The sequence below is a fragment of the Medicago truncatula genome, chromosome 7, assembly GCF_003473485.1.
Source record: "Medicago truncatula cultivar Jemalong A17 chromosome 7, MtrunA17r5.0-ANR, whole genome shotgun sequence".
NCBI lineage: Eukaryota > Viridiplantae > Streptophyta > Magnoliopsida > Fabales > Fabaceae > Medicago > Medicago truncatula.
Window position 1 is genome coordinate 2,712,916 of NC_053048.1, and position 72,089 is coordinate 2,785,004.

The 72,089-nt window shown below is 33.3% G+C and overlaps 4 protein-coding genes across 8 annotated transcripts in view; 2 read left to right on the forward strand and 2 right to left on the reverse strand.

Annotated features, from left to right (window-relative positions):
- Window positions 1-12,981: 12,981 nt before the first annotated feature.
- On the reverse strand, window positions 12,982-14,527 carry LOC11422400 (zinc-finger homeodomain protein 9). The gene has a single exon (XM_003621145.4). It carries the CDS (start codon window positions 14,174-14,176, stop codon window positions 13,151-13,153), a length of 1,026 nt encoding a protein of 341 aa, XP_003621193.1. The 5' UTR covers window positions 14,177-14,527; the 3' UTR covers window positions 12,982-13,150.
- A 22,555-nt stretch (window positions 14,528-37,082) lies between these two features.
- On the reverse strand, window positions 37,083-45,583 carry LOC11417818 (splicing factor 3A subunit 2). Its single transcript, XM_024771282.2, has 8 exons — window positions 45,310-45,583; window positions 44,557-44,834; window positions 43,079-43,150; window positions 42,796-42,840; window positions 42,539-42,610; window positions 42,344-42,445; window positions 41,682-41,792; window positions 37,083-38,588 (listed from the first exon to the last, which is right to left on the reverse strand). The coding sequence occupies exons 1-8, from the start codon at window positions 45,566-45,568 to the stop codon at window positions 37,635-37,637; spliced, it is 1,893 nt and encodes a 630-aa protein (XP_024627050.1). The 5' UTR covers window positions 45,569-45,583; the 3' UTR covers window positions 37,083-37,634.
- Window positions 45,584-52,530: 6,947 nt separating this feature from the next.
- On the forward strand, window positions 52,531-61,690 carry LOC11410526 (heterogeneous nuclear ribonucleoprotein Q). Of its 5 annotated transcripts, none has more exons than XM_024769933.2 (14): window positions 52,531-52,753; window positions 53,334-53,566; window positions 54,809-54,880; window positions 54,974-55,075; window positions 55,268-55,339; window positions 55,433-55,534; window positions 56,036-56,464; window positions 56,551-56,667; window positions 56,848-56,988; window positions 57,191-57,364; window positions 59,399-59,606; window positions 59,692-59,864; window positions 61,141-61,226; window positions 61,395-61,690. In XM_024769933.2, exons 1-14 carry the CDS (start codon window positions 52,630-52,632, stop codon window positions 61,480-61,482), a joined length of 2,121 nt encoding a protein of 706 aa, XP_024625701.1. In that variant the 5' UTR covers window positions 52,531-52,629; the 3' UTR covers window positions 61,483-61,690. The 5 variants fall into 5 exon arrangements, with proteins under 5 accessions (XP_024625701.1, XP_024625702.1, XP_024625703.1 ...); XM_024769934.2 differs by having other exon boundaries at window positions 56,045-56,464; XM_024769939.2 differs by lacking the exon at window positions 53,334-53,566 and having other exon boundaries at window positions 52,647-52,753.
- A 9,367-nt stretch (window positions 61,691-71,057) lies between these two features.
- LOC112416461 (uncharacterized) overlaps window positions 71,058-72,089 on the forward strand; it is a 19,177-nt gene continuing 18,145 nt past the window's right edge. The window contains exon 1 of the mRNA XM_039827570.1: window positions 71,058-72,089. This exon is cut by the window's right edge and continues 2,450 nt beyond it. Within this exon, the coding sequence (XP_039683504.1) occupies window positions 71,058-72,089 (1,032 nt within the window).

The window sequence follows — 72,089 nt, forward strand, 5'->3', positions numbered from 1 at the left end:
AAACCATCTTGAACGATTCCTTAAAGATCAAAGACTTAGGCCAACTCAAATATTTTCTTGGCCTTGAAATCACTTATTCCAAATTGGGAACTCCCTATATCAGAGAAATTATTGCCTAGATATGATTGTTTATTCTGGTTTTTGGGCTCCAAACTTGTTTCTACTCCTTCCGATCTTTCCTCCAAATTACACAATGATACTTCACAACCTTATCATGATATACCTTCTTTTAGCAGAATAGTTGGCATGTTGGTTTACCTCAATGCAACTAGATCATACATTACATTCATCACTCAACATTGAGTCATTTTCTATCCAACTTACATTGTCCAGATCATCATCGAAAGCTGAATATCGTGCATTACGAGCAACTACTTGTGAGTTTCCATGGTTAATGTACTTTCTCAAAGACCTACATGTTGAGTGCAGTAAATTGCATGTAATATATTGTGATAATGAGAATGCCCTTCATATAATAACAAATCCATTATTCCATGAGACCAAAGCACCTAAAGATTGACTGTTATATTGTGAGGGGAAAATTACAAGTATGCATCATGAAACTTTTACCAGTTTCATCAAAGGACTAAATAGCTAACTTCTTCACCAAGTCATTGCTTCCTCATCCCTTTAATACATTACTATCTAAGTTAGGGTTGATTGATATTTACCAATATGCATTGTCATGCGCCTAATTAGTTAGTTATACATTGTTACTTGCAGTATAAGCTACCATATAGCTGCTAGTTCTTTATATCTAATACTTTCTTGTACATCTTAGTTTCGTGTGTAGATGATAGGTCACATTGTACGAAAACTGTGGCATTCGTTGTGCCATTTTTGTTGTTTAAAGAAAAAAGAATAAAAGTGAGTGCATGATGTGTATGTGTGAGAGAAATCATGGCCAACAAAAATTAGCAAACTTTATATGTGATATATTTAACCACTGTTTAGCTGCATATTTCTTCAACATTCTGATATAAATTGATGCCACATACTAGATGCTAACATCTACTCTTTGATTCCTCAAAAAAAAAAAAAAAAAACATCTACTCTTTGATCAATTTTGGAAAATATATTGCTACTTTAAATTATAAATTGCAAATATATTGTTAGATAATATACTGTAAAGAGAACAGATACACATGGGCTTTAAATATAGAATGTGCATTTCTTTTTGTGGATGGGCCGGCAAGCATTGAGCTAGGCAGTGTTTTTAAAAAAAGTTATTACTTTTTCCACCCTACCCAAGACGGCTGACTCACTTGCCACCTCATTAGGCTGACCCTGCTATGGTGTATAACTCGTTTGTTACTCTAGTTGTCATTTTTGCGCCAATTTTTAATCTGTTCGCGGATTAAAAAATTTATCATGACTCTTTATTTGTAGTCGACTTCCAATTTACAAAATTGATCAATTTATATCTATAAGACCTATATTAATTAGCAAAAATATCAACATTAATAGACCATATAACATAGATGAAAACACCTATTAAATATTCCACACCTCTAATGATAAAAAAATGTCTACTAAACTAATCACTTAATCAGGTCTTAGTCTTGTTTACTTCAAAAATGACTATGGATGTAATTTGAGCATTGTAGAATATCACACATTTATCTTTCAAAAAAAAAAGAATATCACACGTTTAATATCATATACGGTATGTTTGTATCGTTCAAAAGTACACTTCTTTATATGGTGCATGACTATATTGTTGTCAAAATATCATTATGTATATCTACTTTTATTAGTGTCTGTTGAGCCTTGAGGTCGATCACATCTTGAAGAGTCTTTGAAACCCAATTCACCTAAACTTTTTCATTATAAAAAAAAAAAAAATTTTTGTATAATTACTTAACTTGATCGATATATGATTTATGATATAATATTATGGCATAATTTGATATAATTTGGTCGACTAATTTAGTGGAAAAAAGTTTGGTTATTGTTGTTGTATAATTAGTTAACCTGAGTTCACATGTGAGGTGAAAGATAATCCAAACCACTAGATTTAGTGCACTCTATTGAAAAGGCACATAATGTCACAAAACAACTTAATTGGCAAAGCATGTCAAATTCAGAATCCAATAAAAAAATTCAAGCCAAATATTCAAGTCAAAAGATTATAAGCACATGCCTAAAAAATGAAGATTATAAGCACACAAAACATGTGTCAAAATGAGATTGTCATGTATACCCGTTATGCTTCTTCTTTTCTCTACTAGCATGCCTTTAATGGGTATATTGTAACGATTTATGAGGAAAGTTTCCCATTCCTTTTAAAAAGTAGCACATGGGGCATGTTCTATTGCTAATTCAAGTTGCCAAAGCTAAGGACAGGTTCATAATCTGAACTCAGATGGGACTACATTCAAGGAAAATTAGGCTTAAAAGGCAAATCACATAAGGATATGTTTTTGCTTTGTTAAGCATTTATTTGTTAACTTTCACTTTCCTTGTTTTCCATTTGGAATAAAAGTTCAAGATGATAAATAACCAATCAATGAAGAAAAATATATTTTGTGCAAATCACTGGGAAAAATTAACATGAAATTTCTGTTAGATAGTATATTATATTGGTGCTTTTAGTATATAAACATTTTCATTGCATTGTATTATTATAAGACTTCTTATTTGGTATTATTGGATCTTTTGTGTCCTTCTCTATTAAATCTGGATACTCCAAAATGAAGACGTATTGGATACCAATACTCCGCGAATATTTGCAGATACGTACCCACAGAGTATCATAATTAATTATTTTAATTTAAAATATATATTTTATTGAATACTTATAGGATACTCGAAAGATATACACAAATACTTATAAGATACTTCAAAGAGACGTATTCTGGAGAGAGAAAAATTGTAAAAAAGTGAGACTATGTTGTGAAAATGCAATGAAGATGTATATGATTCAATTTAAGATATGAGATAATCTAAAACATTATGAGTCCCGCATTAATTGATAATGGACATAATGCGGGACTTCATTATTGTAGACATATTCAAATCCAAATGGCCACCAAGATCCCATTGTTCAAAAATGAAGTGCAAGGAGCAATCAAATTCTTGGTTGTAGACCATTTTTATGCTTTGAAGGTCATACATCGACCCAAAAAGTTCATACTTTACAACATCTGATTGAAACAACATATCAAGTGTTGAATTTAATATAAGCAAATCCTCTTGAACACAACCATAAAGGACACCCTTCCAATTAAGCCATAATGCTTGATCAAACCATGATGAATTTCAAAAAGTGAAGCAATTGCATGAAGTGTTATATATCATAACCAAAAGCAACATAATATCATCTACAAAGACAAAGTGAGAGATCTTAGGGACTCCATGTGCAAGCAACCATGACCTAATATATATTGGTCAACAGCTAGGTTAAACAAGTGAAAAAGAGACAAAAATATAAGAAAATATGTGATGTGATATCCTTGCAGAATGCCATGAGCATGATGAATTCCTCCAAAGTCTTCCCATTCCACAACATTCAAGACATGGATGCATTTCGAATTTGAATAAACAGACAAACTTTCAAGGCAGCCAAATAACCTTCAAAGTATTTTGAATTTTTTTAAACCATAAATTTCAACTTATAAAGTGAATATACATACATACATAGATATATGTCTGTATGCGAGACATAGAACATAAAGGATTGTGACATTCTCTATAATTTTTTTCCCTGAATTGTCTCAATAATCGAAAACAACTTTGTTTCTATGTAACCAAATGGACCAAACCACCGTGAGTCATAACAGAAAACACACATTTCTATTCCTTTTTTACGCAGAAGAAACCACGAAATAGTAGGAAATGTGACACATTTTTCATGAAGCGCTCTCTTCAAACCCATCCACCCCATGACAGTCATAAAAAAACATAAAAATTTGGCCAAAAACATGATTTTATACATATAAAAAAAAAATTATTCAAAAAAATACATATGAAAAATATGTTGTCAAAAAAGGTAAATTTGATTTTTCTCTCCTGACTAAGCAATTTAGCTAATTTGTAAGGGTCTTTTTTTCACGAAAAGGGTCTATCTATTAAAGTTAAAAAATCAATTTTATGATATTTTAAAGTTCAATAAACCATTCTTTCGGAAGAGAAAAAAAATCAATAAACCATCCACGATAGAGAACCTCATATGTGATACTTAAATGGGTCTCTTATGATCATATCACTTGTTTCGTGGTAATACTTAATATGCACAGATTTTCTCCAACTCAACACCTCAAAAAAAATTATTAAATATGTCTCACAAATAATTTTATATCATTAAATTTCAATAAAATTTATTTATTTCATTATGATTATTTTTAGAAGTTAAACTAGTCATCCAAATTGGTACTAGAGAGGATCGAACTTGAAACTTTGAGGAAGAGCACACTCTAAGGTCTCAAACTAACCTAAGCGCAAAATGTAAAAAGATAGAGAGTGCTTTCATAGTCACGCTTCTCCATAAGCATCCAAATATTATACTCTACAATATGGATGCATATTTAATATGGTGCTAAATAGATGAAGGACCCACCATTATGTATAGCCTTAGTTTTGAAGAAAACCTATAAGACCATTCACAATAGAGCACCGCATATCGGGTGTGTAAATGGGTCTTGTATGTCTGCATCACTTATTTTGTGTAATACTTAATAAGAACCAATTTTCGTCAATCCATCACCTCAAAAAAATTACTAAATAGATCTCACAAATAATTTTGAGAGAGAGAGAGAGAGAGAGAGAGAGAGGTATGTGTTTGTTACCCGAGTGAGATACCCTCCCAACGTACATTTTCCAAACTCCAAATTGAAGCTTCTCAATTCTCACGTCTAAAATGTTTTGGGACGTGAAAAATGCATCGCAAACGTGAATCCAAGCATGTCCATAGGTACTTAAATGATATACTCTACGATAAAGATGTCTATTTAGTATGATGTTAAATAGGTGAAGCATTCATCATTTTGAATAGCCTAATATTTTTAAAGCAAACATGTCTAATTTTTAAAATCTATTTTAACTGACGAGTCACTTCTTCTTAGAAAAACACAATAATATATCAAACGACGGCGCCATTTAGGGTGGAATACCACCTTAGATCTCCAACCATAAGAGACTTTTTTTTCAACTAATGTGACCTCTTTTCAAATTATATTACAAATTCTACTATGTTTTTTAACAAACCAGTAAAACACATGTTATTTCGTATGTGTCACGTAACATTGCCGTAATTATATAATAAATAATTAGATTGTTAATATTGTCGAATATTTAAAAATATTAAATGAAAATTATCAGTATTAATGTAATGTTTATATTGAATATTTTTCTGTTATATATACAAAAATCTATTAAATATCTGAATTGTGTCGGTTGCAGATTTTATTTGTTTATAAATGCGAAAACAAATTTTTATGTCCATATATGATAACGTCAGTATAATAAAATTTTGAAAACTCATAACTATTTTTAAAATATTAAAATTAATGTAGTGTTTCTATTAGATAAATTTTAATTTTACATGCAAAATAACGTTAAATATTTACACAGCACTCATTGATAATTTAAAAAAATTGCGAAAATGAGGGGAAAACAAGGATCCCCCATCCCACGGTAGGAGACATGGGTCCGAAGCCATTGGACGAGGAAAGACTCTTACTTGGTTACAGGACCAACACCTCATATTTAGGTACACACTCATGAAGCTAAAAAATTTAAAAAGAAAATGATTAAAGTGATATTAATTAATGTGACTATTTTATTTATTTTTTAATTTATGTATGTAACTTAAATTTTGTGCCAAAATGTTTATATCTACACAAAACTTTCTCACGAACAAGTCGTCCCGATTTAAATGTTTGAAAATGAAAATAGGCACTGTGTGGTTGTGGTCGAGTTGGAATATTAGAACACAAACAGAAGGTACGAGAGTACTTTATTTAATTTTTTGTTTATAGAGACGAATAGAATGAATATTTTTATACATGATTAAAAGTTAAAAGAACTAATAAGTTAAACTATCTTTATTCACTAAAAAAAAAAGTTATCTTTAGTGGTTACGTCATCTTGGCATGGTGTAATTTTTTAGGTAGGGACAAAAAGTAGTCTAGTAACACCAGCTTTATTATATGATTATATGTTTTGGTTTGGACAAAAAATGTTGCTACTATTTTTATAACTTTCTTAAGCTAACTCCCATTTTAAGTAACAATGTACTATTAAGATAAGTACACCCCACCATATATGATTATATTCTTAATCCTTAAACAAAAGAAAAAAGAGACAATTATCTTGTGATAACGATGTTTCAATATGTGGTTTTTGGACATCATGGACAAATTAACCTCCACAATTTTACATAAAAATATGCTTTGAAATGACAGCTTTCAAAATTAGTTCAAAAGGAATGTTAATTGTTTTCTTGACCAAGATGGAAATGCTAATGGTTCTATAGTATAAAAAAACAAAATGCTAATGATTCTTTAGAATAGTAGGAAATGGATGGAGACAGAAGTATTATGGGTGAGTTTCCTACCATCATCTTATCATTGATAAATTAAGAGAGCATAAGATTTTGTCTAATTACCTTTTCTTTCTTTTTTTCTTCAAAGATTTTTATCTAATTACCTATTTAATCATTTAATTAAGTAAAAATAATTAATTTACTCATGAAATTAAGAAGATTTCAAAATTATAGTTGAATTTATAAATTCTCAAATTCTTTTAATTATAAATTATATTAAATAAAAAATTTGGATATATAAATACCTGTTAAAACATTAATTTGATTTTTATTTTTTTAACTTCGGAGACATTTTTTAAAGGTTTTTAGTAGACTTTTTGTTAGAAGAAAGCTTATTATAGTAGAACATTTTTTTAGGCAAGCTTATTAGTAGACTTAAGCACTAATAGGTTTAGCTTCCATTACCCTAAAAAAAAAAAAATACCATTCACTACCGTCCAAAAAACAAAAAAGTTTAGTTCTCTGATTGATATGTTAACTTAGCTGAATATGTATGTACGCATCCAGTTCCAAAAATATATAATATGTACTTATCTCTAGCTATATTTGAATTTCTTTAACAATATAAAATAAAATAAAAAATAAGAAAACGAAAAAAGTTTTATTAATTTTTTGAAAATTTGGTATCCGACTAAAGATCGATTAATTCAAGAGATTAATTTCTCTATCTACTAATAAGGGATTCAATTAAAATCAAACCAAAACTTTGTATAGACTAATCCAACATAAAAATTGTTGACACTAGCATAGTTTGAACAAGAAAATTACATTCCTAAATTCTAAACTCTCAAATGTAAAGTGTCGAAAAGATTTGAACTTTTTGAGATTGCATGGAATTATATTATAACCCGTAGCAGCTCATATGAACAAAAATAAGGCAACAATGAGCATTGAGAGATTGCTCCCTTGCTATGTCTATTTGGCTAAATGTGGAGCATGCAAGTGTTAGAGAAGATTTCTTTGTGGGTGATTTAAAGCATTGGTTAAGTTTTAATATGAGCAAAGATGTGGGTTGGAGTATGAAGGTCGAGTGGAAGGATTTTTGGGAAATGGCGTACCATTTTTTGTGGTATTTGAGAAATAAGAAAAATCGTGAAGAACATTTTCATAGGTCAATTTACCCGATACATGATGTTTTGAAGCGCATTTGAGATTATTATATTTTGATGTCCTCTCGTGCAAGTGTTCTAATTGGTTGGGAGCCTCCAGCGGAAAGTTAGGTTAAGTTGATCATTGATGGCTCTTGTAGTGATATGGGACTGCAACTTGTGGCGGTGTGATTCGAGGGGGTGATGGTGAATGGTTAAGGGGTTTTGCGAAAAATATTGGTTTGTGTGGTGCCTATGTGGCAGAACTTTGGGGTGTGTTTTAAGCTTTGGTGTATGCAAAAAATGTTGTGTTTTAAAGCAGTAGAAAGGTTGTCCTTGTGGGAGATCCTAGATGGTGAAGATTTGTCGCTTGCTTGAGTTGGAGTGGGAGGTTGTGATTCGTCACTCATACCGTGAAACCAATCAATATGCAAACGCATTAGCTAATTTTGTCCACTCGTTGGGTTCTTATATTGTTTATTATGAGTTTTGTCCAACTTAGTTTGATCATTTGATAGCGGTTGATGTAATGAGAGTTTATATCCCTTATATTATTGTTTCTTTTTCCGAACCTAGGCCCTCTATGTAATAAAAAAAAATTAAGGCAATCATGTAGAAACTTGGACGTTTTCGATACCACTAGAAAATATTTCAAATGAATCTAAGAAAAATGAAAAGGAAATATTTCTAATATAGAACAAATATATTAATCATGTCTTATCGTCAACTTATTTTATTTTATTTTAAGATAGGGTTTTCAAAACTATTGCCAATCTACCATGTGAAGTCATCTGTATTTATTTCCCTCGTATATTCATCTTTACAATTACATTGTATAAACTTTGAAAAGAAAAACTAACTTTGAGAAGAAAATAGCATTCTGCTAAAAAGAAATATATCATACATTTTTTTTTTTTTGGTAAAAAAATATCATACATTTTCTTTCAAGTTTTAATTATAGTTCTCTCTAAACAATTAAAATATCATACATTTTTCCTTCAAGTTTTAATTATATTTCTCTTTCTATACCAAGTTTCATCCCACTGGCCACTACCACATGGCTGAAGATTTAACTTATAACGAAGTGGTCAGTGGTGCACAAGATATAATAATGAGTTGCTCCTTACAGTTTTTAGGCGAACTGAGTTCACATTGAAATGAGAAGGATCATGAGATTGTGCATGTATGAGAATGTGTGGTTGAAGTAAGACTTATAAGAATTGTTTAATATTGCAGATATCAACAAGACGTGTCTTCTTTTTTGTAGCCTAAACTAAAAAGAGTTGTGTTTGTTTGTAAGGTCACGTGTCAATCTTGAAAGTCGACTGAGATGTTACAAATGGTATTAGAGAAGACCTCTTCCAGTACGATATAGTTCAGGGACGAACGAAGCACGGGTTGGTGGGCATGTAACGCCTGAGACTGACGAGGACACACGTGGTCGCCGGTGCACAAGGCATGACAATGAGCGGTTCCTGACAACTTCTAGGTGAATTGAATTCACATCTAAATGAGTGAAATCTTGAGATTGTGCACGTATGTGACTGCATGATTGAAGGAATGCTTATAAGAAGTGTTTGTTACTACCTATATCAATAAGTTGTAGTTTCTTTTTTATAGCCCAAACCATAAAAATTACATAATTAAGTGTTTTTAACTAAGATAAATTTTGAGATTGGTGACCTCAGAAAGTGTGCGAGTGATAACCAAACACATTAAAAAGATTTATGTTGGTTTGGTAGATCACTCGTGAAAGTCATCTGAGATTTTACATTCATGAAAGTAATTTAATTAATAGTAATGAGTTTATAAAATATTGTATACAGTCTTGTTTTCTCATATTTTCTCTATAAGTATGCTTCACCAAATTGTTCTTCCCATTTCTTCACCGGAAAGCGTGATTATTTTCTCTATATTACTATAAATAGTTTAATTAATAGTGATGAGTTTATGAAAATATTGGAAATTACATCTCAAGTCTTGTTCTTCTTCTGCATGTAGGTAAAGAAATGGGAAGAAAAACATGTAAAGCCAAAACGTGACAAATTCTCTTAAGTGATATAGCTTAGGCCGATTTGAAATAGAACCCTAGAGGAAATTTGACAAAGCATTATGACTTACGATAATCTAAATCCTTTAAGTGAATATAAGGCTGTTCAACTCTTTCTTTACCATGAAGAAAAGTCAAAATCTCTTGAGCCAAAATGGATTCCCTTAAGTGAAAAAGGGTTGAAGCTTTGATCACCTTTGAAAACCATTATTTGTGTTTAGTTTGATGATGGCTAACTAAAATGAGTAGCTAAATTTCTCTTTGTTGGGATTGGATGTAATCTATCAAACTTTCGTGTAACATCTTTGATTTTGATCTGTGATTCAATTATGTTCATGGATTAAATTTGACTCGACTTTTTGTTGGTTTAAAGCTACTTAATATCACGTGAAAAATTGAATTTAAGCAAAATAAAGTTACAAAATTTGTCTCTTCTATTAATTTCAGGTAATAATTTGATCTTTTATTTTTTTCTTCTTCTATTTAATCATTTATATTATAAAATGTCGATATTGTATCATTTTTATTAGATTTCTTCAATGAAATGAGTTTTTATGTTTGTATGATAAAAATTTAGGTTTCTTTATGAATTAGGAGTTTGATAAGCTTTTTATATGTTCTTTTTACGAGATTTTGATTTTTTTATATATAAAAAAATAACAATGTTGGCATTTTATACTCATGTTCCAATCCACAAAATAATTTATCATATTTACAACTAAGTATTTGATATATTCACAAAGATTAAAAAAAAATTATCTTAATTAAAGATTAAAAAACACAAACATGTTATTTTATTCAAACATGAGACCGACTTTGAATATCAAAGCTAACTAACATAAACATGTTTGTGATAAAAATTACTCATGTTTCATCCACAAAATAATTTATCATATTTAGAACTAAGTATTTGATATATGTCATAAAGATTTGACAAAGTTTTACCATTTTTTTCTTTTTTTTTGAAATAACATATTCAATTGATAAGCTAAGTATAAAATACAAAGTTTTACCTTAATTGAATAATACAAAACACAAACATCTCCTTTTATTCAAACATAGGATCGATTTTGAATATCAAACTAAGCATATACATGATTTATTTATTTTTTATAAACACAAAATCAACTCATTTTATTAATAATATCAGTCTCAATACAAGATGATATATGATCAAAACGATTTATTTTATCATATTTATTAATTAAAAAAATTCTCCCAGTCCCATGTTTACATTTTTGTTCAAATATTGCAAGTTCAATCCATTGTAAAAATAAAAAATGTTGAAAATCCATATGGATTCAAAAGTTGTGAAAGAAACTGATTATCAAACAGTGGATTACAGTACTATGTTAGTGTTGAAAAATTGACAAAAATTCCTGAGGATATGCAACAGTAAAACAGTACTACCCCAGTTTTTAAGGGGTAATTAAGCCATTAAGGTGGTCTCATCCAGTCCAGAACCAGCCCATAACTTGCTGGTTAGCAGTACCTAATGGGTCCCACACTCTCACCAAAACAAGATTACTTACTTCATCATCAAAAACTAAAAACCAAAACCAAGTTCAGAGTGGACCCCACCATACACATGTTGTTATTTATTAATTTTGAAATTTAAAATATGAAAATGAAAAAAAACAAAACATTATACCCATAACGTAAAGTGCGGATGTGTAAGACCAGACACTCTCTCTCTCTCTCTCGTCATTGTTTTCATCATTTGATAAATTTAAAAAGAGTAAACCATCAAATTCGTCCTCGAATTTTTACGGGTCGGTCAAAATTATCCTTCAATTATGCGAAATATCAACTTAATACTTGAATTTTTCAAACGTCCATAAAAAAGTTCCTCCGTTCAAGTGCTCCGTTAGCCATGTTGATCTATCGCCCAACATGCTCTGCTGTCTTGTACACGTGGCAAAAAGGAAGTCACGTGTTCAAGGACTAATTTGATGGAAGTGAAAAAATTTCAATTTTCACTTTTCAAATTCGTGTTTCAAGAGGTTCTTTAACTTCTTTAATTATTGAAATACTTCAAGTAGTTTAATGGTGTAAGAAACCTTAACTACCTAGGTTAGAAATTAAAAATAGTTTAGAATCTATCATATATTCATAATATTTAAGAAAATTATAAATAAAAAAATTAAAAAATATAAGTTTCAACTTTTGATTAAGTAATAATAATTACAACACTTTTATATAAAGTAATTTATTTTGATTGCTTAATCAATGTCTGAGAGCACTGTTTAGCATTCTTCATAATTTAAAATATAAATGAATTTTTCTTTATTAACATTTTAATATTATAGTAAATATTCTATATACACACATAAATATTTTATTTGTCAAAAAGTAATAAATTATTTTAGTAAAGAGAGATCTACTTTCATTCCATGATAAGGAAAGTGCCCACAGATTATTCTTCAAGAATATAATACTAAAGCAACTAAGGAAGTTATATTGGTCTCACAAAAAATCAGTCTTAAGATTGGATAACGTAGAAATGAGTGCTTTATTAGATGAAATGATTACAACCATAATCAAGGTTTCTTTTGGATTCATTAACCCTATCGACATCCCTCAAACTTAGTATTTTTAACTAATTAAACTAATAAACTATTCACTTGTCTAAATCATACTCTAATTGGTAATACAAATTATAAAAAGTTAACAGATTTGATACACCCCGTTATAGACTATGGTTTGTTTATTCATCATGTCTCTTCTTTATATCAAATTTCATTTCATTCTTGTATTTATGGAGCATAGTAGCACAGTACCAAAGGAATTAAATAGAATAAAACCACCACCAATTTCATCACCTTCCATAAAACAAAACAAAATAAAAACTTCTGATCAAACAGCAACACTTTCTGCCTCTTTCTCTCAGACACGAATACAATTTAATAAAAAAATGCAAAAAAAAAAAAGAAAAAAAATACACTATTCCATTTCTTACAGGAGAAAAATTAAAGAGAAAACAAAATTGCAGATAAAAATTAAAAACAACATATATAAATAATATGATGACACTGCCAAATTTACTGTTCAAATTTCACTTTCAAACAAAATAAAACTGAACAATGAACAGAGAAAATTAAATTAAATCATATCAAACATTTCCACACGTACAAGCAAGCCAGCATCAGAAAAATTTCAGAACAGTAACCAATTCCAAGAACTAACACTCCTAGTACCATCAACTTTAATTAATTAAATAATTAATTAATTACTAATTAATCAATCATATAAAAGCACAAAAAATCAAATTAACTAAATTCCCTTAACTTGATCATATCTAAAAATGTTAACAAAGGTGATCATAATTCCTCATTCATAATTCATAATATCTCATAGCATAAAACTGATTAAACTAAAATAAAAAAATAAAAAAAAAGCTAATTAATTAACCAAGTTACATAGTACTTAAATCTATCTAATTACTTTATTTATTACATTAATTAAAGATTAAGAAGAAGATGATGAACCATTAGCACGAACAGTTACTCCAACAACTCCACCTTCATTCTGATAATGATTGTGATTAAGACCATGAATCTCAACATTATTCTTGTGTTCTTCATCTTCAAGAGGTAGCTGAAAACTCTTAACACCATCATTAATATCATTGTTAGTGTTAATGTTTTCTCGTTTAGCTAAAGTGTTCTTGTTGTTATGCATCCAAACCTTAAGAACACTACGATCAACACCAATTTCATTACAAAACTCATGAACAAATTCATCATCTTTTTTCTGCATCTTCCACCCAACTTTCTCAGCAAATTTCAGCATCTTATCCTTCTGATCTTGTGTAAACTTTGTCCTGAAACGCTTTCTTGAATTGTTAGAGTGAGAATTCATCAACATGGTTTGGTTTGGAGCTGCAACGTTTTCCGGTAAGGCGGCGGAGAGAGCAAGAAGCATGTGAGGGGCGGAGGGGTAGTAGGAAGATGAGATCGGTGGTGGTGAAGAGGAATTTGGGCTCCGGTGAGAGAACGGTGGTGGTGGAAGTGGTTGATGACGGTGGTGAGGTTGATATTCAATGACATGAGTGGTTGTGAGTGGTGGCTCTTCTGGTTCACGGCGGTGGAAGTTACGGTGGCAGCCACAAGCAGCACATTTTAAGGATGTTGGGTCGGTTGGTGTTGCTGTTGGTGATGTCATGAATTCACCACAGCCATCTAGGGCATGACCACCTAGGTTTGCTGCATGGTTTTTGAGACATTCTTTGTAGGTTATGGTAGGTTGATGGTTGTTGTGGTGGTTGAAGTGGTGGTGGTGGTGGTGGAAACGTTTGAGAACACCATTTGAAAAAGGTGAGATTTTTGGGGTTGTTGAGGTTGTGAATTTTGTTGTGGGTGTTTCAGTTTCATGTTGTTGTTCTGGTGATTTAGTTAAGGTTGTTGTAGATGCTGTTAATATGGTTGGTGCTATTGATGTTGTTGATGTTGGTGCTGGTGTAGGTGTTGGTGTTGGGGTTAAGGTTATGTCCATGGCTCTAACATCTATGGTGAAGAAAAGATTTTTTATGTGTATAATAAGAGAATAATTTAAGGAGAAAAATGTGTTAAAAGAAAAAGGGACAAGGTTAGCTTTTTATGCTATAGGGTTAGGTTTAGAGATTAGAGAGAAAGTAGTAGCATGAGATAAGGATATATACTCACTCTCCATGAATTCATTCAAGTTTGGTGATGAGTGATGAGATGACACTGTTTTATCTTTGAGAAATTAAGAAGGGGTTTTGGGGTTTGGAAAAAGTGAAAATTAAAAAGAACAAAAGGTTTAGAAGGAAAAGGGAGAGAGATGAAGAAGAGAGTGATTTTTTGGTATGATGATGCAAAATGAGAAATAAAATGAGGGTTATGTGTGTGGTTGTGATTCTTAACCACTTGTTTTTTAACCTTGGTTCTAATCTATGGTTAAGTTCTTGACCCTACTTGAGGTTAGATGTGAGTAATAAATATGCCTTCTTGCTTACATCCCTTTTTTGACTCATTTTGCTTACACCACCATTCTTTTTTATGGTTTTAATGTGCTTGGTAGTATATAGTGACACAAGTTAATTTTGACTTTTGATTAGGAAAATTGAATGTATTTAATTTATATTTGGTTGTATATGCTTAAAAATAATAGAATAATAAATTTGAAAGTAAAGTCAATTTTAGAGACAAACACTCTAAATTCTAATTTTATTGATAATTTTTTTTAAGAAGTTAAATTAACCCATTTAAATTGATATTAGAGATAATCGAACCTGAGATTTTAAGGAGGAGCACACTCACAAATCTCAAGTCAATATTATTAGGCCAACTCAAGTGGGTCAAATTAATATTAATCTTACTAAAAAACATTTAAATTTGTCAAAATCAGTTTTTAATCAATTTTGTGTCTTTGGTTTTTAGACAGAATAAATTGAGTTTGGATGAATTGATTCTATGAAATTGATTGAAAATTGAATTGAAGGTAATTTAATATATTTATATATTTAAATATATTTATAGAAAAATGAATTGAACAATAAATTTAAATTGAAAAATCATTTCTAGAATTTAAGGTGTAAGTTTATAGCTTCAAATGGATTTTATAATAAAATCAATTTTACTCAAGTAAAGTCATACTTATCTTTGGAAGATTGAAAAATGATCTTAGGTGTCTAAAATTGAATTAAACATAATATTTATAAACATATGAAACGTGTCGTTGTCATGCATGATCCTTTAAATTTTATGTAGAATGTCGATAGTTTTTGATACTAAAAAATCAAAAATGTCAGTTGCAAATAGTGTAAAAACATATTGATTATGAGAACACGATTTATCATGTTTTACCACTTCTCTTGACGTGGCTTTAAAAGTTTTTTATCCACCGTAAAAACTCTGACCCATAATCCTACAAGTAATAGAACCCCAGTCAAATTTACACATGCACGAATTTTTTCTTACCTACCTATACACCATAAAATTTTATTGACCTAAAATTAAAATGAGTATGAGCACTAAAAATTGAAATGAAGTATGACTATAGGTTATAATTACTTACCACTATTATTAGTTCTTGCAAGTTACAATACTATGCTACAACAGTAATGATCTTTTATGTCATCAAGGGAGTTTGATTTTGACTCAAGCTTGCATAAGCAAAAACACAAGGGACCAAGTCAGATGAAACTGTAGACTTAATTTACTTGAAGAAGAAGTTTTTTTATGGGGAATATAAAATAAAAAAATGATGACTCGGTTACTACTATTGAGTTGACTCATGGTGTGATTTGTTAACATGAAATTAGTATGACCTGCAATTCTGAGGCCATTGACTGTAACATCTCTTAATTTGTCAAGTTGGCAGTAAAGGAAAGGACGAGACAGCTTTCACAGTAAAATCATTGAGGTTTTTCATTTTGGGGATGTAACCCATTTCCCTTTTCTTTTCTTCTTTACTTTTTTCCCTTCTTTTCATAAACCTCTTGTTTTATGGATTATTTATTACATGTAATTCCTTACATCTTATGGCTTGAAATATTATAAGACAATGTTACTCCTCTTAATTTATAGCTTCAACAAGAGTTCAATTGCAAATTCAGTATTTTTTTTAATAAAAAGGAAGTCTTTTATTGGTGAGTTTTTTTTTATATAGTAATTTCATTTCTTAAAAAAATATCAATTGATTAATCCTTCAATAAAATAGTTTAGTCATTTTTTAAAATGTAACACACTATTAAATGATATATATATATATATATATAAATTATTTATTTTGATGGTAGCTTATTAAAATATATTTTGATGTATAGATTAATTTATTATTTCAGGGTGTGTATATGAAAGGTTTAGGGGAAGAATTGAGACGATGATTTTTATTTTTTTTTAAAACTATGGACACTAATGTTTTTATAAAAAAATTAAAATAATAATATGATAAATGACCATACGATATTTATATTATCTGTGATTTAAAACAAATTAATAAATATTCTCCTCATAAATCATCAATTGAAACGCAACATAAATTAATCGACCATTATAATTTTAATGGTTAAAATGTTTATTTATTTTAATGGTCATGTTAACCGGTATCCTTAGGACAATGGTTAAGAAAACTAAAAAAAGGAAATTTTAAATTGAAAATACTATTTTTTAAATTTTTGAAGAGTTGAATGCATAAATTTCAATGCAAGATTATTATATTTATTTCCTTAACCATTATCCTGAAAACGCCGGTTAGCATTTTCGAGAATAGTCTGGTTACTCTAACTCTAGAGAATGATGAGTTCAATAAAATCTAAAAATCTCACTCATCATGAGGTAAGGAAAGCTGTCACGAAAAAAAAAATGAGTAAAGGAAACATTCTTTGATTACTAGAGTCTAGAGATATATATGAATGCCTAATACCTACTCGTTCTATGTCTACACTTTGAATCATAATTAAATGGCAACATGGCTGGGAACGTGACTCGGTTCTAATTTTCTCTATTTTTCAAAAAGAAATTGAGCTTAATTTACAAGAGATAGAGAGATAGATAGAGGTGGAATAACAGTGAGACTCACTTATTAATGGAGCACTCTATTGATAAATGGAACAAATATCTCATTTGTTAAAATGGATTCCATGAATATCTAATTTATGTCTATCTCTTTTAAAAATGAAATACTTCAACTTCATTTTTATACGAAATTGAGAACATCTTGGCTATAACTTATTAGAGATGACAAAAAAAAAAATCCATAAGTAATACTTTTTTTAAAGAAATGCAATTATCCAGTAAAAGATGATATAAATATATAAATACCTCAAAATTCATTAAATATCTGTCTAGCGGATATCTTCATGGATATGAGGTGGACATCAATATCATGTTTATCTATCGTGATATAAATAGTGGATGATTAATATCGTTGTCACCAAATACTCATGGACATCCTTAATCGTGACTTTGATAAATAAGGATTTTAAATTTCAACCATCTTTTTTTAACCGCTAGCATGTGCTATTTGTTAAAAATATGCATATAGAAATATTAGGAGTATTAAAATTGTGCATTTAAATATTTAAAATAAAATTCAAAAATAAAATTTCTACTTTTGAATTTCTCAACATGTTTCATTAAGAAGCAAGCAAGATCCATTTTTTTATTAATAGCATGTATCAAGTTGTGTCAAATGAGGTAAAACTGTAATAAGTGGTTGTGGTCGTTGTCTCTATGTTTTGGAAGTGACTGGGGATGTTGATGTATGGTGCAAATGCTTTTTGTACATTTGTGGTTGTAGTTTTAGTTATGGTTATTGTGCGAAGTCTAATGTTTGTGATGTAGTTTTATAGGAGGGTTTGACTTTTTATCGTGTTGAAGGATAATGGAATAGGATGATTAATTGATTATTTATATTATGAATGAAGTTGGAATCTAAAAGTTAGTTTTGTATTAGGTTATGTCGGACGAGGTGTAGATGTTGCAAGTGGTTGTGACTATCGTCTCTCTGTTTTGGCAAGAATGAGGGTTATTGGTGTTAAGGTTTTTCATGAATTTGAGGTTATTGTTTTGGTTGTGGTTGTTATGTGGAGGTCTAGTGTTCATGTTGTTGTTATATTGAAGGGGTTGTTTGTTTTTGGGTGGAAGGTTGTGGCAAGGGGTAGATATGAAGGTGAGAAAAACACAAGAAGGGGGATTGAATTGTGTTAACTTTTTCTTCATTTTCTCCTAAGCTGAAAACACTAATCAGAAGCAGATAGAGTTCTACTTCTGAAATGATGTTCAGGATTAACTTGCAGCGGATAAAAACAGAGAGAGAGAGAGAGAGAGAGAGAGAGAGAGAGAGAGAGAGAAAGAAGAAAGATACAAAGCATTTATACAGGTTCCTTCCACAAACCGGAAGTCAGTCCTGACCCCCTTGCACTTCCAAGGAGAGTTCACTAAAATGTAATATCTGATTACAACTGCTCAACTGCTCAAGCACAACTGCAAGAGACTTCCTATGCTCCTGACACAATCAAGAGATTTCTTATGCTCAAGCACAACTACAAGAGACTTCTAATTCAAACAGAATTACAAAGAAAAATGTTTGAGGTTGAACACTTGATATACAATCAGTGGTGTTCACAATACAAATCAGATACAGACTCTTAAGACTCTAGAATTTCTAAGATATGAAAGTTGATAAGAAATTCTAAGTGAACTTTTGATTGCAGAACAATTTCAGCAGAGTTTTGGCTCTTGTAAATTGTTGTTGACTCCTTGCCAATCTCTAAGTCTTCACTCCTTTATATAGAGGTGTGAAAGAGACATTGTGAATTGCCAGCACATCAAAATAGAGTCGTTTGAAGCTTTTGATCAATCACCAATGATCATTTTCCTGATATGGTTATTGTCCTCTAAATGATCAATTTCAAATCCATTCCAATTGTAAAGGAACATCGTTGTAGGCAGAGCTGTTATCCTTGTCTTGTAGCAGAGACACAAACTGAGTAGTGGAGAAAGTGGTTGTACACTTTGTACAATTGTACTTTGTCAACTCTCTTCAAAGGATAAGCATCCAATGCTTTCAAATCCTTTCAAAATAGTTGTTGCTTCACTCTTCCAGTCTTCTGCAATGCTTAGACGAGATTAAATCCATTGAACAACATTTGAAGCTTTAAGTCTTGCATCTCCTGAAAAACAAGAGCTTCTGGTGATCCTCAGCTTCTGATGAACTTGCTTATGATGACGTCATCACTTCATGAGCACTTTTGTCTTCAGGAGCACTTCTCTTCAGATGCTTCAAGCTTCCTTTTTGTTGATTCCTTAGCTCTCTTTTGTTCTTCCATAACCTATTTAAGATGTCAAATTTTTGTCTATGGTCTTGTACACTTGAACAAATATTAGCATATCCAATTGACAATTTTTAATACCATGTTATCATCAAAACTCTTAAAGGGTAATGTTAAATACATTTTGTTCCAACATGATATTGTTGTTGCTTAATAAATTGTTGTTGTTATAATGGCCTTTGTTGCCGGCTGTTTCTAGGGTTGTAATGGTCGGTTTGGATCGGATTTTGATCAAAAAAATGTTTGAACCAATGAAATCTTCATCAGTTCGGTTTGGTTAAGTTTTTACTGTTTTTCAAAAAAGAACCCGAACCAAACTAGTTGGTTGGGTTCGAATTGGATCGGTTTGGTTGATCGGTTTGTTTGAAAATGCAATTAAAAAATTCATATTTTCATAAAAATTGGGATTCATGCATACAACATACTCAAATATTTCACAAAACATTGTTTTCCATGTTCATTGTTTTTCAAATACTTTGTATAACTAACATGAAAAAACTAACAAGAGATGGACGATTACGACAACGGTGAGGAACGATGGGTTAGGTGTGACTTGCAGATAGTGTTATTTTTTAGTTGCAAGTCAGAGTTTGAAGACCATCAAGAAGCTGACTGTCAGAGTCTGAAGTTCACCTACAGTTTGAAGTTCGTCAGAGTCTGAAGTGAAGAACCTGAAGTTAGTTATTTTTTAAGACACAAATATGTAGAAGGAATAGAAGACTGGAGCAACGAATATTTCTGAAGAATTAGAAGGCATTGAATTCTTATCCACAAACAATTGTACAACCACTACTCTACTACTCCACCATTTCCTACACATAGTACAAGCTACAGTTGTGTCTATACTGGTTAAATTCTTATCAAGGAATGATTTTCAAATGATTCCATACTAGGACTTTAACCATATCAAGCAACAAATCAATGATGATTGATCAAGCTTCTACAATGCCTATTTGATGTAATGGCACCTCTACAACGTCTCTTTCATACCTCTATATAAAGGAATGAATACTTGAAGATTAGTAGAGACTCTACAACATTGTTGAAATTGTTGTGCATCAAACACTTAAAATTTCTTATAAACTTTCACATCCTAGAAATTCTTAGGTATTAGAGTCTGAACTAATTTGTATTGTGAACACCACTGATTGTATATCAAGTGTTCAACTCAAACTTATTCTTTGTAATTTCGTTTGTTTAGAAGTCTCTTGATTTTGTGTTTGAGCATAGAAAATCTCTTGCTTGTGTGCTTGAGCAATTGTAATAAGATTGGATTATAGTGAAAATCTCCTTGGAAGTGCAAGGGGGACTTGACTACTTCCAAATTATGGAAGGAACCAGGATAATTTGCTTTGTGTCTTTCTCTTCTCTCTCTCTCTCTCTCTCTCTCTCTCTCTCTCTCTCTCTCATCTTTTATATCCGGTGCATTAGACTCTGAACTGTATTCCAGACTCTAAACTCTATCAGACTCTGGACTTAGTTTAAAAAGAAGAAAAAGCTAAGACATTTCAACTCCCTTCTTGTATTTTTCTCATCTTCAATGAGATGATGATGGGAGAAAGGGAATGAATTATGAAGTATTTTATGTTGCACTGTAATTTTTAGCTTAATCATAAGTGTGTATGAGGAGGGATAATATCACTAAAATGAGAAGTGAAGTTATTATCGAGAAACATATGTTCTCTATTTATATCCACTCAAATGTGTTATATAGTCATATTTTTCAATATAGTCAATACCAATTAACTCATCAAGTTCAATTGCAACACCCATTTCTGATTCAACTTATATATTTCACAACACAATTATTCAAAACACAAATAATACATAAAATAATATTAATTGATTTTTTGAGTGCTCTAATGATGAATTTTTTTTCTAACTCACCATTTAAGAGATTTTGAATACAACAAGTTAGTTATTTTAATCTCATTCTATTGTTTTTTCACCTTTCTGTTTTTCAATATTTCCATAATTCTTCCTATTTCTTACGAGATATTCTATTATTTTTTTAGAATGTCCTATCTAATTTCAACGTATTCCCTCTTCTTGGCCTATGTGTTTTTACCCTTTCTCATTGTGCCAATTTTGAATCTAATATTATAACATATTCTTTGTTATGAATGAAAAACTATGAATGAGAGGAGTTGTACTTATAGGAGTGATTTCCACCTGGGTCTGGGATTAAAAATTGGGCTTTCTCCACTTAAAAGTAGCAAAAAACAATCATGACCCGCAATCACCATGCCCAGGGAGCTTGGCTATACGCATGGGTATATTTTGCCATGCCCTGAGCGCATGGCTCATGCCAAAGGCACATAGTGCATGCCTGGGGTGCATCAATGCCTATTTATCGCGCATAATCATTTGTTTGTTCATCTTTTGGGTGTTTTCTTCCATATAAGATGTATTGGCACTTTGTAGCAAATTTTCTCCTTTTCTAATGTCTTTCGAGGCTTCTTATATCTTCATTCATTGTATTCCCAAATATTCAATTACAACACAATCATTCAAAACACAAATAATACATGAAATAATATTAATTGATTTCTTGAGTGCTCTAATGATGAATTTTTTTATAACTCACCATTTAAGAGATTTTGAATACAACAAGTTAGTTATTTTAATCTCATTCTATTATTTTTTCACCTTTTTGTTTTTCAATATTTCCATAATTCTTCCTATTTCTTACGAGATATTCTATTATTTTTTTAGATTGTCCTACCTAATTTCAACGTATTCTCTCTTCTTGGCCTATGTGTTTTTACCCTTTTTTATTGTGCCAATTTTGAATCTAATATTATAACATATCCTTATAGTGTTTCTCTTATTTAAAAAATCTACGTATTCATATAAAATACTTTTATGTTTGTTGATCTTTACATACTGAGAAGTTTGGCCAAACTGAAAAAGTGTTGAAAGTTATGGGGTGGGGTTGCACATGCAAACACTCTGACACTAGAGTCAATAAGAGAGCAAATAGTTAGATATTTTACGATATAAGAAAGTGTACCTTATGTTTTTTGGGATAGTTTATTTAAACGATGTCAAGGAAGCCGTTGGGGAATTAGGAGGAGTCGGAAAGCGTGCTTTTGAATTGGACCCGATCCCAGAGCAATTATGATTCTTGTGAGAAATAAAATCTCATATGTGACAATTCTTTTCAATAAGCTAGAATAAGTTGTGCATCAAGGGGAAGGGAAGTGTGGACTTCTCAACTAGGTTGACACCTCCGATCCACTCCCATCTTGTGACACCTAAACCATAATATATATTAAAAAATTGGAAAAAAAAATATAAGAGAGAGGAACCAAACCAAAACACTTGCAAAGAGAAGCAAAATAGAAAACAAATTAAGAAAAACAATAATTCGGCAAACTAAAACGTGTAACCATGGTTTTCTAATTTGTCTGGGAACCCATTGCCTTCCGTGAAGATATGGGAAGAATTAACCTCAACTCTTAAATGGAAGCAATTATGCCATCAATTGCGAACAAAAATTGAAACAAGATAAGCTTATTTGAGCTCCAGCAAAGCACTTATAGATTCAAGGTAGACGGTTTTCTCCTTCTCTTGTTCTTTAGAGTATGTTTTCTTTTGTTATGATGTCGATTACTATGAGTAACTAAATCTATAAGATTAGGGATCTAAGATGAACCTCTATTTATTTGTCGGACTAAATTAATGTAGTTTTTTTTTATTCATTATGATTTTAGTTATATTGCTTTTCATATGTTTCACCATTTAAATATTTTATAAAGTAGGTTTGGGTATTGATAGTCAGATTTACAAAATTGTTTACCAAGTAATAAAGTGTAGGTATATTATCGTATCTACATGGATTGTTGTTCCAATGAGGAAACTCACGTTACTTTTTTGGGAACATAAAACAATAAATAAAAAGAATAAATAAAAGATAAAGGGGGGTTTTGCAATTTAATTTGTTTGCGGAGAGAAAGAGTTTAGGAGTAACCTGGTTTGATTGCAGAATGTCAGAGGCGGTTAGTCCTCTCTATTCACTTGTTGGAATTAATTAATGGTCAAGCATTATTCATATATTTGTTTTACGTCTTCTATTTAAGTGAAGAGTTTTTGGGGTTTTATTTCCTACCTGCTATCGAGTTACACCTACTTATCACACAGATTTGTACGTGTGAGGTCTTACGCTCTCAGAGGTCTGGGTTTATTCTCATTCAGCTGTCGAGTTGTAACTTACATTGGAGTTTTTACACGAGTCAATGCTTAGGATCATCAATCCTATACGGGATGCACCTTCGCACATAGATGTATGTGGGATTCTTACCCTCTCAAAGGTAATTAAAACAAAGACTTAAATTAGGGTTCATAAATTCTCAACGGTCCTAAAGGTTCTCTCGTCTATGAATGTTAGAAGTTCATCTTACATACTCTCCCTCTCGGTAGTTCTACAAATGGGAAACCATATCTCGTCTACCTTACCAAGGATGAAAGAAGAATAAAGTTATTATGCTAATTAACTTCTCTGTTGTTACTACTCTTTCCCTGTTTACCATACTCATTATCGTAGTTACTTTTTAATTTGGGTAGGTTTTCACCAATATTAGGTATGTCACTTCCCTAAGTACCGTTATCTCAGGGTTGGTTTGCTTTAGAAGAAATAAATAATTCGCATAATAAATCAAATACGATTCATAAAATATCTTAAGCTTTAGAAGAAATAAATAATTCGCATAATAAATCAAATACGATTCATAAAATATCTTAATAAAGAACTTAAATTAAATAATCCAACAAATAAAACAGAGGTGTGTCTTATAACACTACCCTAATAAGGTTTAGTTACTCGTAATAACTAAAGACAAATTAAAAAAGAAATAAAACATACCATAGAGAGTTAGAGTGAGGAGAGACTCCTCCCATGAAGCTCATAGTGTTTGCCTTCCTTTTGAACTGCTTTGTTCTGAATGAAAAACTATGAATGAGAGGAGCTGTACTCATAGGAATGATTTCCACCTGGGTTTGGGAATAAAAATTGGGCTTTCTCCACTTAAAAGTAGCAAAAAATAATCATGACCCGCAGTCAGCATGCCCAGGGAGCTTGGCTATGCACATGGGTATATTTTGCCATGCCCTGAGCGCATGGCTCATGCCAAAGGTACATAGTGCATGTCCGGGGTGCATCAATGCCTATTTCTCGTGCATAATCACTTGTTTCTTCACCTTTTGGGTGTTTTTTTCCATATGAGATGTCCCTGCACTTGGGAGCAAAATTTTTCCTTTTCTAATGTCTTTCGAGGCTTCTTATATCTTCATTCATTGTATTCCCAAATCTTCACAAGTTTTCAAGATGTTTTTCTTTGACGATTTGCATGATTTCTTCTTGAATTACATCAAAACACCCTTAAAATTGCTATGTTTCGGGAAAACTAGAATTACATGACTCGAAAAGAAAACATTGCAAAATGTTCCGAAAACCATAGACAATTGTTCTAAAACTCCTCTATTTTGGATCGAAACTAAATAAAAATGACTGAAAAATATGCTAAGAATAACGTAAGATGAAATGTCATTAGGATCATTGACTGAATCTTCCACTTTAACTGAATCGTTACATATAACATTTATTAAAGAGTATCATGGACCCTTATGATATGATGGTCAAACATATTCTTGGAGTGTAAATCCTTTTGATGAAAATTCAGGAGGTATACGAGGTATTGAAGTCAAAGGAAGTGTCAATGGTTTTCATAATTTAGTTATGGAGGTTATTGAGCAATCCAACATCTGTAGGGATAGAAATATTCTTCCTAAAAATGAACCATTGTTCATATAATCCTTAGGTCTTAATTAATGGGTACTTTTAATTAATCCAACAAATAAGGTAGAGGGGATTTGAAAAATCGTAATCACCGTTAAACATGAAAAGATAAATAGTTCTACTTACTACCCATCTTGTTTGATTCTATGAAGGAAGGTGGGCAACACTTCAATGTTTAGTAGGAATCCTTAGGTTGATAATCTAACTCCAAGTTTTTTTCGTAGCATATTTTCCCAAATATATCCCACCATAACCTAAGCCATGTCACAACCCGGAAAAACCTCAATGTATGTATATAATCTGATCTTGACTGACTATTTAGAATTGTCTCAAATTTACAACAAGGTACATTCATGTGATGACTTTAGTGGAAAAATGTTTTGACCCACTCTACTGGCTTTAGCATATACATACGTGTATCTTGGAAAATAGTGTGTCTGAGTATATAAGTTATCTTATCCGAGTCTGTCCCGCTTGTATGTAATATGGTAAGTGAGTCAATCTATAAATGGGATGAGATGACAATCTAAGAAACCTCTTCGAAAAGGTATATTTTTCCTGATAAAATGCAAAGAATAAAATTTGTTTTTCTTTCTTTACTTGAGGACAAGCAACTATTTAAGTTTGGGGTTGTGATGACAGGTCATCTTACGTTATTCTCAGCATGTTTTTCAGTAGGTTTTCATCCAGAATCGAGGAGTATTAGAACAATTGCTTATGATTTTCGAGACATTTGTAATGTTTTCTATATTTGAGTCATGTAATTCTATTATTCCCAAAACATAGAAATTTTAGGGTGTTTTGATCTAATTCACGAAGAAATCATGCAAATCAGCAAAGCAAGACATCTTAAGACTTGCAAAGACTTTGGGAAGATCAAATATGAAGATTCAATAGGCCTTCAAAGACATTACAAAGGGAGGGATTTTGTTCCCAGGTCCCAAGACATATTATACGGAAGCAAACACTCAAAAAGATAAAGAAACATGCATTTCTGCACCGGACAACACTCACATGCATCTCGAGCACGATTCCATATGTCCCGAGCATGGTTGTGCGCCTAGCGCACGGGTTTAAAAAAATCTATCGATTTTATATTATCATACATTGCATTAACTATGACATATTTGAAGAGGCGATGTTATTTAGCTTCATTTTGTTATATTCATGTTATAAGAGGTTGATTTTGTTGGAAAATAAAACAATAATATTTTGGGAAAATTACACTCACCTCCTTTGAGGTTTTCTTAAAAAACGCCAATACCCCATCTAATTTTAAACTAAACACTAATCTCCCTTAAGTTTTATTAAAAGTGACAAACACACCCATTAGATTAACAGAGTTAGATCATCGTTAATTACCCTTCTACTTTCATTCACCTTTACACCCATTCATTGTCTCTCTTTTCCACCATATGTTTCATTCTTCATTCTCTTCCGCTGTTTGCAATTTGTGAAATACTTCAATTTTGTTCTCCATCACTCCCTTGTACCTTATCAAATTATGGGAACACCATCTTCAACCATCTTCATCTTTCAAATCCAACAAGTATTCGAATCCCTTGAAAGTTGGGTGAAGTGATTGAGGATCATCGTGATCATCTAGAAAAGGTGAAAGAGGTTCAATGTGATAACCCAATATGAGGTCCTAATATAATGTAGGACAAAGTTGTGAAATGAAACAAAGTGTAAGCGAAAACGAAAGCAAAAAGAATGATAATAAGCAACAAAGTGAATCTCTAATTTTTAGTTTAAACCGTAAAGGGGTGTTTTTTGCACACGGTTATGTTGTGTTTTTCTTTAACAAAACTATATATTTTTTTTTATTGAAGAACAAAACTCTACATTTTGTGAAATCGCAAATCTTTACAAGTATATTATAATTTTAATGTCCATCGAGTATGATACTTGGCATTATTCATATACTTTTTTTTTATGCAAAGGAAAAATATATTAAAAACAAAAACAAAACATACAAAGACTGGGGGGACATTGACCTGACCCAGGTACAAGGTACATTCCATACATGAATACACCGTGAGAAACCAAAACAACCCTAATCAATCCTCACAAACAAACACTTGTCTCAAGCGCAACCTAGTGCACCCGCGTACGAGCACGAAACCAAGTTATAAAAAACTGAAAAAAGTGGCATCTGATAACACGGAATCCGGATCCACGTACCAACTCCCTAAACATATCAGAAAGTATAACGCTCTTTTGAGCATAACAGTCCGACAGGACTAAAGAACCAACACCGGAAGTGAGGCACACTTAACATCTTGAGACCTACAGATCTCAACAGATCTGGAACATCAGAGAATCAAATAGTAGGAACCAAACACAACCAGTCACGTCAGAACCACATATTGAACCAGATTGATGAGTCAACATAATAGTCACCAACCATACCCTTTCGGGTTTAAAGAACCAACATACCATTTCGGGTTTATGAAAACAACCACAAGCCAGGAACTGAACCCACCCCACTCTCTGAAAGAAAAACGAACGAAAAGAGCAACCTACGACGAAGAAGGAACAACCGCGATTGTAAAACAAAAACACAAACCTTCCAAAACGGTGGAGGCAAGCTATGAGAAACCCACCAACACATATCTGGAACTGAATCCGACGTAAATGATACTCTCTAAATAAATGTATACTTATAAATGTCATTTATTTTAGTAAAATTTATATTAATTAGATGTTAAGAATTGTGCATATGAAGTGTAAGCCATGATAAGAGTTAACTGTAATTTTAAGGGATGAAATTCAATTACATCCAAAGAAAATGGTAAAGATGGTAATTTATATTAGTTTCTCATTAAAAAAAAAAAAATTTCGTTTCTCCAATTTTTCAAAATGTCAAGTATGATAGCGAGAACATTTATTGATTTTAACTAAAAGTCATTTGTATCTTTAAAAAAATAAAAAAGTAATTTGTAATAGACTAGAAACATTCTCCCGTAAAACATTTTGTGCTATTGATCCACTAGCCAAATGAAAATGTGCATTATTCCTAACTTGAAACTTCATATTTTTTGTTGGTCTAAGTTAGGAAACCCATATATCTATATATAGGGGTTTACTAGAATACACTCACTAATTTCTATTAAGGTGTGTTTTAGCAAAGATATAACTAAAAAGTTGTTAAATACATCTTAAGGTGAATGTTGCTAAAACACACATTCTAAAGAATAAGTGGGTGTATGTTAACAACTCCTATATGCATTTGCTAGAATACACCCACTTATTTTTAGAAGGTGTGTTTTAGCAAGTTATAACTAAAAAGTGGTTAAATGTACCTTAAGGTGTAGCTTGCTAAAACACTCCCACATCAAAACTAGTGGATGTGTTCTAGCAAATAATATATATATATATATATATATATATATATATATATATATATATATATATATATATATATATATATGTATGTATGTATGTATGTATGTTCAGTAATGTCATTTTCTTGCTCAATTGGTTAAGAACACTTAATTCTTTTTATAGACTCAAATGGCTTTGTATATTATTATTTTTCTTTTGATTTTTTGAGAGCTTTTTTCTTTTGATTTTGCTTGGTAGCTTCTTTGGCTAAGTTAGCTTTTTATTTTTTATATAATGTTTAATAGCTGCCTAGCTTCTTTAATGAGTCAAAAAACATAAAAGGAGCTTCAAATTATTCAACCCGTGTTACCTGGAGAAAGTAGATGCTTCATTTGGTACGATGAAATTTCATGGTACAGCTCTACAACATGCGTTTGGTTCTTAACAAAATTAAGTGCTATTTATAAAATTATCCTTTATTTATAACTAATTTAAAACATGACAAATAATACTGTGAACACTTGCTAACTTAAACGTATTTACTATTGTCCGTTGCCACATTTCAAAACAATTTTATCTTGAAAAAACACTGTCACAAAAGAGAGATAATTTGATCAATCTCATCCTCATTGAGAGATAATTTTGCTGCAATGTTAAGTTGGAAATGAAACTTATAGAGACCAATTCCATTAAACTTCAAATTATAAATGATTATAGAAAAATTGTCACAGATTAAATAATATTATTTTGTATATATCTGGTTGCTGTGTAATATTTTTTCAACGTGATATGCCCTACAAATCTCAATTGAAATTCAATGGGTTGTTTTTCTCTCAAGAAATAATGATTCTCAAACCTTGAAAATGAAAAGAAAAAAAAAAATTACAAGATAAGGTTTTATATAGTCGAGTTTAATATATGTGCATGATTCTAATTAGGGTTAATTAAGTTTTTGGTCCTTATAAATATCTGCAGTTTTGTTTTTAGTCCCTATAAAAATAAATCACACTTTTTAATCCCTACAAAATTTTCCGTTAGTGTTTTTAGTCCCTGTTAAATTAAAATTTGTTTAATTATGCTTAAAATTTTAAATTTTTTAATAATTTTTTACATACTTGTTTAAAACATTATAAAAGGTTCCGCCACAATAAATTAATTCAAAATTTTATTTTTAGGTCCAAATTTTCGTTAGTTTTATCTTGAATTTTTGGCGTTTAAAAAAAATTATATTTAATTCATTACATGTTAAAAAATTCTAAATTTTATAAAAGAGATTATTATAATGTTCTTAGCATGTCTTTTAAAAATCATTTAAAAATATAAAAGTTTAAGTATAATTAAACAAATTTCAATTTAACAAGGGACCAACACATACTTTTAGTCCTTATAAGATTAAAATTTTCTTAATTGTGCTTAAACTTTTAAATTTTTAACATATTTTTCACATACTTACTTAGAATATTATACAAAGTTCCTCCGCAAAAAAGTAACTTAAAATTTTATTATTAGGTCCAAATTTTCATTAATATAATCTTGAAAATTTGGCATTTAAAAAAATTCATATTTAATTCATTACATGTTAAAAAAATAATAAAAATTTACAAAAGAGTGTCTTATGATGTTATGAACATGTATGTAAAAAATCTTCTAAAAATTTAAAGTTTAAGCATAATTATTTTTTTTTTAATTTAACAGGGACTAAAAACACTAACAGAAAATTTTGTAGGGACTAAAAAGTATGATTTATTTTTATAGGAACTAAAAACAAAACTGCAGATATTTATAGGGATCAAAAACTTAATTAACCCTTCTAATTATTATGGGACTCAATCATATTAAAATTGTTCTTTTGCAACATAAAAAATATCACAAGTGCTTCATATATATATAATGATAATGGTGCACATTTCATGCACATGTAACGTCTTTGCTTGTAGATCCTCCATCCTTATAAAGTTGAAATACAACAACAATGTTTTCCATTATTATAAATAGAATGGTGTATAAGGTTATTGGCTGCATGTATGTACAAATTAATTATTATAATAATGTTGAGAGTGCTAACATTATTTTACACTGGCAAAGCTTTGATGGCTTCACTATGAGAAACATGCATAACCCTTCAAATTTAAATCTTTCATGCATTGTGGACAATACGGTATTTAATTATGGGTCAGTGAATGGTCATTATCGGCCATTGCATTTTGATATATATAGAGATTTCACCATAAATCACTATATTCAACCATAGTATCCATGGGCACAACCTAAATGAAAAATATTTAGACACATACATAATTAGAAAAATTAAAAATAAATAAATTAGTCACATCATTTTTTACTTTAATTTATCTATTAATTTTGTTTATTTATGTGTGTGCCTAAGTGTTTTTTATTTGTGTTTATGACCAATCAAGACTTTCTCGTAACAGCAGACCATTTCACATAGATTAAGAAAATATCATAAATTAAAAAAATGATAATTTTATTACATTATCCTTACCAACATGCAAAGTAGTAATAAATAATTTGAAAGTATTGCATATAGTATTAATTAGAGTTACAATTGAAAAAAAATCACTTAAAACTACACATTGGGAAATGAAAGTGAGACACTCTTTGGGATAAATATTATGCAAGTGCTAACATGTGTCTTTAAGAGCACATGTTAAGAAATATATGTCTTAAAAATTGTGTATTTAATTTTTTTAAAAATCAAAATATGTTTTTCAATGTAAACTTGTTACTTTTAGATCCTTACATGTGTCTTTAGACAAAAGTAAGCGGTCTCCGTAAGCTTAGCTCAGTTGGTATGAACAATGTAGCATAATATATGCAAGGTACGAGGTTCAAACCCCGGCCACCACCAAAAGACAAAAGTAAACAAGTATGTAAATATTATTATAAATGCGACAATTATTATAGGACATGGTATACACAAATGTTAGCCAAAATTTAAATCCAAGGTGAGATGAGTAACTTTTGTTGTATACCAAGTGTAAGTTAGAAGTGCTACATCGGTTAGAAAAGGGGAGATTGAATATTTTGTAAGTGGGGGTCAATAAACTCATTGTCTTAATATTTTGTGTAAGAGTGTGATATATCTCTCACTTGTGTGGTTTTTGCTTCAAAGGTGGTATGATGAATTGATAGACTTACACTTGATGGAGGAGATTGTTGTATGGCAAGTGTGAGTTAGAAGGCACCATCAATTAGAAAAGTGGATGGCCGAACACTTTATAAGTGAGTGATCTCATAAATCCATTACTTTAAAATTTGGGAAATGTTAACTTGGGCATAAGTTAAGGAAACAAATATATGAACTTTTTCTTAAAAGTTGTGCATTCAATACTTTGGAAGTTTCAAAAATTATCATTTAAATATTAAATTTATTTGTTAATTCTATTTTAAGCTCCTTAACCTGTAGAGCACAAGATAACATGATCCTTAAAATTTTAAATAAAGAATATAATGTCTCTCACTTATGTGATTGCTCTTACATAATCCAAATGATTCTTCGACTCATGTTGTTACCCAACAATTTTCTAACTTTTGTTGTTCATTCCATAGGTGAATGCTAATAGAAATTAATAACTGAAAAGTAGTTGTCTAACTTTACTCAAAATAACAAGAGTCCATGTTTCTCTTATCTTTTTCCCACATCATGAATTACAATGCAAGTTTTATCTCTCAATGATCATCATGTGCAATGTCCCACTCTCTTACAAACTCATTAACGTTGTCATCCTGTTTTTTGTCTCTTCATACCCCACTGTTTGCATTTCTTGGAAGACAACTTCAAGTTCTTAATTAGAATTCTAGTAGTAAGCTAGCAACTTTGCTAAATCAAGTAACACCACTTGTCAAATTTCTAGCCATAATTAAGGATATATATGAATCTTCTAATGTGTGATGTGCAATTTAGATAATAAAATGTTAAACCCTAAATTTACCATCGGATTTTTAATAATTGCTTATTATATTTACACAAGTTTAATCATGATCTCAAATCATTTATTGTTCAAACAATATTGGCTATGGTTGGATCCTAATGTTTGCTTTTGGGGAGTTCATATTCCCACACGGTGGTCCAAAAACTTTGAGTAATTAATTTTCTATGTTCAATAATGGAATAAGAAACAAACAAATAACAACAAAAATTTATCTAATTATTGTAAAACTGTTTTTTAAAAAGAAAAATGAATTAGATTATTTCCCTTGATCTTTTTAAACAAAAGATCAAATAATATAGTTTTTATGAGAAAAAAAAAATGAATAAGGAAAAAAAACTATTATCATTAGAGGAAATAAGAAACATTACACACCTCATTTACATTGTTTTTCTTGTGTAATTATCTGTTAAATAAGAAAATCATATGTTGCACCTTATTGTAAGGAAAAAAAAAAGATAATAGTGTTTTACCCCTTGTAATATATGTTATTTCTGGATTTTCATCCTGTATTTTTTGTTTTGTTTTCGTTCTTGTAATTTGAAGATTTTTTGGTTTTGGACCTTCTTAACAAACTTCGGTCCTGTAATTTGAGCAAATTTTGGTTTACCCTCTGTAATTTGAGAAAATTCTGATTCCCTTCCGGTTGATTTGAACAAATTTCGGTTTACCCTCTGCTATATCATCGATTTTGTACAGTCAAAATTCACGAAGGTCCAAAATCAAAAATCTTCAAATTACAAGGACGAAAACTAAAAAAAAAATTATGTAATGGAAAACCGAAAATAACTTATATTACAGATATAAAACCCGATTAAACAAAAAAAAAAAAGAATCCCGTTTAGCAACTAAAGTGTGACAAAAGGTGTGGAATTAATGGCCCATGTTTTGTAAGTGGTCTATTCAAGGAGGTCCACGTAGAGGTAAATTGGGTTGTTACTCTTTGTAACAGTTCACACACCCTTATTATGGCTTCTGACATATCTACCTAATAGTCCCTTTCAATTGCACAAGTTTCAGAAAGTTGAAATTAAAACCAGCTCAATATTGTGCTTGAGATGAGAGATCACAGCTATATTTTTGTGATAAGAAAAGCATTAATAAGTGCTATTATGGTCCTACATGCATCTTCTTTTAGCCACTACACTGGTTAGTGAAAACAAATGCTACGGTTTCAAAGTCTATAAAAAGGGTTTCAATCAACAAAACAAAGTACAAAATTTATGTTAAATTAACAAATCAGTAAGTGAAAATTTCGTAGTGTATAACGTAATGTCACTTCCACAACTGGCAATTTTGTTCTCGTGCTTCCAATCAATAATACAATGGATGCTTGTCAATGAAAATGTGCTACCATTATGATTGTTGTGCCCTAACTACCTTTGTTTTCTTCCCTCACACAACTCCACTCTTGTAAATTAATTAACTTAAGGGTGACCCCTTAACTTAATTAGTTCAATTTAGCACCACATCCTACGTGAGAAGACACCTAAATTGTTGGTTCAATGTAGATATTCATCTAAATCTCAAATTGATTAATGACAAACATGTGAAGAGATATTATAAAAATAGAGTTTTTGAAATTTTATTACCACAATAAATCTAATAAAATATTTCATTGAGAGAATGTAAATGTAGTTATGAGGTGACGAACCACAAAGAATCACATAAGTTGTATTTTTGTTTCTTTGTGCTACTTTTATAGGTATGTGTTCTCTTGTATGTAAATTTAATCGTGTTGCATTTCCAACGATTCTAATCAAACTGAATATTTTTTTGAAAGAAAATTGCTTACCCGATTTCAAATTCCTTTCAAAAACCGAATCAAATCAAACTCTACTGCAATTATAAATTTTAGTACTTAGGGGGTAAAATCCAAATTAAATAAAAATAGAAGGGGTAAAATTGCATTTAAGCAAATTTTTTTTACTATTTTACGTTTCAAACATAATTGGAAATGGTATTGTCACTTCTTTGCATTGGAGGAGATGTTGGGGGAATGTAGTGATGTTTTATCTAACATTTATATACAGATTGGGGTGGAAGACAGGTGGCGGTGGCAACTTACTCCGAAAAAAGGTACACGGTTATAAGAGTTTATCAGATGTTAATTGAGGCGAAACTAAATACTTGGAGTGAGTTACATGAAATTATTTGAAACAAAGTGTTTCCTTCGAATGTGTTTATTTTTGTGCGGCGTCTTCTTCAAAATCGGTTACCTACAACGGATAACCTGGTTAAGCGTGGAATTCTTCAGCAAAATTAAAATGTTTGTGTTACAGGATGTTGATGCAACAGAAAATGTGAATCATTTATTTTTTGAATTTGGTTTTCTTAGATCTCTTTGAACATTACTTCGGCAATGGATGAGTATTATTTAAGTGAACCCTCTAAGTTTGATTGATCACAGCTTTAGGCAGCTTCTCAAAATCAACTCGGAAAGTGTTGCATGTTGTGTGGTTGGCGTGTGTCTGAGTTATTTGAAAAGAAATGAATATAATTGTTTTAAGCAAAAGGTGAGTCAATTTCTTCTTTACTTGATAGAGTTAAATTATTATCGTTCTGATGGTTAAAAGCTAATAATATTTGTCTAGCTTTCGACTTTCATCATTGATGGGTTAATCCTTTCTTGTTGGGGGGGGGGGGGGGGGGGGGGGGGCACGCGCTAAACCTTGTATCTGTTCTCTTTCATGTTCTTTGTTATTATAAGACTTTTATTGTTCTTTGAGTTCTCCACTTGCACTCCTTGTGCCACTCCTTGTGCGGAGGTGAACCGTTTTAGTGGTATATAAATTTCATTTTGTCTTATTAAAAAAACACATAATTGATAATTGTTACTTGTAATGTGAATTTTTTTTACATTATAATTTTGATGTTATTTTTTCTATAATATGTTGTTTGATATACATATATAATTATATGTTCAAGACCACAAGATAGAAAACAATTTTTGTATGTTTGGAAGTAGCACATATTTAAGATTCTTTTCTACCTATCTCTGTTGATAGGTTAGACCAACATATGTCATCGGTAGAGTACCATGATATCCTTATGTATTGCCTTATGATTACATTATTTTCTATTGACGAAGTTTACCTTGTTTTTCGTAAGGCATGTTTGAATACATCGGAGAGCACACAATTCATCATCAAGAGCTTCCAAGATTCAAATAAAGACATGAATTTGTTAGAGATGTCCTTTTTTATATTGTTAGGCGGGCAAAGGTATCTACAAAGAAAAAATGCGTCTGTGAACTTCTTCACCGACCCACATGAGGAAAGATTGACACTTAGGCCACCAAATGTTATAATAAACGGATATGTAGGAGAAAACATGCATGTGTAGACTTGAGTAGAGTTTCTCCACTTATAAGATTGAGGGCGGTTATATTTACCGTAGCTTTACAGACAACTCTCTTCTATTTCTCTTAACTATCCAAAAACTATTTCTCTATTAATAATTCCAATGTTGGTTGTGTTTCGTATCTGAGGCAGTTTGAATGCTTGAACTTTATCAATTATTTACTGTGATTTGAACTGATCTCAGACTCGTGAATGAGTACATGAGGAATCTGAATTTGTGTAAATGAGTATTTACATCTGAATTTCATTGATGCCAATTAAGCTGATGTTAATTTCACTCTAACGTAAGTATCAATATTAGTCATCATGGTTTACAATTTCTTTATTTATGGATTTGAACAAATTCTAGAGTAACTTAACTACCGTGCATACGAAAATTTATGGTGTAATAACAATCAGCGAACCATGTGATTGATGAAGAATTGAAGCACCTATATCCTTTGGTTTATGTATTTGTCCTTAATTTTTGCATTGACAGTATCAATTTTCTTTGTACTGGTTTTGAATGAACAATATTGCATTTTTCAATTTAGGTCTTATGTAATCTTACTTATCTGCTTAGGCCTAAAAACCTATAACATCTTTTAGGCCATCTAATATATCTTGATGTCATATACTAATTTTTTTTTCAAGAGCTCTCCAGTTTCTAAAGACAGGTACTGCGTGAAAATGCCTTTCTAATCACGAACTTTACGAATTCTTATTCTCATGTTATGGTTTGACTTGATTAAATATTATTGGTATGTTCTTATAGTGACGACTCAAGCTCGAGCACTGAAATGAAAAGAGAAGGACAAGTTTTACGAGCTCTATATATTCGGTGACTTTCTTTTTTAAGTTTAGATCTTTGTGTTGAATGGTAATGTCATTTTTTATATATCAATTTTGTTAATATCATTAGCGGTTAGGTTAGTATAATGTAGTCTTAGTATCATTAAGTGCAACAAGGTTTTATATTCCTTAAAAACATGGAGTTGTGTAGGATATGTTACCCGGTATAAATCTTTTTTTACAATTCATTATGATAACTTCTCAACTCGCACTCCAAAACCATGCTTCCATTATTGTATTTTGACAAAAATAGTTTTGATAAAAATCAAATATGAATTAGTTTTTTCTCTGTTTGGTTACTGTCAATAACAAATTAGGTATAACAAATTACATGTAAATTAAAATATGGTTGTCAATATAAATTATAGCTGTTGATACTTATACATGTAAATATTAAAATTAAAATATAAATCAACGAGGTTCACCATAAATACATGATATTGTCTTGCCAGTTGCCATATCTGCAGGAGCACTTGCTGCTGCTGGTACAGCCGCATAACCAGCTGGTTGTGGGTTAGCTTGGTAATAACAAGTTTGAGTTGGTCTGGGTTGAACATAACATGGCTGCACCTGGCTGCCGCTGTTATAAGCAGGATCTAATGGGGTGCTTAGTAGTCATAAATAGCATTGTTAGAGGCTGGTTGTTCAGGGTGAGTCTGTTGAGAAGATGGTTATGATCCATAACCAGTATGACCAACTTGCACATAACTAGGTGCGGACTGCAGGTGATTGTAACCATCTGCAGCTAGTGCAAAGTGCAGACCCATATGTAGGATATGCTTCTTGTGATGACCCTGATGATGCATATAGATATAGTTGTTGCATTCTGCCATATTATTGTACTGGAGTAGAACCCTGATACAGACTCTTGCCTGGTTGAGTGGCTCTAGGGTGGCCGCCATAAGACTGGATGTTGTCCTTGTGAAGGTGGCACGCCATACGATGGTGGCCTGCCATGTGATTGTGCTGGAGTAGAACCCTGATACGGAATCTTGCCTGGTTGAGTGGCTCTAGGGGGGCCATAAGACTGTGGATGTTGTCCTTGTGAAGGTGGCATGCCATAGAATGGTGGCCTGCAATATATTTGTGCTGGAGTAGAACCATGGTACGGAATCTCGCCTGGTTGAGTGGCTCTTGGGGGGCCATAAGACTCTGGATGTTGTCCTTGTGAAGGTGGCATGCCAAACAATGGTGGCCTGCCATATGATTGTGCTGGAGTAGAACCCTGATACGGAATCTCGCCTGGTTGAGTGGCTCTAGGGTGGACATAAGCCTGTGGATGCTGTCCTTGTGAAGGTGGCACGCCATACAATGGTGGCTTGCCATACTGCTGTGGAGGTGCATGATTTGCTTGAGCCCAGGCTTGAGGGTAGGTTGAATGTCTTCCATATGGATATTGTGCAGGGGCAAGGTTTTCATAATTGTAATTCATCTGAACTGGGGATGGACCTATGGAGGGTAAAGGATAAGGACCGGTACAGTGTTGGGGGATTGAACTGGGATGCGGGGCAGATGATGAAACTTCAGATGAATGACCCCTTTGTCCACCATAATGATCATAACCCCAGTTGTGTGAGGGCGGCCCCTGCAAACTCTGGTGAGGCCTTTGCTCCCAACCAGAACCGTAACTGCTCCTTGGAGCCATATGTTGAGGATAATTTCCATAAGGAGTAGGTGCATATGATTGATTATGAGAGGGATATGGCCAGTGGTGCTGATAGTAATATGATGGTGGGTGGCCATAATGTGAACCTTGCTGATCCCATAGTGGTGGACCACCAGATCCTTGTGGCGGACGGTAGGCCTGCTGGCTGAAAACACCTGATGACGACTTGACAGGCTATTCCAGCACAGCATACAAAAGTAAGTAATAGGGAAAAAAATTAATAACCAGAATAATGAAAACAGGTAGAATCGGTCAATAACAAAGATGCAGCTATAGTGATCCAATTAAATATTAAACCCAGTTGCCATGATAGTCAATACCAAATATTAAACCCTGAGCACTTATTAATTGTGATGTTATTCAAATCCGATTGAAGGACATGCTCCTCCAAAACCAGTAAAATGGTAAAAGAAGTAATTTTCTTTAGCATGTAGACTATGTCATCAAAACATCTACCAAATGTCAAGTGACAAAGCAACAAGCAGCAAGCTGTCAAGATAATGCAACATCTATATCCTGCCATTATCATCTAAAAGAGCTCAACTGCAGTACATAATAAAGTAAACAGCTATACAACAGAAATATTATCACAGAAAAAATACTTCACCTCAGCAAAAAAAAAAAAAAAAAAGGAAAATGGAAGAAGCCTGACAATGCAACAGCAAAATTATGACAATACGAAAGCAAAACTATAAGCTAAATTTCAATCAAACAATTCAACGATAACTAGACAAAGATGGCGAAACTTAGAAGAGGTGACAGATTGGTATAATACTTCTTCTGCTTTCAACATACCAACATGTTTTGAAGACGGAATAAAGTGAAAGCTGAACCAGGTTGATACATAGTATTATATCAATCTGTCAGAAGTATTGATGTTGCATTCGCTTTCTTGATATAGCATAGTCAGCATATTCACTTTCGTGCTCTGAAGAGAGGTGTCAGGCATTAAAACCTCCAATTGTAGGATGCTTAATGGCTGAAAAGATTGCTTCAAGACTAAAAATAATGATTCAGTAAGACTGTATTGTGCTGGCATTGACGCTCAAAACGAGCAGCTATATGATTTGTATGAGACCTTTTGGAAGATAAGAGTCATACCTGGTGAAGTCGTGTCTTCTGATGATTTTAACTGTGTTGAAGTTATTTTCCTCTATCTAGTTCTTTATTGAGAAAAACATAATAGGTAATTCTTGTCATTTGGTCTGTTTTGATGTTAAGTAAATTTTAATTAAGGTAGCCATGAGATCCAGAACCAGTCCAAAGATGTTGTGTTGATTTCCCTGCTTTCCAACATAGGGGAGGGATTTTAGTTAAGAGGAGTGCTAGGAACACTCTCTTTTCAACACTCTCTCCAACACTCACTCTTTTATTGGGTGAAATCAACATATATGAACTCCACCCAATAAATGTGTGAGTGATAGTGAGAGTGTTGAAAAGAGAGTGTTGCTAGCATTCCTCTTTAGTTAAATATGTGTTTAGTTCATGAGGGGAGGGAATTTAAAACTAATTTACCATTTTCTCCTCAATATAATACAAAACAATATAATGGACAAAAATTCAAAAACAAAAACAGAGTTAATCTTCAACACAATAGTAATTTACCTAGCGGCGCAGCTTGTTGTCCGCTTGCCTTCTATTCATGTGTAATTAATCTTTGATATATAAAATAGTGATTTTTTTAAAACAGAATGAAACAAAAAATAATGAAGCAAAATGTCGTGTAAACAAAAAACCCAAGTGTATCATCAGGTCAAATATATGTTTAAAAGCAGGTAAATAAGGAAACATATTTGCATTGGTCCTTTATCATATGGCTAGCGTAGTCTTTTCAATTAAGTGTATCATCAGGTTAAAGATATTTCAGAAAGCAGGTAAATCAACACAACATATTTGGACTGGTTCCGGGTCTCATGGCTAACTTAATTAAAATTTACTTAACATCAAAACAGACCAAATGACAAGAATTACTTATCATGTTTTTCTCAATAAAAGAACTAGATAGAGGAATATAACTTCAATACAGTTAAAATTATCAGAAGACACGACTTCACCAGGTATGACTCTTATCTTCCAAAAGGTCTCATACAAATCATACAGCTGCTCGTTTTGAGCGCCAATGCCGGCACAATATAGTCTTACTGAATCATTATTTTTAAGTCTTGAAGCAACCTTACCAACCATTAAGCATCCTGCAATTGGGGGTTTTAATGCCTGGCACCTCTCTTCTGAGAAAGTGAATATGCTGACTATGCTACATCAAGAAAGCAATGCTGACCCCATGGAAAAGTCAATGGTCAAATATGCTTTTTTAAAGCCAACCAATTCGAAATTGGCACCTCAAGATAAATAAATCATCCCAACTGTCATCTTGGTTTTACATTTACGATCTTCCTAAAAATATTTAATTGACTTTGGCATGGATTATAGTTCAAATTCCAAACTCGTAAAAACTGTTTCAGGTGATCTATCTCACTTGCATGGCAACAATTGATACAATAGTACAATACATCCATACACACAATCAGGATTTGTATTGTTTTAGCAAATGCAACTATAGAGCAACACTGAACCAATATAGAGCAGGCATATTTAGTGTTTGTCCAGATCTCTATTTTATACATGCTAACAACACGGCAAATACCTAGATCCCTATTCTACAGGATCCCTATTACAAGCAATCATTCTCCAGAACTATTATTTTTTGGTATGATAGAATCAAATGAAGTTATAAACAGAATTTGTAATTACAAGAACAGTACCAAAACCAGTCACCGATAACAAATCTGAACTGATCACACATGCTTTCAAGCAGCTGTAAATCATAGAAAAACCTTTCATGTACTACTGCAAATATCTTAACCAATACCATGATACTCATCAAGAACGACAGTACATTGCAATCAGTTTAGTTTAAACTATATAACCCGGTCACCTCCCCAATCAGCATGACATATAAACCTCAGTCTACCATAGAAAAGAAGCAGAAATTGGCACATATATGGGTCTACTTTAAGTCAACATAAACTTAGTGCAATTTACTACAGAAAATGCAATGAGTGACTAAATGAGTTTATGCACCATGTTTTTAACATGAAAATTCAACAAAAAAATCACAACATAAAAAGGAATATCAACAATATATCAAAAACGCAAAATGTTAGCATTGATATAATAACATTAGTAAAACATAAATATGCATAAATAATATCTAAACTATCCAATTGCAAACTTTATCATCACAAGATATGTAATAGTTAAACAAACCTGGTTCAAGGTTTCCTTTATCATTTCTTGTGCAATTTCAATTTGCCTCTTATCACCAGTAACTTGGACAGTCCTTTCTTTAGAATCATCGGGAAGATGTTGAGGTATCAACTAAAACAATTAAGAGAGCATCATCAGAGCCCATAATCTAAATCTAAAATAGCAGGATTAAAGTGAGAAAGCCTAAAAGAATTTCCCCCTGTACAAGCATCAATCAACTTTCTCCCCCTTTCAAAATTCAAAACTTCAGTTACAGCAACTCGTGTGATTGAAGAGATTAGGTTCCAAGAATGTGAAACCCACAAACTATTAATAAAAGGGGATAACAATCAACAAAGTTCTAAATTGCATAAATTCAAAATGTGAAAACTTCTAATAAATGGTTTGTTTGATGAAAAGTGAAAAGGAGAACAGAGAAAACGATGAAATATAATTTATGTAATGGGCGTGGAAATATAATTGATGTAATGAGGGAGAAGTTATTTGAGAATGGCTTGGTTATGTCTTGTGTTTAGTCATAATGAAATAAATTAATTGTTTACACTTTACCCACCCTTCCCAATGATTAATCCTACCTGTATAGATTTTGTGATTCAAAGCTATGTTACATAAAACATGAATAAATGTAAAACATAAATAGACGGATATTATCAGTTTCTCACTTTCTCATTTGGAACTTGTATCTGAATTTGATCAGATCCCATGATAGCCTGAGCAGGGGAGAGGCCTCGAGCTACAAGTGTGGGAGAACCTCCATCATCATCCTGTGGAATTTCAAAAGTTAAGCAATGTAAGAACTATATACTAGCAAGAGAAGAACAAGAAGGCTGATATAAAGATTGGATATGGTATCTAACCTCTGCACTCATGGCATTCAATAGCTTTTCTGCCTTATCTATACTTTCCAAAAAATCATTCAAGTTGAACTCCTTAAAGAAACAAAGGAAAAAGAAGGAAAATGATCACCCGATAACAAAAAGGAAAGAACTATGCACAAAAACTCATAATCGAAACTAAGTTCTAGACCTGCATGAATTTTGAGATTCAAAGCTACGTTAACATAAAACATGAATAAATGGAAAACATAAATTGACGGATATTTCAAGTTTCTCACCTTCTCATTTGGAACTTCACGTGCAGGAGAATCCACATCATCAGCCTGTGGAATTTCAAAAGTTAAACAATGTAAGAATTACTCCGGTCTTATTTATAAGAAACATTTGACTTTTTTGATTCATTGCATAAACGATGTATCTGGTCTATATTCTATGCCAAGTACATTAATTACTCAATGAATCTAAAAAGTCAACTTTTTCTTATAAATAGGACCGGAGGGAGTATATAATAGCAAGAGAAGAACAAGAAGGCTGAGATAAAGATCGGATATGGTATCTAACCTCTGTGAACATGGCATCCATTAAGTTTTCGAACTCATATATACTTTCCAAAAGATCCTTCAAATTGAACTCCTTAAAGAAACAAGGGAAAAAAGAAGGAAAATGATCACCCATTATGGATACCAAAAATGAAAGAACTGTGCACAAAAAGTCAAAATCAAAACTAGGTTGTAGACCTGCAAAAGATGGTTTTAAGCTACTAGAGATACAACCATAAAGTCATTTTCCATTTAGTAAGGTCATCAACGTTGATCAAACAATCAATGCCCTGTTGTAAATCATGTCTAAAGTTAAACAATATAAATTTTAGATCTACATTGTTTAGTTGGTCTATATTTTTTATCTCACTCTACCTTCCTCTATTAGATTATCATCCATGTGATCTAGTGAATTCTTAACGAGGACTCTAAGACTTCTCCACATATGACCAAATCACCCAAGTAGAATCCATAATTTTTTTTGTAATGGGTATTTACCACAACTTCCTCTCTAGTGTAATCCACCATAATCCTATCTTGTGTACTCATTCAACCACCATAATATTCGCATCTCATCCCTGTCAATTGAGTCTAGCATCCTATCTTGCTTAATCATGTGGTTGACAAGTAGCTGTTACCATTAAGCAGGAGAAAACAAGTTCTAGCATATTCGACTGTTTTCCACTACACTCCCTCGCAATCTTGCTCAACAGAACTAAATGGGTGGAAAGAAAAAATCCCCATACTTAGACAAGCATGATCATTTTAACTTTAGAAAAAAAACAATTGGCAGTGTCTATAACACGTGCATTTTTGTGGAGCGCCTTGAACTCAGGCAAGCATGATTATTTCAACTCCATAAAAAGCAAACACATAGTCCAAAACAATTGGTATGATGCAATTTAGGAGTCCAATTTTGAAAATAACTTAGAGCCATCACAACATATGAGCATACATCCAACAGATATAATCGATGAGTAAACAAACAAACCATTGCAGAGAGGAAATATGTGAATTACATCATGTTCTTCAAAGAAACATTGTCGAGTTTGATTGTACACAAAGCCCAAGATTGACAATAAGAATCCGACATGATTGAGCCCAATAACACGTATCCAAGCCTAAGGATGTGTTTGGCAAGACACATTTTTTAGCTTATGGCTCGTAGCTTATAAGCTCATATGACTAAAATAGACTCGTTTGGAAACAGGTCTGACGAGCTTATAGCAGTTTTTGATAAGCTAATCTAAGTAGCTTATAGTTATCATTTTTTCTCTCAATTTTACCCTTGTAGTCTTGATTGAAAAAATTAAATATTCAATAAATATACATTTTTATGCAATTTCATATTTATAAGCTAGTTCAGCTGCTAATTTTACCAAACAATACAAATTCAATCAGCTAGCTTATCCGCTATAAGCTAACTTATAAGTCATCCACTATAGACTAGCTTAGCAGCTATCCGCTATTTTTTACCGGAGCTTAAGAGAATGTACATACCTTATTGCTAGGAACCTCAATTTCTTGTGTGGTTGTTGTGTCAGACCCGGATATAGGTTGCTTTTGTCCAAAAGAAGCATCATGCTGAAAGGTGGGATCAATTGAGCTGGAATCAAGTTGTTCAATTGATTTAGATGGCTCCTCAACATGAATCTCTTTGGTATCGGTAGGCTCAGCCGTTTCTTCTGAATTATCTTTAGATTCATCTTGAATTTCCTCAGAATGAGCATTTTCCTCTGGCTCAACAACCTTCTTTTCTTGATGTATATTAGTATTAGCTGCCAACACCAAAACCATAACATTAATAAAACGCTATGAACCACATATACTCCTCGGATTAGGCATGTCCTGATGTCGGTTACTTATCGTGTCCAACACCGACCCGACACCGACACCGACACATATGATTATATTGAATTATGTCATTTGCTCAAATTATTATCGGTGTCGATGCATTTGTGTCCTTGTCGTGTCCGGTGTTCATAGATAACATGCAACTTCTTACAATTAAAAGCACCTTGTATATCAAAGCATTTTCAACAAATTTAGCACAGCAGTAAGCTGTTTTCGGCTTATTTCATAAATTCTCCAAGATATTTTATCATAAAAAAGCTTATAACTTAAAGAAAAACTAGCTTATACAAAAGCACTTATCATGCTTGTGCTATAAGCTGCAATTAAGTTGTTTACCCAAACGAGCCTAATTGAATGAAAAATGAAGTAATTAAGAAGATTTTAGAATAAATGTTGTACCTAGGTAATTCTGGTTATCGTCGTAAAGACAAGGACGCTTGTTCTCACCGTCATCAGAGTGTTGATCTTCAAACTTTCGCTTACAATCGGGTGCTGCAACAATCACTTCTTCTTCGGCCATAAGATTATGCAGTAATGAGAGAGAGAGAGAGATGAGTTTGAAAATTGAAAAAGAAAGAAGATTATGCAGAACCTGATTCTCGTTGTGGTTAGATTCTGGCAAGAGAAAAAGTATGAAAATTGCTGTATACACACACATTTGCAAAAACACGTAAATTACTGTCTTCCTTGGTTAAATACCAAATTATGAAACCGGCTGCTATTAAGTACAGAGGAAAATTTTGGCAGTTAACTACAGAGGAAAATTTTGATAGTTAACTACCGAAAAACTTAAAACCTGAAGTTAGATAAGGAAATACATCTGACTTTTCCTTAATTAAATTTAATTATTTAATAAAGAAATATTTGTAATTATTTATAATTAATTTCATTAATGTCTATCATTATTCATAGGTTTCACTAACCTATTATTACTTTATAATATTTAATATATTCCTAGATTTTTGACTCTTCTCCGCTCTGGTTTATTATAAAGTATATTCTGTTTGTAAACGTATTAAATAAGTGTAGAAAATATTGTAAAAAAAAAAAAAAAAAAAAAGACAACATGATAGAAATGAAATAAAGGCATGAAATTGGTTAAAAAAAAGGCAAGAGGATAGAAATGAAATTGGTGCGATGCATTTTTTTAGATGTAATTAGTTAGGTTAAATAATTGCAAACCTAATAAAGCAAATGAGCGGGAAAAAAATTAGGTTAAATTGCTGCAGACCTAACAAAATTAATAAATAACTAGATTTTTGACCCGTGCTCCGCTTAGGTTTATTGTTAGAATTCATCATTTATTTTTTGTGTTAATTTCTCTCCAAATTGCATACTCCATTTATTTCGACAAATAGAAAAGATCTTAATTGGATTGAAGGAAGTTAAGATTGCACGAATGGGAGCCGAGAATCTCTCCATTTGAATAAAGTTACATGTACACCTTTTCAATGTGATACATCCCTCTTACCACTCAGACTAGGCAAAAGAATCATTCGTGAGCTTAACTCAAATCTCAGACACTTTACTTCTCCACAATTAAATTGTGTGAGCTCTAACCACTAGGCTATTAGACAAAAAAAAAAAAAAGAATCATTAAAAAAAGAGTTCATGTTGACATGGTAAAGAAACAAAAAATGATAAGAAAAAAACAAACAAACAACAATCTTTTCGCTTTCTCTCTCTATATTCTCTCTATCTCCCTCAACTAAGAAGTGAAATCGGGATCTCTCTCCCTCAACTAATATCGTGATCACCTTCTACTCGTTTCAGTCACCGTCGTCTCACAGCCACAATCGCTCACATTCATCGTTGCCTCCGTGTTCCCGCACTCTCACCGTTGGAAACATCTTAGTCACAATCCAATTATTGATTACTCGGTCTTTTAATCTGAAATCGAATCTCTTTGCTGAAGATGAGGTTTATCTCAAATTTTTCATTCCATTTTGTGTTAAGGCTTTGTATTAGGGTTTGTGTATTTTGAAGTTTGTTCTAAAAAAATGGGTAACACTTAAGGTAGTATAGGATAAAAAAAATAAGTTTGGATATCATTAATCACCATTAAGTAATTATAAGATGTCAAATTTGTAAATTATTTTTTTGACCACGTTCTTATTTTAAAATTTGTTGTAAAAGCTTAAATCTAAACATGGTAAAAATTAAAATTTTCGTTGACGTTGTTAATTATTTCAAAAGGGTTTCGACCACAATTTCGTCTTTAAAGCTGTCATTTGCAAGGCCTTTTTCAACAGTCTAGAACAAATATTGTCCAAATATGGACTGTCGAGCAAAGCCTTGGACCGTCGAGAATGCCCTTGGACTGTTGAGTACATCTCTTGGACCGTCGAGCACAACCGTTTGTAGTATAAGAATGGTGGACTTTAAGCATGCAAGGGAATAAACATCATAAATACAAGTTATGAAACTTTTAACATCAGGTATTGACCCTCTCTCTTTTATGAGTCGTCAGCTAAAACTCTAACTTCTTCATCTTCATCCATCAAAGAGGGGTGGTTTAGGGTCAATTTTTGTTTAAATAAGTGATGTTCACATTGAATTAGGTTTTTCTTTCGTGATTTCGTCGTCTTACTGCTACATTGTTTTGTTTGTCGTCTTTGTGCAACGTTTGTCTTTTCCCTCTTGTTCAGGTGTTTATTGTAACGCCCTCTCTAATTATTTGATTATTTTAATGAGTTTAAAATATACTTATATGATTTGTGTGATTTATATGATTTATTTTGATGAGTGATATTTTGTTATGTTATATGTTGGTATTTATTAGTATAATGTATATGTTATTTAGAAATATATATGTTATTTGATTTAGAAATATATATATATATATATATATATATATATATATATATGTATATATATATGTTATTTGATTTAGAAATATATATGTTAATTGATTTAGAAATATACATGATCTGTTATAGAAATATATATAATTTGTCATAGAAATATATATGATCTGATATAGAAATATATATATGATTTGTGGTAGAAATATATGTCATTTGCTATGGAAATATAAATGATTTGTTATAGAAATATATATAATTTGTTGTAGAAAATATATGTTATTTAGTATGGAAATATATATACGATATAGAGATATATATGTTGTTTGTTTATATGATTATATAATTTATTAGGTAGCTTATTATATGGTTTAATAAAATAAAATATTTAGTTAAGGGCTGTTTCATGAATTTAGAGAGTTTAGTGGTGTAAGTGGAATAAGATAAAATAAGTAGGTCGAAGATTTATATAAATAGGAGAAGACCTAGTTTTAGAAAAACAGTACGTACGATCAGTTTTTGGAGAAAAGGGAGAAAAAGTCAAGAGAAGAGGAAACACCAAGAGGAAGGCTGCGATTTTGTGTATTAAGGTAAGGGTGAAACTAACTTTGCAATTCTATTAAGTATGTGAATCAATGGTTAGGTTTAACATGATGTAGGATGAGTTTTTGAGAAATCGAAAAGTAGGTTAAAATTGATAGAATTGATGATTAAACGGTGAAAAGTTGTTAGAATGATGTAGAGATTGTCCCTAGGTCTTAGATAATGATTATGATGAATTCTGGAATCAAGATTTAGCTTAGAACCATGAGAGTTGATGATTTTTATGAAAAACTGCACTTCTGCCCGAGCCGACATTCATCGCTCGCCTCCCGAGTGATGATCCTCGCCATAGCGAGTGATGAGCTTCATCGCTCGCCTCGCGAGACATACCCTGCAGCTCGCCATAGCGAGCAGTTCACTCGCCATAGCGAGTGTGACCAGTGAGTCAACCTGATTTTTGTAGTTTTGTCCCTTAAGTTGAACCTTAGATGATTTTGAGTGCCTGAATATGTATAATAATGATTAGGCAAGTTTTTAGATTGAGATTGGACCTGACAAAGTTTAAAAATGGATTTTTGAGTGAAAAATGTCAAAGTTTCCAAGAGCACCCATTATCTGTTCGCCAAGGCGAGTAGCTTACTCGCCAAGGCGAATAGCCTTTTCCTGAACTCGCCATAGCGAGTAATATCCCTCGCCTCGCGAGCACTAGTGTTACAGAATGCCTTAATTAGGTTAAATGCGATCTTTGTCGCACGAGTTGTTATGAGTTGAGTCTTTGGATAGAATGAAGAATATATATAATATTACTGATGATCTGTGAAGCTATTATAATATGATTTAATGTTGATAGTGATGTAATATATTTGTATATGCATTATGTGAATTATTTAAGATGTTAACTGGGAACTGTGAAGCTATTGTGAAATGTTAAGTGATTATAATGTGATATATTGTTTTATGACTTAAGAATTATTTGAATATTCAAGATGTTGTTGAATTGAAATTGATATTATTATGTCATGTTGTTTGTATGTTGCCTATGTTGCTGTTGTTGGTTATGTGAAATATTATATGCCTTATGTGGAAAATGTATGATGTTTAAGTTGTTGATGCTTCACATTAATATTGTTATGTTGTGAATTGCTTGTGCTGTTTCTGTTGCTGTCATGAACTGCTAAGTTGTTTGTAATGTGATTTAATGATTAAATGCATTACTCAAAAAATTATGGAATGATCAAGAAATTGCTGAAAATGAATTGTTATTAAGCTTGATTATGATTTGATTATGCTGCAATTGTTATTTAACTAAGTTGCATGAGTATGAATAAGTTGATGACGAACTCCAAATTATTGGATGTATAAGTGATAAGTCGATTAAGGTGTCTTGTTGATAGAGTCCATGCATTAGCATTCATTGAGCTTTGTCCTCACCACGTTTAGGAGCTTTGTCCTCCGCACGATAGGAGCTTTGTCCTCCACACGTTTAGGAGCTTTGTCCTCCGCACGATGAAAGTATATTAATACTTATGATGACGATTGGTACCACATGCATACAAGTGTCTAAGTTGCATTGTCGCATTTGTCGAGTCAAAGTCGTTGTTGATGAATTATCATCCATGAATTGTTAAGTTGTTGATGAATTATCATCTAAGAGTTGTCGAGTTGTCTTCTACCCATGTGTTGTTAAAGAAGTACCCATGAAGATTATACGATGTTTATGATGTGAATTATAAGATATTGATTATGATGTTGCTATGTTGTTTAAGATATTGATTATGATATTGCTATGTTGTTATGTTGTTTAAGATATTGTGTTGTTTAAGTTATTAAGTGATGAATATGTTGTACTATATATGATTAATTATTATTAAGAGAATATTATGTTATGTTGTTGTTATATTTTCATAAGATGATGATTACGTTGTTGTTATATTAATATAAGAAGATGAACATGTTGTTGTTATATTATTATATTATGACGAGATGATGTATATGTTGTTATTATACTATTATAAGATGATTAATATGTGTTGTTCATATCATTATAAGATGATGATTTATGTTGAATTGTATATGATTATTATTATTAAGCGATAATTATGTTGTGTAGTATATGATTATTATTATAGTGAGATGTTGATTACATTGTGTTGTTTTAAAGTTATTAGTGATGATGATTATATGAAGATATCTATGAGTTGTTAGGTGTACTTGATGATGTTATGTTAAGTTGATAAGTTGTCTTTTATTCATGAATTGATAAAGAGATGTTTTATGAATAATTATTATTATGAATTAATGATGTTGTTATGTTGTATACGAATTATGATTAAGATGTTGTTATGCTATATATGAACTATGACTATGATGTGATGATCTATGTTTGTTACGATTTGGTTAATATGTGTTATATATGATGAATATGAAGTAAATGATAATTAGAAGTTGGTTGAGTTATTAAGAATTATTACATGAAGAATTATTATTACTAATAGATAAAGTTATTTATGTTGTTAAATATAATTATTGAATTATATGCTTGATATTATTGTTTTGTGAAATCTCACCCCTTCTGCTTGAAAATGTTGCTCTTCCTATGAGTAACTTGCAGGTATTAATGATTAGTAGGAGTGGTGCCTCAAGTGTCTTAGGTGCTCTGATACGTAACGGGATGGGGACTTTGTTATTACTTTTCTATTCCTTACGTATTGATTCTGAAGATTTATGACTATGTTTTTAGATTGGATTTTTATGAGAATATTATAAAGAGGCCTTAGTGCCAAATACTGTTTTTAGTTATTGAAGAAATTCCGCTGCAAAGTATTAAGGATTTTGTTATTGAGTTTTAAAGGATAAATAGTTATTTATTCAGTTTATGATTTTAAAAAAAGAATGTGACATTCCGTTTATGTGAATACTCTGATTAATTAAATGAAATTTTTAAGTTGGAAAAACGGGGTGTTACATTTATTCAGATCAGATTGTCAGATCATCTTCGATCCAGTGCAGATCCAACCAATGACTTTGGCGTCATCAACGTTGCAGATCCGGAGGCATGGCTATTCCGGAGAATTTAATATAGTTATATTTGTAGGCTAATGTACTTTTCCGTTTTATGCTTTTAACATGCATGTTGTGAGTTTGTTCACATGTTCATCCTTTTTGTTTTTAGCGAATTTGTATTACATCGATGTACTCTATCAATTTGAATTTAAATGAATGAATGTCGTTTGTTTTGCATCGATGTACTCACGGAGAGACAAATGATGTTATCAAAGACAATGGTCTTGCGAGGAGAGCAAATGTATTTGTCGAGGTCGATTAATTCCATAATCTTGAAAGTGTTGATATTGTCGATGATAATTAACTCCATGATCTCGCAAGGAAGATCAAAAGTATTGTGGAGCACATTTAACTTTGTAGTAATGTAGAGAAAGAAAAATTATTGCCAAGGATAATTAGTTTCATTGTCTCGTGGAGAAAAAATGTATTATTGAGGATAATTGGATTTATGGTGTCATACAAAGAGCAAAAGTACAGTCGAGGACAATTACATGCATAATCTTGCAGAGAGATTAGGTGTACTATCGAGGAAAATTAACTTCATGGTCTCATGGGGTGAGCAAGAAGTATTATCGAGGATAGTTACATGCATAGCCTCGCTGAAAGGGGAGATGTATTGTCAAGGACGACAATTAGCTTCATGGTCTCACAAGGAGGATTCTTCCATCATGCTCTTGAGATGATAATCTCAAGCAATAGCAATTGGAGAGGAAAGTGGTAAATCTAAGATTCCAGAAAAGTATTTTTGATGAGTTTCATTTTATTTGTGAAATTTTAGGTTTGAGGATTGAGTTTTTGAAATAATCCAGTTTGTTGATCAATTATAATTTTGAAATAGATTTTAGCCTAATAAATCACAATTCTCCCTTAGTATTTGAACCGTAAAATAAATTGAAACAAAGAGAATGAGAGACCGGCCAATAGTTGAGATGGGAAACATGAGCAATCATACTAACGATAAGAAAACCTAGAGAGATAACAAGATCAGGGAAAATGCAGAAAGTAATGACCATGTGAGATTTCAATTAAGTAAAATATAAGTCTTTTGATTAAATGAAACAAATGGTTGAGATTTGGTGTCAACGAATCTACATGTCAAAGGATCGTATCTCTCTCCATAGACGCACACAAAATAAAAAACAATTTTATTAGTAAAAATAAAATATTATCAAACACGAATTAAACAATAAAATGCAAAAATGATCTTAGACACTGTTTGGCAATACCATGCAGCTTATTCATTTATCTCTTTGATTACCGTCCCTACTCACTGGCTTCATTTTCGCGCGCTTAGGTTTGACCCCTACTTATGGCCGAAGAAGACGAAATGATTGTTGCGGCACCCGATTGTAAGCGAAAGTTCGAAGATTTACACTCTAACGACGGTGAGAACAAGAGTCCCCGTCTTGACGACGATAACCTGAATCACCTAGGTACACCATTTATTCTCCACCTTCTAAAATCTTCGATATTGGTATTTTTACTGCTATGCTAAATTTGTGAAAATGCTTTGATATATAATGCGTTTTAATGGTAAGCTATTGAAGCACGAACACTCCTCGGATTACGCGTGTCCCGGCGTCGGATACGTGTTGTGTCTTACACGACACGACACATATAATTACAATTATAGATTTTCTCAAATCATTAGTGGTGTCGACATGTCAGTGTTCGGTGTCCGGGTTTGTATCCCTGTTTCATAGATGGTAAGGAATTGCACCCTCCGATTGACTATTATAAGCAAAAATTTATATTTTAGATTTATTCAATAGATGATGTATGTGGTGTATAATAAAGACTATATACATTATTAATTGAATGAATCTTAGTTTTTACTTATAATAGTGAGGGTGTACGTGTTACCGACATCAGACTCTCATATAAGTCGATAGACACCTAACTAATTCTTGAAAATGACATAATTCAATGTAATTATTTGTGTTTGTGTCTTTCATAGGTTGTTAAGAGTGTCTTTCATAGGTTGTTATTAATGTTACTGTTTTGGTGAGCCAGAGGAAAACGCTTCTTCAGAGGAAGTTCAAGATGTATCTAAAGATAATACAGAAGAAACTACTGACCCCACGGATACCAAAGAGATTCCTGTTGAGGATGCCAAAGAGATTCATGTTGATTCCAGCTCTATTGATCCCACCTTTCAGCATTATGCTTCTTCTTCTAGACAAAATCAACCTATATCCGGCTCTGACACAACAACCACACGAGAAATTGAGGTTCCTAGCAATAAGGTATATACATTTTCTTAGGCTTCGGTGCATGCTATTGGGCTCAATCTGATACGACCCAATTTGAGTAGGGATCAAACTCCTAGAATTTAGAGAGAGAACATGATTATATTTTTCATTCATTCCACCTTAAGGTCATACAATGCTTATATAGGCAAATTCATACCCACAATAAGACAAGTGCACCCTAACATACTCAATATTACTCCCTATCAGAATGCATATAGATCGTTCTAGATTAGGATGAGTCGTACTAGCTTCTAGAAATAACTGAGTCGCACATCAGTACTCCTTATTCTAAGTATCCTATCACAATCATGTTGGATTCTTATTGTCAAGGGCTTTATGTACAATCAAACTCGACAATGTTTCTTTGAAGAACATGATGTACTTCACATATTTCCTCTTTGCAATGGTTTGTTTGTTTACTCATCAATTATAATGTTGGATGTATGCTCATATGTTGCAGTGGCTCTAAGTTATTTTCAAAACAGGACTCCTAAATTGCATCATGACAATTGTTTTGGATTATGTACGTGTTATGGACACTGCCAATTGTTTTCTCTAAAGTTCAAATGATCATGCTCGTCCAACTATGGGGATTTTTTTCCACCCATTTAGTTCTATTGAGCAAGATTATGAGGGAGTGTAGAGGAAAACACTCGAATTTGCTAGACCTTGTTTTCTCTTGCTTAATGGCAGCAGCTACTTTTCAACCACACGAGTACGCAAGATAGGATGATAGACTCAATCGACAGGGACGAAATGCAAATATTTTGATGTTTGAATGAATAGACAAGATATGATTATGGTGGATTACACTAGGGAGGAAGTTGGGGTAAAAACCCAATACAAAAAAGACGATGGATTTTACTTGGGTGATTTGGTCATGTGCGGAGAAAGTCCTATAGAGTCCTCATTAAGAGCACACTAGATCACATGGATGATAGTCTAATAGAGGTAGGTAGAGTGAGAAAAAAAAAATACACCAACTAATTACTGTAGATCTAAATTTATATTGTTTAACTTTAGACATGATTTACCACAGGGCATTGATTGTTTGATCAACGTTAATGACCTTGCTAAATGTAAAAAGGCTTTATGGTTGTATCTCTAGCAGCTTAAAACCCCCTTTTGCAAGTCTACAACCTAGTTTTGATTATGAGTTTTTGTGCACAGCTCTTTCCTTTTTGCTATCGATAATGGGTGATCATTTACCTTCTTTTTTTCCCTTGTTTCTTTAAGGAGTTAAATTTGAAGGATCTTTTGGGAAGTATACATGAGTTCGAAAACCTAATGAATGCCATGTTTCCAGAGGTTAGATACCATATCCAATCTTTATCTCAGCCTTTATGTTCTTCTCTTACTATTATATAGTTCTTACATTGTTTACCTTTTGAAATTCCACAGGCTGATGCTGGAGGTTCTCTTGCACTTTTAGATCGGGTCCTGTCCCCTACTCAGGATATTGTGGAATCTGATCAAATTCAGATACAAGTTCCAAATGAGAAGGTGAGAAAATTATAATATCCGTCAATTTATGTTTTCCATTTATTCATGTTTAGGTTAACGTAGCTCTGAAGCACAAAATTTATGCAGGTCTACAACTTAGTTTTGGTTATGAGTTTTTGTGCACAGTTCTTTCCTTTTTTGTTATCAATAATGGGCGATCATTTTCTTTCTTTTTGCCCTTGTTTCTTTAAGGAGTTCAATTTAAATGATTTTTTGGAAAGTATAGATAAGGCAGAAAAGCTATTGAATGCCATGATTGCAGAGGTTAGATACCATATCCAATCTTTATCTCAGTCTTCATGTTCTTCTCTTGCTATTATATAGTTCTTACACCGTTTAACTTTTGAAATTCCACAGGATGATGCTGGAGGTTCTCCTGCATTTGTAGCTCGAGGCCTCTCCCCTGCTGATGCTATCGTTGGATCTGATCAAATTCAAATACAAGTTCCAAATGAGAAGGTGAGAGTTTTACATTTATTCATGTTTTATGTTAACGTAGCTTTGAATCACAAAATTTATGCTGGTCTACAACCTTGCTTTGATTATGAGTTTTTGTGCGTAGTTCTTTCCTATTTGTTATCGATAATCGTGCTTCTGCAATTCTACATTTTTATTGCCACCCATTTGACTTTTTGTGTTATATATAAAAACTTGTGCTTTACTAAAATGCCTCTTGAAGACTTGAAATCTCACTTTGACCATCTTCTTTGTTTCGTTTTGTAGCGTATCATTTTGCTTGTTTTTTTTGTTGGACTTACCTTTCAATGCTGCTAGTTTTGTTATCATTTGACCCCTTAGTAAAAATACTTTCGTAATGCGGAAACTCTAGAAGTCTTATCTCGTTGCATAGTTCGATTGAGATTCACTCAATGGAACAAATCCTTTTTCGTCCTTTCGATATGTATATACTTCTGGACTTTGTGCCTTCTTCACAGTTGCCTCACAAGTTTGTTTAATTAGTTTTCTCAGATGCCAAGGGGAAAGGCAAATTGTTCATTAGTTGCTAAGAAATCTGAGCCTGAACCTGAGAAGACAGTTGAATCTGATGAGAAGATCGACCTTGAAGAGGAAAATGATCCTGAGGAAGAAATGGAAGAGATTGAATATGAAGAAGTAGAAGAAGAGGAGGAAGTGGAAGAAATAGAAGAGGAGGTGGAAGAAAAGGAGGAGGACGCGGAGGAGGAAGAGGAAGAAGAAGAGAAGGAGGAAGAAGAGGTCGAAGAAGATGATACCATGCAAAACCTTGATGATGATGATGAGAAAAAAAAGCACGCTGAACTTCTTTCTCTTCCTCACCACAAGTCTGAAGTATACGTTGGTGGCATTCCTCTAGATGCCAAAACTGAAGATTTGAAAGAATTTTGTGAGTGTATTGGGGAAGTTGTACAGGTATGCATGTGCCATTTTTATTGTTCTGAGTATACTTATATACAATATACAGTGTTACTCATTAACTTGAAAATTGATGAGAACAGGTTCGAATATTTAAAGGAAAAGATGCTTCTGAGAATAGGGGCTTTGCTTTTGTTACTTATAGAAGTATAGAACTGGCTTCTAAAGCCATTAAGGAGCTGAATAATACCGAATTTAAGGTAATATCTTCAGTCGCTAGTACCATAGATCATTCTCCTTTAAAGTTGTTAGCTACTTAGCTTCAGTGCAACTCTAAAATTACCAAAAAAAAATCCTATGCGTAATGCAAACAGTTATTCTTAATACAATTTAGTATGATGTGTTCAATGCCTGACTGTGTCAGCGATCAATTGTCTCAGGCTGGGAAAATAAAATGTTCTAAATCTCAAGCAAAAAGTCGTCTTTTTATTGGTAATATTCCTAGAAGCTGGGGCGAAAAAGACCTGAAGAAGGTTGTGTCTGACATTGGACCTGGAGTTACTGCTGTTGAACTAATCAAGGTGTGTATTAACCTAGCGTGCATTCTTTTTCCATTTTTAATTGAAAGTTTCTAGGGATTATATGTTATGGTCATGCCCGAATTATCGTAAAAAAATCTTTTAGATTTATCGTTATGGAATTGCATTGGCATCATGCGCACCTGCGACTACTCAATGTCAGGATCTGGGGTTTCTGATTACATTTTTTAATACCTTTACTCAGGATATGAAGAACATTAGCAATAACCGTGGCTATGCTTTTATCGACTATCATAATAATCAGTGTGCTGAATATTCAAGGCAAAAGATGACGAGCCCATCATTTAAGCTTGGTGACAATTTCCCAACAGTGAACTGGGCTGAACCCAAAAATGCTGATTCCTCTGCTTCATCCCAGGTTTCAATTCACATGTCTTCTTTTATTTTAAGCTCCATTGATAGTATTGATAGTTATGGTTAATGGTTAGGACAATAATAATATTTAATTTTATTATAATAAGATATCTGCAACTACGATGGAGGCATGGAACCATCCTTTAATGTACATCAATGTTGAGATGTGCAAGTGCTGCTTTCTAGGTTTCAAGTTATGAAAGCATTATTTATAACAATAGTCCTGACAGATTGAAAGGTTTGGGTTGTTTCAGGGATATTTGACCTTTTGGGCTTTGATTGGTTTGGAAAATAACTCCTGCTTTGTTTGGTTTGGAAAATAACTCCTGTATTCTTTTTCTCATTTTATATTCTATAATTTTTAAATATTCCGATCCAGTGAGAAAGGAATTATTTCAAACATAATGAAGGCAGCCACTTAAATATGACCTACTTGCTGTTGTGACCGTGATCTCTAAGTGTATTATTGTTCATTCATTGGTTGGTGTTTTTTTCATATTAGAAATAACAAATTAATATTGGTAAAACAAAATATTTCAACAAGAGAACACTTCTTATTTCAATGGTAGGTTCTAGTGTTTAAGACTAAGGCTGGCCATTGATTCGGCCAGACTACTAGGTTCTAGTGTGTTAATCACATAATTATTTTAAGTTTTAATTGTGTTAGTGTTATGCAACTTTGCTATTATGTGTTATGCTTATCCACAAGTATTTCAAGTGTAATTTAAGGTTTTTTATCTTACCTATGCTATTTAATATGCATATATTTGAGTTTTATGAATTGTGTATAATCCTATGATTAATGTAATGATTCTAGGATTTACGACTTTACTTCCCCTTACTGATTATACGTAAAATCCTGATTTTGGCTACCTTGCCACATAACTTAATATATATATATTTTTGGTAATACATAACTTAATGTATTTAATTAATAAGTTAAAGAAAATATTAATGTAGCAGTCCTAATACTTTTATATGACCTCTATACCTGTACGTTGGATTGTTCTTAGTGCCTGCCTTCTTTCCCCCTTTTCCTTTATTGTAGCAACTCACATTTATATTGCTGGAAAGTGCTTTTTGTTTTCTAAAACTCTTCATTATTTATATCTAATTTCATAAAGTCCAAACAGAACAAATCATAACCGTACATAACTCGAGGGTTGGACAACCATGTGTACGTCGATCCCTCTTTTTTGCTTCTTCCCAGCATTGTGTTTACTTTCATTTCTTGTTCTTTTTCTCAGCATCCATTCTTCTTTTTATAGGAATTTTATTCAGAATTCATATTTTCTTCTTCCATTCACTTTCTTCATTACTTCTTCTCTTGTACATCTTTTTCTTTTTTTTTTTTTTTTTTTTTTTTTTTTTTTTTGTGTGTGTGTGTGTACTGGTTTCCGGTTAGACGGGCTGGTCTGAGCCAACTTTTGAAACACCGGTAGGTTCAGTTCGTTGATCGTAGACTGGGATGGTCGAGAACTAGATATTGAGGCTGTGGCTGAGTGAAGACACAGCAATCTTTGTTTGGATTATAGCCACATTGTATGGAAAACCTGCTGGAAATTGTAGCCATATGTAGGTGGAGAAATTAGGATTTCAGTGGCCAGAGACCAGAGTCAGTGTACAGCCGATAGGAAGAGTCACTAGACAGAGACAGCGTGGGAGAGGAGTTACGAGCTTTTGATACTTGGCAGCAGAACAGCGACTCAATATGGTCACAGAGAATGGTACTGCTCTGAGTAGTTGATACCTTTCAGATAGGCTGTGTGTGTACGAGAAAGAAATTTGTGTCGGGAAGAAATTGTGTGTTTTGCTTAGATGCAGGCCATCTTAAGGCTTTGAGTGCAATAGCAAGTATAAGAGCCAATCAAGGATTAAATATAATAGAACTAATTAGCAGCTATGAACTACATTACTATGGAATCTACATACTAGATTACTGTTATTGGCTATTAAATTAGTATTGTAACTGTTTCTATCCTAGATGCATTGCTTTGTACACATTGAAGATATTGAATTCTTAAACATGCATGAACAGGTGAAGGAAGTATATGTGAAGAACCTTCCCAAGAATGTGACTAAAGAGCAGTTGAAGAAGCTTTTTGAACACCATGGGAAGATCACAAAGGTGGTTCTACCGCCACCAAAGCCTGGTCAGGAAAAGAACAGAATTGGCTTTGTACATTTTGCAGAGAGATCAAATGCTATGAAAGCGCTAAAAAACACTGAAAAATATGTATTAGATGGTAACATTTTAATTTGTTAAGCATGTACATTTTCAAAGTTATGTAACTGTTGAAAAAAGTGATTAGGTTTGTTATAAGTTTTCAGGTCAAATTTTAGAGTGTTCGTTAGCAAAACAACAGGCTGATCCGAAGGCCGTAGTATCAAATATACAGACACAAGGATCGCTTCCACGTTATCCACCACATGTCGGTTATGGTTTGGATGGGAATCCCTATGGTGTACTTGGTGCAGGATATGGTGCTCCTGGTCTTGCTCAGGTGATCTGTGCTTCACTGTTTTGATTAGATATTTTTGAATTGTTTTGAGATACGAAGCTACTCTTACGCGGTTTTCATTGTGTTACTGTTGGCATAACATTACCATTCTAGGAAATAGTGATATTATAGCCTTATTGCATGCATACCTCTTTTATATATTTGACACTCCCGCTGGTCCTTTTTGCAACAGAAATATGACAAAATCAGGCAGACCATATAAATCCATTTAAACTAGTTAATGAATAATGCTAATTTAAAGGGAAACCCGGTGCACTAAAGCTCCCGCATACGCAGGGACCGGGAAGGGGTCCCACCATTTGGTGTATAGTACGCAGCCTTACCCTGTTTTTTACACAAGAGGCTGTTTCCAGGACTTGAACCCGTGACCTTTCCAGTCACATGACAACAACTTTACCAGTTGCGCCAAGGTTACCCCTCAATGAATAATGCTAATTTATTTTCCAAAAATACCCTTATCATTTATTCATACTCTTATGTTGTGTTACTGTTGGCATAACATTACCATTCTAGGAAATTGTGACATTATACCTTATTGCATGCATACCTCTTTTACATATTCGACACTCCCGCCGGTCCTTTTTGTAAGAGAAATATGACAAAATCAGGCAGACCACAGAAATCCATTTAAACTAGTTAATGAATAATGCTAATTTATTTTCCAAAAATATCCTTGTCATTTATTCATACTCTTAACGCGGTTTTCATTGTGTTACTGTTGGCATAACATACCATTTTAGGAAATAGTCACATAATAACCTTATTGCATGCATACCTCTTTTACATATTCAACACTTCCACCGGTCCTTTTTATAAGAGAAATATGACAATCAGACAGACCACAAAAATTCCTTTAAACTAGTTAATGAATAATGCTAATTTATTTTCCAAAAATACCCTTATTATTTATTAATGTCTCCACTTGCCTGGGGAAAGTGAAATTTTGTGAAAATAAAACTTACAAAATAAATATGGGTGTATTCAAGGAAATTTAACAATCAATACACTTTAAAATATTACTTTGTTTCTTATATGAAGAACCAAATATACTCAATGTCTCTTATAAATATGACCAGAGGGAGTATATTTAAATATTTTAAATTTCATTGGTAGTCATGTACATCAGACTTATCAGTATCATGCTCTTAAGTATTTTTACATGGAAGTTGATCTATGTAATAAATGCCATTCATTTATTCCCACGTTCAGCATATATCAATCTGAGATTCTGATAATTGGAGTTGTATCATTTACTCAGCCTTTCACGTATGGACTGGGTCAAACTCCTGGTGGAATTGCCATGATGCCAAAGCTTCTGGTTGATAGACGCATCAGATATGTCTTGTAAGTAGAACCGTGTATCGTTGCTCTATATTTATTAACTTATATAGCATGTCATTTCATGACATTTAGCATATTGACAGATATTTTGTTGCAAAGAATGCTTTGGCAGTTCTAATTCCTACCTAGTTGCTTGAAATCAAGAGCCTGATAATATATTTTCTTCTGCAGGCAACAACCAGGATTGCAGCCACACCCCACACACCCTGCACACCCCACCTTCACATCAAAGAGGTGGCATGAGTGGCGGCGGTGGTAGTGGGAGGGGGAGTAGTGTTGGATGGCACATCAATGATAGTGGCCCAGGGCTCATATACCACCCATATTAGATGGTCTTTAATGTATTGAGAAATATCAAGTTTATTTCATGCCTTTGCGAGCTAGTTTATTTTATCAAGTGTAATACTCTGTTGTTTTTCATTAAATATTTATTTATTAATCCGTTGTCTCAGTCTTGATTACATTCATGATTTTGGGGTGTTTTAATGTATGATTTATCCTAGTTGCAGAATTGCATATAATTGTGACATTTCATTAACTATCATGAAACCTCAAGTAGTTCCTATCTATACCTTTAAGATTGTACTTGCAGTGAGTACAAGAGTATAGACCCTCCCTCCCTTGACGGTGTGAGAGGCTTAGGTTGTAGGAGACTTTGGTGGAGGTCACCAAAATGTCAAGGCGATTTGAGGTATCAGCACGACGAGGATTTCACTGATCATACATATCCCTAAGAATCTTAGGGAATTATAGCTTCGTAGTTCTGTAATTGTTTGGGACTTGGCTTTCACTGTTTGTGAAGGACATATTTATAGAGGTGGCAAGCAACCTCTTTAGTATTGTCAAGGAAACCTCCTCATTGGATATCTCAAGCATTTGTTATATGATGTCATGGCCATCCTTATCCGATAACTGGTGGTGAGCTTCTCTAGGGAGGTCGCCTCGTAGGACTATAATTTTTATGACGGTCCACAACGCCCACAAGCATGAGGTCATTATGGGTGAAGTGTTTAAGTAACTTGTTTTTTATTATGACGGTCCACAACCACCCAATCTCGAGGCACGAAGGGCGAAGTATTTGATGATTGTAGGGTTAACTGATCATACTACTGTTGATTGGCGAGTTCTTTGTGTCTCGCGTTTGGCGACTTATTCTTCGCCTCGCTCGTGGCAATTTTTTTGTTTATTTATTTCTTGGCGGGGTGAAATCCCCCTAGCCATATTGCACTTGCGGTGTTGCCTTATATTTTATAGGGATAGGGATGTGGGCAACTAAAGCCCCCACGTGATGTTTTTGAACTTACATCTAAACTTGATTTTAATTTCATTGTTTTGGGGATATGATCTCTTTCACTGGCGTATTGTTTTGATTGACGTATTGCCTTTAGGCAATAATGTCATAAAGGCGTGGGTCACAACCATCGAGTCACATTTTAGCTACTTGGATCAGAACCCTTTGATGATATATTAAGAGGAGATTGGTTTATTTTTTAACGAGATGAGACTCGTTTACTTTTAGGTCAGAGCCCACTATGGAGTTGCCTTAGCAAGATGAAGCTTGTTTTCCGTGTAGGTTAGAGCCCACTGTGGGGTTGACATGGCAAGATGTTCAACAAAAGCTTTCTACTTTATTCTCATTTTAGAGATTGTCCTCACCTCCCCTTTCCTACGGAAAATAAGGCACAACATCCAAGCATTGTAAATAACTATGGTACATGAAAATTTTGCGTTTTATCTTTATGTCTTTATGTTTTGATGGAGAGGTCCCTTCGCCCACATACATTCTTTTTCCATTGCTCATCTTCGTCTCCTTTGGTGAGCTCTCATTAATCTCCTTGGCGAGTTTCTTTTTATCCCAAACATGGTCTATCTGAAATTTCACAAAACTTGCAAACTTCCAAAATGATAAGTATAAAAATAAATCGTGGAAGTAGTCCATAGAGTAAACTCTCTAGAGGTTATTGTTAATGCAATATTTATTTTGTAATGTTTTCAATTCCCTGATATTCAACTATTACCACCTTAAAAATGGACCTTTTTGTAAATTAAATAAGCATTGTAACAAAACATTAAGCTCATCAGTTTTTAGTTTATTAAAAATCGTGGTAGGGCCTAACACAACCCCACAAAACTGGCTTGTAAGGTGAAGATTGCCCCCACTTATAAACAAATTGTCAGACCAACTCCTAACCGATGTGGGACTCTTAACACCCCCCCTCACGCTCAGGATTGCACATTTGAAGCGTGAACATAAATGACGGGTGGCTCGATAACGGAAACCTAATAACAGGTGGCCCAAAGAATCGTGAAGAGACTGATACCATATTAAAAATCGTGGTTGGGCCTAACACAACCCCACAAAACCGACTTGTGAGGTGAGGATTGCCCCCACTTATAAACAAATTGTCAGGCCAACTCCTAACCGACGTGGGACTCTTAACATAGTTTAACTTTGGTCAACAGTTAATAGTGCGTTATATAAAATAGGAAAACTGTAGGAAGACATGGCTTTCCACTATGATATAGGAAAACTGTAGTATTCACAGTAAACATAAAGTGTTAAAAATGTATGCAAAATTTGTTGACAAAATATGATACATCATGTTTCTTAGAAAAGGCATGACAATAATATCATGAAGGTGAGTAATTAATCGATACCTATTTGTTCCAGATTATATGGCACCTTAAATTGAATTTACGCAACTTAAACCACGAGTAAGGACACTTGGAAACAATATTCAGAGAAATTTTGCGAAGATAAGCGCCGACTCTTCAAGTTCTGAAGAAACTATACTGGGTGTTCACAAATTTTTCCTATTTTGAAGGTGTAATTTTTCCTATACTGGCACCTTGTCTATAAGGAAGGATTTTTCTAAGGAAACAAGACAATGGCTTGGGTGGTTATAATCAGCATGTGGTAAAACGTTATAAATTTAAATCACAGGTTTCAGTGTGCTAAGCTCATAGCAATACACATAACAAGTGGAAGGATATTTTATGGTAATGTTAACTTCATAAATAATAGTACAAGAGAATTCCTTTATTCACAAAGTTCAATTTTCGTCTTCAAATTTGAAGGGCATTAGAAATTTACCATGCTAGACTCAAGACTTCAAACAGTAGCTTGAACCTCTCCCATGCATCATAAAAGACTTCTCCTTCTTGTTGCTTGAAGTTGGAAATCTTCTTCTTCCGCGCCAAGTATTTTGCAGTTGGGAAATACATGTCTAAGAACTCCCTCTTGAGCTGATCCCAACTCTCGATTGTACCACTTGGTAGTGCATCTAGTCAATCTCTTGCCCTTCAGGTTAGAGAATAACCAAACAACCGAAGTCGTTTGTTTGATTCTGACACCCTATTTACCAGTGTTTTTGGTAAACAATACGGGCTGGTTTTGATTATTACGAGCATGACCAACCGCTTGTAAACAATACAATCAGCACTCCTTCCATATAGAGAACCGCTTGTCTCTAACGTTCTCCATTTGAGGAAACCACTTCTCTTTTGAAATTCGAATCATCTTGCTTCAAAGGCACTTGCTTGATTTCAACGGTTTTGCATCCCTGGTTCGTTTCTTGTCGAACGCTAAGCTCTTAAGCCTTTTCATGTTAAGTCCACATCTTCGTCGAACTCCTCAAATTTGAAGGAAAAAGACTTCGATTCCTGCAAGAGTAAAAGTCAAGTAATGTTGACCACATTAAATGAGGCTGGTGAAATTACCAGCTAACAAATTGCCTCCCAAAAAAGCCAATTATTTTTTTATGATGCTAAATGTGATGGACGAAGGCAAACTTCCGACGGATGAAGTTTTTTTTCTGTCTTTTACGACCTTTTCAAGCGTCGGCAGTTGGCTCGCAGTAGGAGGGCTATCATGAACCTTGGAGTTCATCTTGGTTCCGAAACCTCTTCCCCGAACTATAATGGGAGTTCATCTTGGAGGGCAAATTTTCCATCATTGAAGTTGGCATACCGTATGGTTGGTCCTTTGAAAAGTTCTGCATATTTATGACCCTATCATCAAATCTAGCCCTAACTTAAGGGTTAGGAGAAGAAGGGACACTTGTAGACACATGTACACCAGCAGTAAATAGTGGCACAAAGGTCCCCATTTCTAGTTGTGTCATTTGAGCGGTTACAGTCGGAGCGGTTACTCCCATTTCCGTCGAAACTGGCATGACAATGGTTGCCCCCACGGTCGTCGATACACTAGCACCCACTTAAGGGGCGGATGCCCATGTATTTTGTGCTTTTGAAGAGGATTGCGATGATTGTGATGACATAGAAGCACCAATATTGGCGGATTTAGTCATTATCTTCAAAGCTTTACCACTTCTTAAATGCATGCACAAAATGCGGATTCTTCCCTAGAAAAAGTTCAATGAAAATAGTTGCTAATCTTCAGAATAACCGTTTTCTCAAGAAAGGTTTTAGAAAACAATTTTTAGAAAAAGTTTTGAAATTTTTTGGAAGATTATGGCAATCTCTTCCAAAGGATATTTTGTTTGAAAAATGCACAATGGAAATTTCTTCCAAAAGTTTTTGAAAAAGTTTGCTTTCTTGAAAATACAGTAGAAATTTCTTCCCAAGGTTTTGAAAAAGTTTTAAAAAATGATGCACAAACAGGGTCCCACCGGGAGTGCCAATTTGTTTACCGTTGTTTTTGGTAAACAATATGGGCTGATTTTGATTATTACGAGCAGGACCAAACCATAGATCGTAGGGCATGTAGTCCATTTGTTTTTGTGCGTTCATCAAGTTCATAGGTTGCTTTACGAACAGGATGAGACCGTATGGCGTCTTTCGACGGAAAAAAGGTTTTAAAAGCAAAGAAAAGGCATTAAGTTTAAATTGCAGAAACTTAAAGGAAAGGTAAAATACAATGTAAAATAAAGGTGGTCTGCCAAATCCTTTACATCCATTCTTTATGACTTTTTTCTCTCGGGTCGGTACTTCGAGTGTTTTAGAATTCTATATAGGTGATTTGCGACCCGTTTTCCCTATGGAAAACTATTACTTATACATAGAAAAATAACTAGAAAGAAACTAATCCCACGATCAACACTCCTTCCATGTAGACAACCGCTTGTCTCCCACGTTCTCCATTGAGAAAACCACTTGTCTTTTGAAATTCAAATCTTCCCGCTTCAAAGGCAGTTTCTTGATTTCAACGGTTTTGCATCCCTGATTCATTTCTTGTCAAACGCTAAGCTCTTAAGCCTTTTCATGTTTATTCCACATCTTCGTCGGACTCCTCAAATTTGAAGGAAAAAGACTTTGATTCATGCAAGAGTAAAAGTCAACTAATGTTGAGCACATTTGTCATACCCCAATTTTGGACCGTTTAAAATCTCTTGTCCGTATTTTAAAATGGTTCACGTTCCCTTTTATTCGTTTTTTTGTACCATTTAAAGTTTGGGTTTCTTGTCTTTAGTCGTTCAAAAAGTTTTTATTTTTACATTTAAATCAACGTTCGCATCTCACACTTTCATTTTTACGTCGCATAGTCTTTTTTTTTAATCGTAACGATCACGTCAAAAAAAGAGAAGGCCTGATCGCATTTTAAAAGGCGTTTTTTTTATTAATCATTTCAAACAAAATTTCGGCAGGGAGGATACTTTGAAGTACCTCATGTCAGATTTCGAAGGGACTTTTTTTTTTATTTATTTTCTTTTTTAGGCTAGTTTGTTTATTATTATTATTATTTTTTTATTTTTATTTTTTTAGAAAAAAAGAAAAAACAAAAGTCACTCACGTGACTTTTTTCTTTCCCTTTTCTTTTCTTTTTTTTACTTGTTTTACTCATTTTGTTTTTTTTTATTTATTTATTTATCTTTTTTTGTCAAATCTTTTTCTCCAAGTCTCAGCTGCAGGGGCATTTTGGTCATTTGTTTGTACCAGAGCCAACCCTAGTTTGTCACTATAAAAACCCTGTCAATCATTGGGAAATGGGCCAGAAGTCACTATTCACGTCAGAAAATCAGCAGCAATTCACAAACCCTAATTTTCTACTGTTCCAACCTTTTTCAAATCAAACCCAAAAATTACAAAGAAAATAGTATGAGTTTAGGAAGAACATTCATAGATTCATAGAAAAATCCAGCAACACCATAACTTCAAATACCTTACTCAATAACAACAACAACAACCAACACGAACAAAAAGCAATAACCAACACGAATCAAAGCAAGCAAGCACGAACCAAAACAAAACCAAATCCGAACCAAGGAGCAAAGCTACGGACTGAACCAAGGAGAGGTAAGCTACGAACCGGAAAAACCAGCGCCGAACCAGAGGGAAGAAACGAACCGGAGAAGAAGAGAGAGAGTAGAGCATGCACATTTAATTATATCATTTTATTTTGTCATGGATTTAGTATGTATAAATAGGGAATTGATGTAATTTTATTTCTTGCATTTTATTTTGGCATAAAGGCCTTAGGGTTGTATTTAGGAATTGATGTAATAATGTAGGTAACACAAGCACCGACACATGCACCGACACTACCACATTTTATTTACCGCTTTCCGTTAGTTTTTTACGATGTTACGTTAGTTTTCACCGTTAGTTTAGAAAAATCATTTTTCACAAAAAAAATCAAATATGTCAAATTCAAAAAAATATTTTTTCTTAGCAACATTTTCCCTTTATTTTCTTAATCAAATTTTTAATCAATTTTAATTCAACTTCAATCATTTTCAAAATTTAAAATCAATCAACCTCACTCATTTTTTTTATCTCATGCCTTGAGGCCTCTTTCTCTTCTTAAAACCATTTTCAAAAAATCTTAAAATCAACCTAACCCACCAAAGAAATTTTTGAGTGGAACTACGTCGGTTTTGATCCCTTTCCCAAAAAGGGTACGTAGGCAGAGGACTCGTCCTTCCAAATCAAATAAAAATAACCAAAAGCATACTTCTTCTCCCTCCATTCTTTCACTTAGACATTAGGCAATAATTTTTCAAATAAACAAGTAGTTTAGCACAAGATAATCTAGGTAAGCGGTTCCTTCGGAGTACCGAAGTCGTTTAGGGTGCTTAACACCTTCCCTATTCGAAACCAACCCCCGAATCCAAAGTCTCGATAAGGGTTTTTACTCATTTTTTTCCCTTCCCACGAATAAAAATTGAGAGTTCAAAGATTGACGATTCAAATCAATTAATGGTTTGATATCCGAAAATCGCGAGCACAGAAATGGCGACTTCACTGGGGATAAAGATCCTACGCGGGTTAAACCCACCTTATTTTCTTTATTTTGTGCTTTATTATTTGTTTATGCTTTGTAAATATTTTGCTTACATGTTTACTTTATTACGTGAGTGGTGAGATAAGCTCTACACCCGAGCTTGAGGGAAACTTAAGATAGGACGGTGGTATAATCATAGTTCCATGCCAAGAGTACTCTTCGGTATTGGCACATGTGATAACCCCACTCAACGGAGGGATCTTGGAAGTATATGTTGTCAACGTGAGTACTCATGTTTGGCATGCTATTTTCAAGTGACCTTTGAAGTTGAGGACCTTTAGTCACCTTTAACCCATCTTGGCCTTTTAGGAACGTAGTGCGGTGGCTAATCGAGAGTACTCTTGAATTAGTTGATACGCGATACTACACCCAAACGAGACTTTCCGACGAATATAATTGGAATGGGAGTACTCCCGTCACCCGATAAATATTCGGAAGTGGTTAAAGACTTTGGGAACTTGGTAGAACCCTTGTTACAAGTGCAATCTAAAAACCTTAGTCCTTACCAAATGGCGTTATTACCCTTTGACTCCAACATATGAATTTAACCTCATCATGCATACATGCATCCATCCATAAATATTTTTTTCCATTCATCATTTTTTTTGAAGGACTTATAAAAGCTTTGTTGTAAACATTGTAGATATGAGGAACCTTAGGCAGTATAGTTTCAGGAAGCCAGATCTCTTGAGTTTGAGGAAGCTAGGGAAGAAAGTGGTTTGTATGGACGATTTCTACAAGCAACATGGAAATTTGATGGGTGTTGTTAAGACAGATATCGACGAAGGGCTTCTCAACGCTTTTGTTCAGTTCTATGACCCGGGCTACCACTACTTTACTTTTCAAGATTACCAGATTCTCCCCACCTTGGAGGAGTACTCTTGTTGGATTAATCTACCAGTGTTGGACAAAGTACCTTTCAGTGGCCTCGAGGAAATCCCCAAGCACTCAACCATTGCCGCAGCTCTCCATCTTGAAACGGACGAAGTGAAAGCACATCTCATCACTAAGGGAAAACTTTTGGGTTTCTCCACCGATTTTCTTTACGAAAGGACCACATTCTTTGACAAAATGGGGGTTGCCTATGCCTTTAACTCCATCCTTGCCTTGCTTATTTATGGCCTCGTACTCTTCCCTAGCCTCGACAACTTTGTGGACATTAAAGCCATTCAAATTTTCTTGTCAAGGAACCCTGTCCCTACCTTATTAGGTGATACTTACCTCTCCATCCATAGGCGCACCCAGGCTGGTCGTGGAACTATCCTTTGTTGTGCACAATTGCTATATCGATGGATCACCTCGCACTTACCCCGAACTCCTCGCTTCACCACCAATCCAGAAAACCTTCTTTGGTCAAAAAGACTCATGTCCCTGACTCCAACCGAGGTAGTGTGGTACGATCGGGTTTATGACAAAGGAACTATTATTGACAGTTGTGGGAAATTTGCCAATGTACCACTTCTTGGTATAGAAGGAGGAATTAGCTACAATCCTACGCTTGCCAGACGTCAGTTCGGATATCCCATGGAAGGGAAGCCGCTCAGCATCTATCTAGAGAATGTGTATTACCTCAACGTAGATGACAGTAAAGGCATGAAAGAGCAGGTTGTGCGAGCTTGGCACACCATTCGTAGAAGAGACAAGAGCCAGTTAGGGAGGAAGACAGGAGCCGTTCATGAATCATATACTCAGTGGGTGATAGATAGAGCTGTTCAAATTGGGATGCCTTACAAGATATCAAGATTTGTATCTGCAATCACTCCAGCACCACCCCTACCTATGACCTTTGACACCGAGAAGGAATACCAAGAGCGTTTAGTTGAGGCGGAACGTGAAGTACAAAAGTGGAAAGGGGAGTATCAGAAAAAGGATCAGGAATATGAGGCTGTGATGGCCCTACTAGAGCAAGAAGCCTATGATAGCCACAAGAAAGATGTGATAATCGCCCAGCTGAAAAAGAGTATCAGAGAGAAAGATGCCGCGCTTGATCAAATTCCCGGGCGGAAAAAGAAGCGCATGGATCTCTTTGATGGGCCGCATTCTGATTTTGAGGAGTAGCTCGGTTCAGAGGCTTGAGAGTCTTTCAGTTTGTTTTGATGTCTTTGTGTAGTTATAAAGTCTATCCTTTGGCTTTGTTGTTAGAAAGGGAATTATCTTGTTTTACTTTGAAAGTTCATCCCTTGGCTTTGTTGTTAGAAAGGGAATTATCTTGTTTTATTTTGAAAGTTTATCCCTTGGCTTTGTTGTTAGAAAGGGAATTATCTTGTTTTACTTTGAAAGTTTATCTCTTGGCTTTGTTGCTAGAAAGGGAATTATCTTGTAATCAACTTTGTTTTTTTATGATTTGTTTAGGTTGGTATGTTTACAAAACTGCTTCTATAGGTCCTTCAATAAAAATAAAAAAAATATATATATATAAAAATTGCATATTTTTGCATATAGCATATCATGCATCATATTGCATTCATAAAAAGTATCAAAATCCAAGTCTCATACTCTCCTCATTTCTGCCTCAGAAAAGCAAAGTGGCTCGGCGTATTCAGTACAAACCCACTCGCATTCACAACACTCGAGCTCATATCAAGAAAAGGATGTTAGCGGCAGAACAGGAAAACGCTCAGCTCAGAGAGGAACTGGCTAACCTCAAGGGGGAGATGGAAAGAATGGCACTTATGATGGAAACTATGATGGCTGAGAGAGAGCAAGCAACAATCTCCAATTCAACTCCTGTTGTGGTCGTCACAGCTGCACCTGAGGGTCCCCCGCAACCATCTCCGACTACTACTACAGCTATCGACCTCACCCAGCCTCTGATGACTGATTTTTCTTCTGGTAATATGGCAACTACGGGCAACTCAGGCTTCCGTCCTCTTGGCCCCCAGGGTCCCTTTGCTACTCCTCAGTATTCCATGCCTTCAGGCTACCCTTGGGGCATGCCGATTGCAACTAACGGGGTTTTTGGTCCAGGCGCTACTGAAATGCCTTTCACACAGGGTCAACAGACTTCGGCACATTTCCAGATGAGTCAACCGATTCCTCAAGCTACCATGACTCAAGCAGGTCCTACTGTGCATGTTGGGCCACAACATGAAGAACAGATTTATCACTCCGACAGTATAATGGGGGATGATAAAGCAATCGATTGGGAAGAAAGGTTCGGTGCTCTAGAGAAGAAGATGAGTAATATGCGGGGAAAGGAAACAGTCGTCCAAAGCATATATGACCTTTGCTTGGTACCAGATGTAAACATACCTCCAAAGTTCAAGATGCCTGTATTTGAGAAGTATCAAGGGGACACATGTCCACAAAATCATCTAACTATGTATATTAGGAGGATGATAGCTTACAAGAATAATGTTCCCTTACTCATTCACTGCTTCCAGGATAGTTTGACTGGTCCGGCACATACCTGGTTCATGGGGTTGAAAGGAGTCACTACTTTTGAACAGTTGGCTGAGGCCTTCATGCAACAGTACAAATATAATACCTATCTGGCGCCAAGTCGCAAAGAGTTGCAGTCCTTAACCCAGAAAGATAAAGAATCGTTCAAAGAATACGCACAACGCTTCATTCAAAAAGCTGCTCAGATTCGTCCTCCCTTGGATGAGAGGGAACTTTCAGAA

Bases quoted from the DNA above. Each gene is read 5' to 3' on its own strand.
- LOC11422400 (XM_003621145.4), bottom strand. From the start codon at position 14,176: ATGGACATAACCTTAACCCCAACACCAACACCTACACCAGCACCAACA.
- LOC11417818 (XM_024771282.2), bottom strand. From the start codon at position 45,568: ATGTGTGTGTATACAGCAATTTTCATACTTTTTCTCTTGCCAGAATCT. The intron at 44,835-45,309 runs GTACAACATTTA...TGGTGTTGGCAG, and splicing joins CGATAACCAGAATTACCTAG to CTAATACTAATATACATCAA. The intron at 38,589-41,681 runs GTTTGTTTAACT...GTGCTGGAATAG, and splicing joins TAAAGGAAACCTTGAACCAG to CCTGTCAAGTCGTCATCAGG.
- LOC11410526 (XM_024769933.2), top strand. From the start codon at position 52,630: ATGGCCGAAGAAGACGAAATGATTGTTGCGGCACCCGATTGTAAGCGA. The intron at 56,465-56,550 runs GTATGCATGTGC...TGATGAGAACAG, and splicing joins GTATTGGGGAAGTTGTACAG to GTTCGAATATTTAAAGGAAA. The intron at 59,607-59,691 runs GTAACATTTTAA...ATAAGTTTTCAG, and splicing joins TGAAAAATATGTATTAGATG to GTCAAATTTTAGAGTGTTCG.